Source organism: Loxodonta africana, chromosome 6 (assembly GCF_030014295.1).
Source record: "Loxodonta africana isolate mLoxAfr1 chromosome 6, mLoxAfr1.hap2, whole genome shotgun sequence".
In the NCBI taxonomy this organism is placed as follows: Eukaryota; Metazoa; Chordata; class Mammalia; order Proboscidea; family Elephantidae; genus Loxodonta; species Loxodonta africana.
This window is the reverse complement of record NC_087347.1, coordinates 129602381-129674469: the sequence shown is the minus strand read 5'-3', so window position 1 is coordinate 129674469 and position 72089 is coordinate 129602381. Positions and strand designations below refer to the sequence as shown.

Below are 72089 nucleotides of genomic sequence, written 5' to 3'. Positions count from 1 at the left end.
TCAATGGTACTGAAGGAAGAAGTCCAAGCTGCATTGAAGGCATCGGCAAAAAACAAGGCTCCAGGAATTGACAGAATATCAATTGAGATGTTTCAACAAATAGATGCAGCAAAGATGTCACCTTGAAGACAAAGGTGCACCTTACCCAAGCCACAGTATTTTCAATTGCATCATATGCATGCAAAAGCTGGACAATAAATAAGGAAGAGTGAAGAAGAATTGACACCTTTGAATTGTGGTGCTGGCGAAGAATACTGAATATACCATGGACTGCTAAAAGAACAAACAAATGTCTTGGAAGAAGTACAACCATAATGCTCCTTAGAAGCAAGGGTGGTGAGTCTGCATCTTACATATTTTGGACATGTTATCAGGAGGGATCAGTCTCTGGAGAAGGACATCATGCTTGGTAAAGTACAGGGTCAGTGGAAAAGCAGAAGACCCTCAACAAGATGGACTGACATAGTGGTTGCAACAATGGGCTCAAGCATAATGATTGTAAGCGTAGCACAGGCCTGGGCAATGTTTTGTTCTGTGGTACATATAGTTGCTATGAGTCAGAACTCACTCGACTGAACTTAAACAGAAACAAGAAAATATTTAATATAAAAGAGGCAATAATGGAGGAACAGGGGCACCAATGAGACATAAGACATAAAACACAGAAAACAAATAGCAAAATGGCAGATGTAAATTCTACCTTATCAGTAATCACACTAAATGTAAACGGACTATTCTTAAAAGCGAACAATAGCTTAGCTTAACTAGTAAAAAAGGTCAACGTTGAGTATTACGCTCTTTTAAGAACTATCTAAGAGGCAGAGCCAACATGGCACTATAGACAGATACACCATGCTGTCCCTCTGCAGCAAAGATCTGAAAAACTAAGTAAAACACCTATCCTGGAACCCTAAGTACCAAATGAAAGAATAAAGAACTCATCAAGCACTGAATGGAATAAGAAACTGCCAGAGAACAGAGAATGAGGATAGCTATGGAGTGGAGGTCCCATATCAGAATATGTGGCTAGATTCACCATCTTGGGCTTCAGCCACCAAAGAACTCAGACAGGGAGTATAGGAAGGCAACTTCATGGAGCTCCCAGCAGGAGACAAAGCACCTGGTGACCAGGGATATATGTTTTGCCACGCTACACCCTTCTTCCCTGTACAAGGCCTCTGCTGCTTGCCAACAGGCCACGGTCACTTGGTTGGACAGATACTAGCTCACTGCTGCCTGGATTTGTCGTATTGGGTTATAGCCACCAAAGAACTCAGGGCAGGGAGTACAGGAAGGCAACTTCACGGAGCTCCCAGCAGGGGACAGAGCACCAGGTAACCAGGGATACATGGTTCCCCCACCCCCCACTATTCTTATTACCTATACAAGGCCTCCGTTGCTTGCCAACAGGCCACAGTTGCTTGGCTAGAGAGACACTAGCTCACTGCTGCTGGAGTCTGTCCTGCCCCCACGACCTGGCTCCTTTAGCCCCATGTTTTGTTTTGTTTTTGTTTGTATTTTTATTTTATTTTATTGGCTTTTTGTTGTTGCTTCTCCAGCCCCATGTGCCATCCCCTCCCCTTCTTGACAGGCTGTGATTTTTTTGGTTTGTTTGCTTTGTTCTTTTTTTGTTGATTTTTTTTTTTTTTTTTGGTCTTTTGTGTTGTTTTCCTCTCTCTCCCTTCCTCCCTTTCCTTTCTCACACCCAACGAGACCCATTTGCCATCCCCTCCCCTTCTTCATGGGCTGTGATTTTTTGGTTTGCTTTGTTCTTTTTTTTTTTTCTTTTCTGTTTTTTCTCTCTCCTTTCCTTTCTCCCAGCCACCCTGCCTTCTGCACCACCCTTAGCCCTTCCTGAGGGGCTGTGTTGCACAGCTTCGTCAGTCAGTGCTTGTGGCCTCCCCAAGTCTGTGCCACTGTCACTGACTGGCTTTCTGAGTGCCATTTATTTATTGTTTTTTGGTTTTTTTTCCTGTTTGTTATTTTTATCCTCTCTCCCTTCCTTCCTTTCCTCTCTCCCATCCACCCAGCCCCATGGGGCATCCCCAATATCTTGGTGGGGTGTGCTGTACTGCTTGGCCGGAGAGCCTCTGGCACATGACCTCTCTGGGTCTGTGCCACCCCCATGGTCCAGCTCACTCAGTGCCATATTTTATATTTTTTATCTTTCCCCCTCTTATTTTCCTTCTCCCTCCCACCTAGGCCCTTCACTACCTCTGCCTCTTCCTGAAGGGCTGTGCCATGCAACCTGGTGAGAGAGATATCAGCTTGCTGCCACACTAATTCCACCCCACCCACAATGGCTGGTGCACTCAGCACCACATTTCTTCTTATTTGTTTGGTTGATTGTTGGTTTCTTCTATTCCCCACCCCTTTTGTTTCTCCTGCCCATGTATCCCAGTGCACCACTCATGCTACTTCTTGACAAGCTGAGCCACACCACTCAGCTAGAGAGCCATGAGCACATGGCCTTTCAGGTCTGCTCTATCCCACCTGCTAAATCCTACTGCACCATTTTGTTTGCTTTTTTCTTTTTATTATTTTTTTACTTCATTTTTGCCTGCTTTCTTCTTTTTTCCCTTTGTTTCTCTCTCTCTCCTTTCCCTTTCACCCTCTGCACATCACATCCTCTCCTTTCCCTCCTGCTTATCTGCACCGTGTGCCAAGTGCCATGCCCCCAAGCAGTACTGACATGGTCCCCCGGATGCTGCCCTGCACGGCCACCCAGCCCCACCTTGTCACCCCCAGTTCATACCACAATCTACACATCCCCACACCTCCACCCCCGCTGGACCTGCCCTGCTGCACCATAAATGAGTGACTAGCCCTACCTCACTTGGACAAGGTGGTGAGAAGAATTGTGCCCACAGGGGAGCAAGCAACAAAACACATGAAGCCTGCCTGCCCAGACATAACCAAATAAAACAAAAAAAGCAGGACAAAACAATCAATAAATGAAGAAAATAATTCCTGAATGTCCCAGAGACAGCAGACAATATCAAAACATATTAAAAACAGGACAGGATGGTTCCAGAAAATTACCAAAATAAAACACCAGATGACTTTCTGCTAGAAGAAAAGGCACTGGAACTGCCTGATAGGGAATTCAGAACTCTAGTATTCAGGGTTCTCCAACAGATGAAGGAGAATGCAGTCAAAGATAAGGAAAAAATAGGCAAAATCATGAAAAATACAGATCAAATCATGGAAAAGACCAAACAATGGAAGAAATCAGAAAAATAATACAGGAATAAAATGTCAAAATAAATAAACAGCTAGAAATCATACAGAAACAGTAAGTAGAAAGCCAAAAGCTAAACAACTAGATTTCAGAAATGGACTGTGCAATAGAAGGTTTTCAGAGCAAATGTGAAACAATAAAAGACAGGATCAGCAAAATTGAAGACAAATCCTTGGATACCACTTTGCTTGAGGAATAATCAGAAAAAAGAACGAAGAAAAATGAAGAAACCCTGAGAACGATGTGGGATACAATCAAAAGCGAAAATATGTGTGTGATCGGAGTTCCAGAACAGAGGAAGAAAACAAAAAACACAGAATCACTGAGGATTTGGGGGCAGAAAATTCCGCAATAACGTGAAAGATGAAAAGCCGACTATCCAAGAAGCTCAATGAATCCCATATAGGATAGACCCCAAAAGAAAAACACCAAGACATATGATCACACTCGCTAAAACCAAAGGCAAAGAAAAATCCCAAGAGCAGTACAAGAAAATCAAAAAGTTACATATAAAGGGGAAACAATAAGACTAAGCTCTGGTTACTCAGCAGAAACCATGCAGGCAGGAAGACAATGCAGTGATATATATAAAGTCTTGAAAGAAAGAAAGAAAGAAAAACAACTGCAAACCAAGAATAATATATTCTGCAAAACTCTCACTCAAATACGGTGAAATTAGCACATTTCCAGATAAACAGAAATTAAGGGAATATGTAAAATCCAACCAAACTTACAGGAATCATTAAAGGGAGCCCTTTGGTTAGAAAACAAATGACATCAAACAACAATGTGAGTGTAGCACATAACACAGCATCAGCCAGATACCAATCTAGATAATGAACGCTCAAGAATAAAACAAAACTAAAAAAATTTACAGCAGGGAACCAGTGACATCAATCTGTAAATGACAACAATGTCAGAACAATGAAAGTGGGAGTGAGTGGTGTAGGTGTAGAACTTTCAAATGGAGAGGAAGTCAAGGTGTTATCAAGTAATAAAAGACTGGTTTAAAGTTAGAAAGATAGGCGTAAATTTCAAGGTAACCACAAAGAAAGTTAACATACCTACTTATCAAAATAAAGAAGAAAAACATAAAGTCTCAGTAAAGACAAAATCTATAAAAATGAAACAAATACACAAACAAAAGGAATCCAGCACAGAAGAGTACGAGGAACAAAGAAAATGTCAGCACCACAAAAAAGCACTACAAAGTGACAGCAATAAACTAACACCTATCAATAATCGCACTGAATGTAAATAGCTTAAACACACTCAGAAAGTAACAGAATGGATTAAAAAACAGGACCCATCAATATGCTGTCTACAAGAGACACACCTTAGAAACAAAGAATAAATTTATTAAAAATCAAAGGATGGAAAAAAAATCAAGCAAACGGCTACCAAAAAAGCAGCAGTGCAATACTCATCTCAGGTAAAATAGACTTGAAAAAAAATCCACCATAAAAGACAAAGAAGGGCACTAATATAATGATTAAAGGGACAATCCACCATGAAGACATAATCATAATAAATATCTATGCACCCAATGACAGGGCTCCAAAATACATACAACAAACTAACAGCATTGAAAAGAGAAATTGATAGTTCCACAATAATAGTAGGAGATTTCAACGCTACTCACAGTAAAGGACAGAACATCCAGAAAGAAACTCAACAAAGATACAGAACACGTAAAGGCCACAATCAACCAACTTGACCTCATAGCCATAGATAAAACACTCTACCCAAAGGCAGCAAAGTATACATTCTTTTCCATCAAAGTAGAAATTAAAACAGGAAGAGCAAGGAAAAAAAAAAGAAAAGAAATCAAATACATGAAAATTGAATAACACTGTGCTTAAAAACCACTGGGTAATAAAAGAAATCAAAGATGGAATAAAAACAATAATCAAAAAAAAGCATGAGTGGCAATACTAATTTCTAACAAAATAGACTTCAAAGTTAAATCCACCACAAAGGATAAAGGACACTACATAATGATTAAAGGGACAATTTACCAGGAAGATATGACCATATTAAACATTTATGTACCCAATGACAGGGTCGCAAGATACATAAAACAAACTTTAACAGAAATGAAAAGTGAGATAGACACCTCCACAATTATAGTAGGAGACTTCAACACACCACCTTCGGAGAAGGATAGGGCTTCCAGTAAGAAGCTCAATAGAGACAAGGAAGATCTAATTGCTACAATCAACCAACTTGACCTCATAGACTTATACAGAACACTCCACCCAACAGCTGCAAAGTACACATTTTTTTCGAGTGCACATGGAACATTCTCTAGAATAGATCACATATTAGGTCATAAAACAAACCTTTGCAAAATCCAAAACATCAAAATATTACAAAACATCTTCTCAGACCATAAGGCCATAAAAGTAGAAATCAATAAGAGAAAAATCAGGGAAAAGAAATCAAATAGTTGGAAACCAAACAATACCCTGTTCAGAAAAGACTGGATTATAGAAGACATTAAGGAGGGAAAAAAGAAATTCATAGAATGCAACGAGAATGAAAACACTTCCTATCAAAACCTCTGGGACACAGCAAAAGCAGTGCTCAGAGGTCAATTTATATCGATAAATGCACACATACAAAAAGAAGAAAGAGCCAAAATCAGAGAACTGTCCCTACAACTTGAACAAATAGAAAATGAGCAACAAAAGAATCCATCAGGCACCAGAAGAAAACAAATAATAAAAATTAGAGCAGAATTAAATGAATTAGAGAACAGAAAAACAATTGAAGGAATTAACAAAGCCAAAAGCTGGTTCTTCGAAAAAATTAACAAAATTGATAAACCAGACTGACCAAAGAAATACAGGAAACAAATAACCCAAATAAGAAATGAGATGGGCCATGTCACAACAGACCCAACTGAAATTAAAAGAATCATATCAGACTACTATGAAAAATTGTACTCAAAAAAATTTGAAAACTTAGAAGAAATGGATGAATTCCTAGAAACACACTACCTACCTAAACTAACACGATCAGATGTAGAACAACTAAATAGACTCACAGCAAAAAAAGAGATTGAAACAGTAATCAAAAAACTCCCAACAAAAAAAAGCCCTGGTCTGGACAGCTTCACTGCAGAGTTCTACCAAACTTTCAGAGAAGAGTTACCACCACTACTACTAAAGGTACTTCAAAGCATAGAAAATGATGGAATACTACCTAACTCATTCTATGAAGCTAGCATATCCCTGATACCAAAACCAGGTAAAGACACCACAAAAAAGGAAAATTACAGACCTGTATCCCTCATGAACATAGATGCAAAAATCCTCAACAAAATTCTAGCCAATAGAATTCAACAACATATCCAAAAAATAATCCACCACGACCAAGTGGGATTTATACCAGGTATGCAAGGTTGGTTCAATATTAGAAAAACAATGTAATCCACCATATAAATAAAACAAAAGACAAAACCCACATGATCTTATCAATTGATGCAGAAAAGGCATTTGACAAAGTCCAACACCCATTCATGATAAAAACTCTCAGCAAAATAGCAATAGAAGGGAAACCCTGGTGGCGTAGTGGTTAAGTGCTACAGCTGCTAACCTGGCAGTTCAAATCCACTAGGTGCTCCTTGGAAACTCTGTAGGGCAGAATAGAAGGAAAATTCCTCAACATAATAAAGGGCATTTATACAAAGACATCAGCCAACATCACCCTAAATGGAGAGAGCCTGAAAGTGTTTCCCTTGAGAACGGGAACCAGACAAGGATGCCCTTTATTACCGCTCTTATTCAACATTGTGCTGGAGGTCCTAGCCAGAGCAATTAGGTTAGACAAAGAAATAAAGGGCATCCAGATTGGCAAGGAAGAAGTAAAATTATCTCTATTTGCAGATGACATGATCTTATACACACAAAACCCTAAGGAATCCTCCAGAAAACTACTGAAGCTAATAGAAGAGTTTGGCAGAGCTTCAGGTTACAAGATAAACATACAAAAATCACTTGGATTCCTCTACATCAACAAAAAGAACATGGAAGATGAAATCACCAAATCAATACCATTCACAGCAGCCCCCAAGAAGATAAAACACTTGGGAATATATCTTACCAAAGATGCAAAAGACCTTTACAAAGAAAACTACAAAGTACTACTGCAAGAAACTAAAAGGGACCTACATAAGTGGAAAAACATACCTTGCTCACGGATAGGAAGACCTGACATAGTAAAAATATCTATTCTACCAAAAGTCATCTATATATACAATGCACTTCCAATCCAAATTCCAATGACATTTTTTAATGTGATAGAGAAACAAATCACCAACTTCATATAGAAGGGAAAGAAGCCCCGGATAAGTAAAGCATTACTGAAAAAGAAGAAAGTGGGAGGCCTCACTCTACCTGATTTTAGAACATATTATACAGCCACAGTAGTCAAAACAGCCTGGTACTGGTACAACAACAGGCACATAGACCAATGGAACAGAATTGAGAACCCAGATATAAACCCATCCAGATATGAGCAGCTGATATTTGACAAAGGCCCAGTGTCAGTTAACTGGGGAAAAGACAGTCTTTTTAACAAATGTTGCTGGCATAACTGGATATCCATCTGCAAAAAGAAGAAACGGGACCCATGCCTCACACCATGCACAAAAACTAACCCCAGATGGATCAAAGACCTAAACATACAGACTAAAATGATAAAGATCATGGAAGAAAAAATAGGGACAATGTTAGGAGCCCTAATAGAAGGGATAAACAGAATACAAAACATTACTAAAAATAATGAAGAGAAACCAGATAACTGGGAGCTCCTAAAAATCAAACACCAGGTTGGCAGTTTGAATCCACCAGGCACTCCTTGGAAACTCAATGGGGCAGTTCTACTCCGTCCTATAGGGTCGCTACGAGTCGGAATCGACTCAAGGGCACTGGGTTTGGTGGTTTTATGCTCATCTAAAGACTTCACCAAAAGAGTAAAAAGACCACCTACAGACTGGGAAAAAATTTCCAACTATGACATCTCTGACCAGCGCCTGATCTCTAAAATGTATATGATTCTGTTAAAACTCAACCACAAAAAGACAAACAAACCAATTAAAAATTGGGCAAAGGATATGAACACGCACTTCACTAAAGAAGATATTCAGGGGCTAACAGATACATGAGGAAATGCTCTTGATCATTAGCCATTAGAGAAATGCAAATTAAAACTACGATGAGATTCCATCTCACTCCACCAAGGCTGGCATTAATCCAAAAAACATAAAACAATAAATGTTGGAGAGGGTGTGGAGAGATTGGAACACTTATACACTCCTGGTGGGAATGTAAAATGGTACAACCACTTTGGTTATCAATTTGGCGTTTCCTTAAAAAGCTAGAAATAGAACTACCATACGATCGAGCAATCCCACTCCTCGGAATATATCCTAGAGAAATAAGAGCCTTTACACAAACAGATGTATGCACACTCATGTTTATTGCAGCACTGTTTACAATATCAAAAAGCTGGAAGCAACCAAGGTGTCCATCAATGGACCAATGGATAAATAAATTATGGTATATTCACACAATGGAATACTATGCATTGATAAAGAACAATGACGAATCTGTGAAACATTTCATAACATGGAGGAACCTAGAAGGCATTATGCTGAGTGAAATTAGACACAAAAGGACAAACAAGACCACTATTATAAGATCTTGAGAAATAGTTTAAACTGAGAAGAACACATTCTTTTGTGGTTACAAGAAGGGGTAGGGAGGGAGAGACGGAGGGAGGGTGGGAGAGGGTCACTTACTGATTAGATAGTAGATAAGAACTACTTTAGGTGATGAGAAGGACAACACTCAATATAGGGGAGGTCAGCACAACTGGACTGGACCAAAAGCAGTTTCCTGAATAAATTGAATTATTTCGAAGGTCAGTGGAGCAAGGCTGGGGGTTTGGGGACTATGGCTTCAGGAGACATCTAAGTCAATTGGCAAAATAAATTCGATCAAGAAAACATTCTGGATCCCACTTTGAAGTGTGGCATCTGGGGTCTTAAATGCTAACAAGTGGCCACCTAAGATGCATCAATTTGTCTCAAGCCATCTGCATCAAAGGAGAATGAAGAACACCAATGTCACAAGGTAATTATGAGCCCAAGAGACAGAAAGAGCCACATGAACTAGAGACTTACATCATCCTGAGACCAGAAGAACTAGATGGTGCCCGGCCACAACTGATGACTGCCCTGACAGGGAGCACAGCAGAGAACCCCTGAGGGAGCAGGAGAACAGTGGGATGCACACCCCAAATTCTCATAAAAAGACCAGACTGAATGGTCTGACTAAGACTAGAAGAATCCCGGCAGTTATGGTCCCCAAACCTTCTGTTGGCCCAGGACAGGAACCATTTCCGAAGCCAACTCAGCAGACATGGATTGGACTGGACAATGGGTTGGAAAGAAATGCTGATGAGGAGTGAGCTACTTGCATTAGGCGGACACTTGAGACTATGTTGGCATCTCCTGTCTGGAGGGGAGATGGGAGGGGTAGAGGGGGTTAGAAACTGGCAAAATCGTCACAAAAGGAGAGACTAGATGGAGGGAGTGGGCTGACTCATTGGGGGAGAGTAAGTGGGAGTATGTAGTAAGGTGTATATAAGTTTATATGCGAGAGACTGACTTGATTTGTAAACTTTCACTTAAAGCACAATAAAAATTATTTTAAAAAAAGATGGAATAAAAAAATTCCTAGAATCAAATGACAATGAAAACACATCATACCAAAACCTTTGGGAAAGAGCAAAGGCAGTGCTCAGAGGACAATTTATAGCAATAGATGCACACATCTAAAAAGAAGGGACAAAATCAAAACATTAGCTGCACAACTCAAACAAATAGAAAGGGAAAATCAAAAGATGCCTATAGCCACCAGAAGAAGGGAAATAATAAAGATCAGAGCAGAAATAAACAGAGAATAGAAAAACAATAGAAAGAATCAACAAGACCAAAAATTGGTTCTTTGAAAGGATCAACAAAATCGACAAACCACTGGCCAAACTGACAAAAGAAAAACCAGAGAGGGCCCAAATAATCCAAATAAAAAATGAAATGAGGGACATTACAACAGACCCAACTGAAATAAAAAGTATCATAACAGAGCACTATGAAAAACTGTACTCCAACAAATTTGAAAACCTAGAGGAAATTCACAAATTTCTAAAAACACACTACTACCCAAACTAAAGCAAACTGAAGTTGAAAATCTGAACAGACCCATAACAAGAGATGAGATTGAAAAGGTACTAAAAAAAACTCCCAAGAAAAATAAAGCCTCGGTCCAGGTGGCTTCATTGGAGAATTCTACCAAACATTCAGACAAGAGCTTACACCAGTACTACTCAAACTATTTCAGAACAGTGAAAAGGGAAGGATACTGCCAAATTCATTCTCTAAAGCCAGGATAATCCAGATACGAAAACCAGGCAAAGACACACACACAAAAAAGAAAAAGACCAATACTTCCCAAGAATATAGATACAAAAATTCTTGACAAAATTCTAGCAAATAGAATTCAGCATCATACCAAAAAAAAAAAATAGAACACCACAACCAAGTGGGATTCATACCAGGTATGCAAGTGTGGTTCAACATTAGAAAACCAATCAATGCAATGCACTACATGAATAAAAGGAAAGAATTACATGATCATCTCAATTGACACAGAAAAGGCATTCAGTAAAGTCCAACACCCATTCCTGACAAAAAGTGTCAATAAAATAGGCATAGAAGCGAAATTCCTCAATATAATAAAGGGCATCTATACAAAACCGATAGCCAACATTGTTCTTAGTAGAGAAAGGCTGAAACCATTCCCTTTGAGAACAGGAACAAGAAAAGGACGCCCTTTATCACCACTCCTGTTTAACATTGTGCTGGAAGTCCTGGCTAGAGCAATAAGGCAAGAAAAAGAAATAAAGGGCATGCAAATTGGCAAGGAGGAAGTAAAACTCTCCCTAATGCGGATGAAATGATACTATATGTAGAAAACTCAGACGACTCCACAAGAAAACTCTGGAACTAATGGAAAGATTCAGCAGAGTAGAAGGATACAAGATAAATATACAAAAATCAGTTGGATTCCTATACACCAATAAAAAGAATGACAAAAAGAAATCAGGAAAATAATACCATTGATAATAGCCCCTAAAAAAAAAAAAACAAAAACCTTAGGAATAAATCTAACCAGGGATGTAAAAGACCTATGCAAAGAAAACAACAAAACACTACTGGAAGAAACCAAAAGAGATCTACATAAATGGAAAAACATACCATGCTCATGGATTGGTAGACTCAACATTGTGAAAATGTCAATTCTACCCAAAGCAATCTATAAATACAATGCAATCCTGATTCAAATACCAATGGTATTCTTTAAAGAAATGAAAAACTAATCATTAACTTTATGTGGAGGGGAAAGAGGCCCGGATAAGTAAAGAACTACTGAAGAAGGATAAAGTAGCAGGACTTGCACTACCTGACCTTAGAGCCACTATACAGCTTTGGTAGTCAAAACAACCTGGTAATGGTACAATGACACACACCTTGACCAGTGGAACAGAACTGAGAACCCAGATGTAAATCCATACACCTACGGTCCCCTGATCTTCAACAAAAGCACAAAGTCCATTAAATGGGGAAAAGACAGGCTTTTTAACAAATGGTGCTGGCAAAATTGGATGTCCATCTGCAAAGAAATGAAACAGGACCCATACCTCACACCAAATACAAAATCTAAGTCAAAATGGATCAAAGACCTAAATATACAACAAAAAAACTATAAAGGTCATAGAAGAAAAAACAGGGTCGATGCTACAGGCCCTAAAATACAGCATTAACAGGATGTAAACCATAGCTAATGATATACAAATATCAGAAGATAAGCTAGATAAGTGGGATCTTCTAAAAATTAAACACTTAAATGCTCATCAAAAGACTTCACAAAAGAGTAAAAAGATAACTTTCAGACTGGGAAAAAATTTTGCGTTATGACAAATTTGACAAAGGCCTAATCTCTAAAATCTACTGAAAGTCCAACACCTCTACAACAAGAAGACAAATAACCCAATTAAAAAATGGGCAAAGGAAATGAACAGGCTCTTCACCAAAGAAGATAAGACAGTACACGATACTGGGGAAGCCAGCACAACTTGTCCAAGGCAAGGTCATGGAAGCTCCACAGACACACCCAAACTCCTGAGGTACCAAATTATTGTACTGAGGGCTGTGGGGACTGTGGTCTCAGGGAACATCTACCTCAACTGCCATAACATAACCTATAAAGAAAATGTTCTACATTCTACTTTGGTGAGTAGCGTCTGGGTTCTTAAACGCTTTTGAGTGGCCATATAAGATACTCCACTGTTGTCACCTTGTCTGGAGGTAGGGAGAAAAAAGAAAACCAAATACACAAGCAAAAGATTAGTCCAAAGGACTGATGGACCACAACTACCACAGCCTCCACCAGACTAAGTCCAGTACAACTAGATAACCACTGACTAGAGGGTCCTGGACTGAGCTGGAGAAAAATGTAGAACAAAATTCTAACTCACAAAACAAAAAAAAGACCAGGATTACTGGCCCAACAGAGATGGGAGAAACCTGTAGAGTATGGCCCTGGACACCCTTTTGACTCAGTACTGAAGTCACTCCTGAGGTTCACCCTTACAAAACGAGACTAAATGGGCACACCAGCCAGGAGCAAGGACAAGAAGGCAGGAGGAGGCAAGAAAGCTGGTAATGGGGAACCCAAGGTTGAGAAGGGGAGAGTGTTAACATGTCGTGGGGTTGGCAACCAGTGTCACAAAACAATATGTGCATTGTTTAATGAGAAGCTTGTTTGCTCTGTAAACCTTCAACTAAAGTAAAAAAAAAAAAAAAAAAAAGAGCTATCTATATGGGATGAAATTGACATCAGCAACTTGAAAGATTGGATGGGAACCTTAGGGGGCACTGAGTTTATGTTAATGAGGGAGGAACAACTCAAAAAAGGAGGGTAAGAATTGTTGTACAACTTGAAGAATGTAATCAATGTCACTGAATGGTACATGCAGAAAATGTTGAATTGGTGTATGTTTTACTGGGTATATTCTCAATAACAACAACAGAACATATAAAATTTAAAGAGAAAAATATAAATAAGCTAAATGCTCCAGTCAAAAGGCAGAGATTGGGCAGAATGAATTTAACAAAACCAAACAAACAAAAGCAACACCACAATCCCACTATATACTATCTACAAGAGATACACTTTAAAAATAAAAAATAGGTTGAATGTAAAAAGACCTATTATACAAACAGTACCTAGAGTGAGCTGAAGTGGCTATACTAGTATCAGACTAAGTAGAGTCAGATAAAAATTATTAAGACTTTAAGACAAAGAAGGGCATTTTATAATGACAAAAGGGTCATACATCAGGAACACACACTCTTGAAAGCACCAAACAACACAGTTCCAAAATATATGAAGCAGAAATGGAAGATTTGAAAGGAGACTCAAGAATAATAGTTGGAGATTCCACTACCCTACTTTCAATAATGGATAGAACAACTAGGCAGAAGACCAATAAGGAAACAAGGACTTGAGCAAAAATATAAACCAACTAAACCCAAAACATGTACATAGAACATTCCACCCAACAGCAGGATACACATTCCTTCTCAAGAGCCTGTTTTTCTCTATCCTGAAACATTTGCCAGGATAGACTATGTGTTAAGCCATAAAGCAAACCTAAATAACAGGAAGATTTTTGGAAAATTAAAAAATATACGGTGATTAATACATTTTTAAACAACCAGTGTGTCAAAGAAGAATTCACAGGAAAATGTAAAAATACTTTGAAATAAATGAAAACAAAAACACAACATACCAAAATATTAGAAATGCAATGAAAGCAGTGCTTACAGGGAAACTTACAGCCATAAACACCGATATGAAAAAGAAAGATCTCAAATTAATAATATAAACTTCTACTCTGAGAAACTAAAAAGAGTAAACAAATAAACTGAATGTCATCAAAATTAGTATGTTTGTACTTCAAAGGACACTATCAAGAAAATAAAAAGAAGCCACCGAATGAGACAACATTTTTGCAAATCATATATCTGAAAAGAGACTTGTATTGGTCAGTGTTCAGCCATTTCAGAAGGTAGCGTATGATCAAGAAACACGGGTACTTGAAGGAAGAAGTTCAACCTGCATTGAAGGCATTGGTGAAAAACAAGGCTGCAGGAACTGATGGGATACCAACTGAGATGCTTCAACAAATGGATGCAACACTGGAAGCACTTATTTGTCTATGTCAAAAAATCTGGAAGACAATTACCTGGCTAAAAGACTGGAAGAGATCCATACTCACGTCCATTTCAAAGGAAGTTTATCAGACACTGCAGAAATTATCAAAGAATATCATTAATATCAGATGCTAGCAAAATTTTGCTGACGACAATTTAAAAAATGACTGGAGCCATACATTGACAGAGAACTGCCAGAAGTTCAAGCCAGATTCAGAAGAGGATATAGTATGAGAGATACCATTGTTGTTGTCAAGTGGATTGTGGTTGAAAACAGAGAATACTAGAAAGATGTTTGTGTTTTATTGACTACACAAAGGTATTCAACTCTGTGGATCATAACAAATTATGAATAACATTATGAAGAGTAGGAACTTCAGAACACTTAATTGTCCTCATGCAGAACATATACATGGGTCAAGAGGCAGTCATTTGGACAGAACAAGGGGATATTGCATGATTCAAAATTGAAAAGGTGAGCAGCAGGGTTGTATCTTTCACCTTACTTATTCAATTTGTATGTTGAACAAATAATCTGAGAATCTGGACTATATGAAGAATGTAGCATCAGGATTGGAGACTCATTAACAACCTGCAATATGCAGATGATACAACCTTGCTTGCTGTAAGACTTCCTTCACAAGGGGAGACAGAATCAAGATCAATGGCAAAGGCTGATTCCTATGAGGCAGAGGTCAGACATGCAATTATGGGGTTTATTAGGGAAGTAACAGTTTACAGTTCAGGCACAGGAACACTCAGGATACAGTTCTTCCATTAGGACAGCCTCTTTTTAGCTGTGCTCACAGGCACACCTCTCTCTGGCCCTAGGCCTCTGCCCTGCTCAGCAAATGTTACAAAGCTCTTTTAGCCTCTGCCAGTAAGTCCCCAGAGGCACCCCAGGCACTCAACTTTCTCACTTCGAGGGCCAGGAGGCTCACTGTGTGGTCTCCTGCCTGTCTCTCCTGCCACCACTTCTTACCGTCTTCAGGGTTACAGCTGGTTCTCTCTCAGTCTCCTGGTTCCAGGAGCTTCTCAGCACAGGGATCCAGGCTCCAAAGGAAGTGCTCTTGGCTGTTCTTGGTGTTGGTAGGATCCTCTCTCTCCTGCCTGTGGGATGGTTCACCTCAAGCCCAGCGGGATGGCAAAACTGACCATTCCCTTTGGTGGGCCACAATTACGGTATCTGCACAGTCCCACCCAATCACGTGGGTAGGAGTTAGAAGACCATGGCAAGAAAGGCCACACAAAAGCAATCCATCGCACTGCACTTGCCTAAAATGACGGTGACTTGAAGCACCTATTGGTAAAGGTCAAAGACTACAGCCTTCAGTACAGATTATGCTTGAACATGAAGAAAACTAAAATCCTCACAACTGGACAGATAAGCAAGATAATGATAAATGAAGAAGAAATTGAAGCTGTCAGTGATTTCATTCTACTTGGATTAACAATCAGTGTTCATGGAAGCAGCAGTCAAGAAATCAAATGAGGTACTGCATTGGGCAAATCTGCTGCAAAAGACCTCTGAAAAGTTTTAAAAAGCAAATATATTATTTTGATGACTAAGATGCACGTGACCCAAACCATTGTCTTTTCAGGCATCTTATATGTATGTGAAAGTTGGGCAATAAAAAAGGAAGACAGAATAATTGACACATTCAAACTGTGGTGCTGTTAAAGAATAACTAGACCATGGACTTCCAGAAGAACAAACAAATCAGTCTTCGAAGAAATAAGAATGCTTTTTAGAAGCAAGGATGGAGAGACTTTGGCTCACTTACTTTGGACATGTCATCAGGAAAAATGACATCTAGAAAAGGAAATCATGGTTGGTAGAGGGTCAGCGAAAATGAGGGGAACCCTCAATGAGATGGATCAACACAAGAGCCACAGTAATGTGCTGAAACATATCAAAGATCATGGAGATTGTACAGGACTGGGCAACATTTCACTCTATTGTACATAAGGTTGCCATGAGTCAGCAACTAACAACAATCCAGAATATTTAAAGACATCCTACACTCAACAAGAAAAAGACAAATAACCCAATTAAAAAATAAAGGATTTGAATAGACATTCTGCATGGCCATAGCACATGAAAACATGCTCAAACATTATTAGTCATTGGGAACTTACCAGTTCTTTTAATATTCTTTCAAATTTGATGGGCAGCTGCTCATTTGAAACTGGAGAGTTCTCAAGTGCTCAGATTCTAAGTGGTATGAATGTTGTGTATGGTCAGTTATTGCCATGCCCCACTCTAGTATCCCCAGCTTTCTGGGCAGAGAGCTCTGTAAGCACTAGGACAAAGCTGTCTCCTTTGGCATCCTAGTGCCTAGCACAAAGTTTGAGAAAAATGGGTATCCAACAAACACTGAATGTATTTTCTTTATATATATATATGTTTTCATTGAACTTTAGTTGAAAGTTTACAGAACAAACTAGCTTCTCATTGAACAGTTAGTACACACATTGTTGTATGACATTGATTAACAAACCCACAACATGTCAACACTGTCCCTTCTCAACCCTGGGTTCCCTATTAATAGCTTTCCTGTTCCCTCCTGCCTTCCAGCCCTTGCCCCTGGGCTGGTGTGCCCCTTTAGTCTTGTTTTGTTCCATGGGCCTGTTCAATCTTTGGCTGAAGGGTGAACCTCAGGAGTGGCCTCGATACCGAGCTGAAAGGGTGTCTGGGGGCCAAGCTCTCAGGGTTTCTCCAGTCTCTTTCAGGACAGCAAATCTGGTCCTTTTTCAGTTACAATTTTGTTCTACATTTTTCTCCAGCTCTGTCTTGTACCCTTTGTTGTGATCCCTGTCAGAGCAGTTAGTGGTGGTAGCCGGGTACCATCTTGTGGTACTGGACTCAGTCTGGTAAAGGCTGTGATAGATATGGTCCATTAGTCCTTTGGACTAATCTTTCCCTTGTGTCTATAGTTTTCTTCATTCTTCCTTGCTCCCGAAGGGGTGAGACCAGTGGAGTATCCTAGATGGCTGCTCACAGGCTTTTAAGACCCCAGATGCTACTCACCAAAGTAGAATGTAGAACATTTTCTTTATAAACTCTGTTATGCCAAGTGAGCTAGATGTTCCCGGAGACCTTGGTCCCCACAGCCCCTGGCCCAGCAATTCAGTCCCTCAGGGAGTTTGGATGAGTCTATGGAGCTACTGTGGCCTTGCCTTGTACAGGTTGTGCTCGCTTCCCCAGTATTGTGTACTGTCTTACCCTTCACCAAAATTATTGCTCATCTTTTGTCTATTAAGTGATTTTCCATCCCCGCCCCTCCCCTCCCTCGTAACCATCAAATATTGTTTCTTTTTGTATGTAAACTTTTTCATGAGTTTTTACAGTAGTGGTCTCATGCAATATTTGTCCTTTTGCGATTGACTTATTTTACTCAGCGTAACGTCCTCCAGATGCATCCATGTTATGAGATGCTTCACAGATCCATTGTTATTCTTTATCATTGAGTTTATTGCTGTCATTTTGTGGTGCTAACATTTTCTTTTTTCCTCTTACTCTCCTGTGCTGAGTTCCTTTTGTTTGTGGATTTCTTTTGCTTTTGTAGATTTTGTTTTTATTGAGACTATATGTTTTTATTTATTTTGGTGAGTAGGTTTGTTAACTTTCTTTGTGGTTACCTTGAAATTTACGTTCCTATTGCTACTTGGTATTTCCTTGCCTTCCTCTCCATTAGAAAGTTCTATACCTATACTGTTTATTCCCTCTTTTATTGTTCTGACACTGTTGTCATTTACAGATTAACCTCTCTGGTTCCCTGTTGCAATTGTTTTGGTTTTGGATAGTCCTTGAGAGTTCATTTCCTAGGTTGGTATCTGGCTGGTATAATCTTTCGCCCTAGATTCAGGCTGTGGTCTAATGTTGTTTGTTCTTAGACTGAAGGACTCCCTTTAATAATTCTTGTAAGTTTGGTTTGGTTTTTACATATTCCCTTAATTTCTGCTTATGTGGAAATATCCTGATTTCACCATCATATTTAACGAAAGTTGGTTGGCGGTTTTTTTCTTTCAAGGTTTTATGTATGTCATCCCATTGCCTTCTTGCCTCCTGCGTGGTTTCTGCAGGATAATCAGAACTTAGTCTTCTTGTTTGTCCTCTGTATAAGACTTTTTGTTTTTCTCAAGCTGCTTGCAGGACTTTGGTTTTAGCAAGTGTGATTATGATATACCTTGGTGTTTTTCTTTTGGGGTCTATCCTGTATGGGGTTTGTTGAGCTTCCTGGATGGTCAGCTTTTCATCATTCATGATATTAGGGAAGTTTTTTGCCAGCAATTCTTCAATGATCCTCTGCATTTTCTATTTTCTCTCCCTGTTCCAGAACTTTGATCACCTGCAAATGTTTGCTTTTGATTGTATCCCACACAATTCTCAGGGTTTCATTTTTCTTCATTCTTTTTTCTGATTTTTCCTCAAACAATATCCAAGCATTTGTCTTCAATTTTGCTGATTCTGTCTTCCATCGTTTCAAACCTGCTCCTTGGCCCTTCTATGACACTGCCCATTTCTGAAATGTTATCTTTTGGATTTCTAATTGTTTTTGTATGGTTTCTAGTTGTGAATTTATTTTGGCATTTTGTTCCTGTATTACTTTCCTGAATTGTTCCATTTTTTTTTTTTTTTGGTCTGTATTTTCCATTAATTTGTCTATTTTTTCCTCATTTTTGTCTGCTTTTTGCTTCACCTCTTGGATTGCTCTGAATATTAGAGATTTGGATTCCCTGTCAGGTAGTTCTGGTGCCTCTTCTTCTACCAGAAAGTCATCTGGTGTTTTATTTTGGATGCCTACTGGACCCATCCTGTCCTGTTTTTTTTAATATGTTTTGATATTGTCTGCTGTCTTCAGGACATTCAATAGTTATTTTCTTCATTTCTTGATTGTAGATTTGTTTCATCCTGCTTTTTTATTTTATTTGGTTATGTCTGAGGAGGCGGGCTGTGGATTCTTTGTTTGCTGGTCTATAGTCACGATACTTTTTACCTCCTTGTCCAATGGGCAGGGCCAGTCATTCAGCTAGGTGCAGCAGGGCAGGTCCAGCTGAGGAGGGGCTGGGATGGGTTGTTTATGGCATGTACTAGATCTGACAGGGTGGGCCAGGCATTGGTGCTGGGCAGGTTCCAGTAGATGGTGCCCGTGCTGCTTGGAGGTGGGATGCTCAGTGCATGGTACAGGTAGGCAGGAAAGAGGGGGGAGGTTTGATGTGTGGAGCTAATAGGGGTATGGGAAAGAGGGGAGAGAGGAGAGAAAAATAGGAGTCAAATACAAACAAGCAAAGAGAAAAAAAAGAACTAAGGGAGCTTGCCATTGGAGTGGAGATGAGAGACGGAGAAATGGAGAAAAGCAAAAAGGAAAAAAGAGGGAAAAAGAAAGAAAAAAAATAACTAGACAAAAATTTAGAAAAGAAAGGAAAGCCCCCAGGAGCCCCAGAGTCCCACCAGTGGGGGTGCTAAGACTGGGGAAGTGGCTCCCAGGCTTCGTAGTATAGCCTGGCTAAGTGGGTATTGATGTCACACAGAACCAGGTATTCAGGAGACAGGAAAAGAAGGTAACTGTAGAGAGACAAGAACTGAGAAATGAAGACAGACAGAAAGGGAAAAAGAGAGAAAAGAAAAAGAAAGAAGAAAAAAAGAAATGGCCCCAGGGATCCCACCTACACGGCTATGCAGATTGGGGGAGTAGCTCCTAAGCTGTGCAGTGCAGCCTGGCTAGAAGGGGCTCCCAAGATTAAAAAAAAAGCAAACAGAACAAAGCAAAACAGGTTTAAAAAAAAAAAAAGGCCCCAGGGATCCCACCTGCATGGTGTCGCAGGCTGGGGGAGTGGTTCCCCAGGCTGAGCATGGCTTCACAGTCTTTCAAGAAGAAGCAAAGATGGCACATGGAGCCCAGTGTTCCAGAGACAGGAGGGGGAGGTGGTAGGAGGCACAGAAGAGAACAAAAGAGAGAAAGATGCAACACCAACTGAGGGGCCCAGCCTGTGTGGGCAGGGTGAATCCAAGCATCCTGATGCCAAAGCAGTTGCCTCCCAGCCAAGAGACTGGCTAGCCGGAAGCAGAGGAGGCCAAAGGCGGGCGTGGGGGGGGGGGAGTTGGGGAGAGGGAGAAGGGGGAGCGGCTAGGAAAGCGTATAACACTTGTTACCCGGTACTCTGTCTTTTGCTGGGTACTTCGTAAAGCTGCCTTCCCATACTCCCTGTCTGCTGATCTCTGATGTGGGTGGGGTGAACCCAAGCAGCACCAATGCTGCGCTTCCCAGCAGGCCTAGCGACCATAGCCAGCCAGGAAGCTCCGAGGTAGGGCAGCAGGGAGAGGATGGGGGGGTGGGGGGGGGGAAGCGTGTATCGGTGGTTACTGGGTGCTCTGTCTCCTGCTGACAGTTCCGCGAAGCCGCTTTTGCGTGCTCCCTGTCTTCCGATCCCCAACAGGAGTCCAAGATGGCAGATCGGTGCTGCATTAGCTGATGGGGCCCTCTGCAGGTATCTCTCCTCGCTCCCCGTCCCCTGTCAGTTTCTTATTCCATTCGGTGCTTGGCTGAGTTCTCTATCTCTTCACTTGGCACTTCAAGTTCCAGGAATGACGTTTGTCTGTGTCTTACTTAGTTTTCCAGGTCTTTGCTGTGGAGGGACAGTGTGGTGCTTCTGTCTGTGGCGCCATGTTGGCTGAAAGTCCTGGATGTATTTTCTGAAGCCAGTATCAGGGCAACTGTAAGGGCAACAAGAAAGTTCTTGTGCTCCTCCTTGCTGTGATAGCTATAGGTTTAGATGCCGAAACCCTGTAAATGCCGTAATATTTGTGGTTTTAGGGGAAATGAGGCAGAATATTTAAAATGGTGCATATTACTTGATGTTGGGATATAGGAGCAGACCTGATACTTGCATTCCAGGATCTCATGAGCAATAGGCCTTACAGTTTACAAAAACCAAAGAGCTGTGCTTTAAAGGAATAAGGTCAACATTTGAAATACTCCAGGATTTAATCCAGCAGATCCCTTGGCCTTCTCAGGTTCAACATTTTTGTTTGTGCTGTGTGTCCAGATTTGAGTGGCCTGAGCTTTGAGGCTGAGGCCAGTGCATTAGTAGTGCTAGAGCTACCGAGGAAGCCCAGCTGAACACTGGCATCCAAGCCATCTCAGCTTGGCTTTGTTGTGCTCTATCATTTTTGCAGTCACTCTTGCAAAGTAAAAGTTTCCTTCACCCATCCTTCCTTTTGTCATTCCTCCTTTCCTTCTTGTCTCCCTCCTTCTCCCTCCCTCTCTCTTTTTTCCTTTTCCCATCCCTTCTTTCCTCTCTTCCTTTTCTTCCTTCCATGAAAAATGGCCTCCAAAAGAAGCTCAACTATTAGAGCTGGTGGTAGAAGTGAGCAGAAAGTGGTTTAAAAGTGAGAGCCAGAAAACAGAATTTTAGAGTAAGGGGCAAAGCGCATTGCAGGCTATGGAGATGTTGAAGAATCTGGGGAGTCCCAAAGTCCTTCCTTGGCGATGTCTTGGGTATCCTGTGCCTCTCTGTGGAGGCTAGCCCTTCAGAGTTGTTCCCGCAAGGAATCGTTATTACAAGTGCAGTGAGTACATAGCAGTGTGCACACTATGCCCCCACCTGCTGTTTAAAAAGGGACTTAATGTATCTACATACATAGGCTTATACAAGAAAGCGGAAACAGCGATTACCTATGGGTGGTAGGGAGACTTTTCACTCCTACTCTTTTGAGGGGTTTATTTTTTAAAACATGACCAGGTTTTACTTTCCAATTAAAATGTAATATTAACATAAAAGTCACACGAGAGTGAATGAATGGGTATGGAAACCAAGTAGCATCTTCAGAGGCGGCAAAGTGCTCACTCCCGCAATGGAGCTTCTGCCCACGCTCTGCTGGCACCGCTTTTTTGGATGTATCTTCATGGGTTATAAGAAACACGTTTTTTACCCCACCTCAATCAGTGGATTTGGATCTCAATAATTTACAACTGTTTCCCAAATCCTCCTTCTGGAAAGAACAATAATTTGCACCAATACATTCAAATAACTGTGCCTCAGACTCTGAAAACAGTGCCAGGAATTGTTAAATATTTTGTGCAGTGGCATATGCTCAGTTTTGTGATGTGGCAGTATTCATCTAGAGGGATACCAGATTGTGATGGTTAACGTTATGTGTCAACTTGGCTAGGCTATGGTTCCCAGTCATTTGGCCAAGCAACTGGTTGGTCTAGTTGCTGTCATGGAGTAATTACATGTGATTAAATAAATTGGCCTTGAGTAAAGCAGATCACCTTCCATAATGTAATCTAACGTAATGTAATCACTTCTATAATGCAATCTAATGTAATCAATCAGTTGAGATCATACCAGTGTAGTGTGGATCCTAAACCTAATCGCTTCTAGTTATAAAAAGACCAGAATAGACAGAGATATGCACACGTTGGATGTAGACAGTCAACATGCCAGGATTATCTACAAGCCAAGGAACCAAGGAACACCTAGGACCATGTACAAAGAAGGCATCAACATGGCCGAGACCCCAATCTGGACTTTTAGCCTCCAGAACTGTGAGAAAATAAATTTATGTTATTTAAAGTTGCCACTCATGGCATTGTTGTTATGGCAGCTCTAGGAAACTAAGACAATATTTGAATACTTATGTACCAAGCACTTCCCATGCATGGTATCTTAGTTTCTTCTAACAATACCTTATAAGGTGGATGCCACCATTATCCTCACATGAACCACTTAGGAAAGTTACTTATGGAAAGCCAAAAAGCTAGTAAATGATGGAGCTAGAATTTGAGGCTAGGTCTGGTTGAATTCCAGAGTCCAAGCTCACAAGCCTATACTGCTGATAACTGTGGTAAAGGAAATACAAACTCACCAAATCTCACGCTATATGGTTAAATTGAAAATACAGTAGGCATTTGGAGACTAACCACAATGAAGTAACTCCATCTGTTAAGCACTTCCTGTGTACTGGCATCACACCAGACACCTTCATCCTCATGGCCTCTTGTGAAGTGGGCACTGAAACCCTTCTCGTCAGGGAAAAGGAAATCAAGGCCAGAGAAGTGAGGCAATTTTGGCCACATAGCTCACAGATGGCAGAAAGGAGCACAGAACTCAGGGTTACATGACCCCAAAACACCCTCTTTTGCCACTTCCATTCTTGTTTCCATTACTCAACTGTAGGTGGGCAAAGTCTGAGAAAAAGACCTCCAGGAAGACTGTTCATTCGCATCCTCATTACAATAATGGTGTGGCCCTGCCCTTCCTGAGCCAGGAGATGGTCTGGGCAAATGCATTCTTCCTCTCTGCCTTCCCAAACAAAACCAGGGATCCTGCTGACCAAGAAGGGGAGACAGGGATGGTGAGCGGCTGTGGCTCTCTGTTTTGCCTTGGGCTGTTTCCTGGTTTCTCCTGCATGTAGAGTTGCACTTTGTGAATATGGACACTTGTCAAAGATCAACAACCAAGATCCTCACTGATACACACTTTGGGCTGGCTACCATTCTGAAGGACACCGGCAAGGAGCAACAGTGGGAGGCCCAGGCTGGGTTTTACCTGGGCACTTGATACCTGTTGGGTACTGTGAAATTGGGAGAAGGCTGTGCTAAAATGGGTCTGAACTTAAGCTTCCATGAAACCATGGTAGCTGTAACTCCAGACAAGGCTGTGGAACCCACTAGGAAATGGAAGAAAATAACTGGGTCAAAGGTTACAGTCTTGAGACGCCCCCTGCTTGACTGAAGGGGCTTCTAATCCTGCCAGTCTGCTCAGACATCTATAGAAGAAAATGCTGCAAGGAAATCTTATGTCCTGGATAATTTGTTTAAACCAAGAAAATTTCAAAAAAAACTCCCTGAATGGTTTAGATAATACATTTGTCTGAAAATTATTCCACATAAAATTATCTGAAAATAATCTTATCTATCCAAAGATGTCAGTGCTAATGAAATCTATAGGAGGAAGGTTTCCAGCATTCACAGCTGGTGTTCCCAAAGGGTTTCACTCCCAGTCTGTCTTTCTTTGGATCCTTTCTGGACAGAATACCCAGAAGATGGTGTTCATCCACTCTGTGACTCCAGCCCAGAGCTCCAGCCTTATACATCCCAGTCAGTATTGGGCATCTTGCTCCCCGATGAGCCACAGTTACTTCAAATTCACCTTGCTCTTAATCTTCTGCACTCCCATCCAGCTTCCTCCTCTATGCTCTGTCCCAGTTAAGGCACCACTGTCCTCCTACTTACCAGATTCAGCCTTTTGCCTCTCCAACAGCCAAATGATAACCACATTCTAGCAATTCTATCTTTTAAATCTGCCCTCTCTCCTTCATTCTCAGTTACTACCCTTCTCAAGGACTTTATCTCCTATCTGTGCTACTACAACTACTTGATCAATCCCCTGACTCAATCGTTGAATTCTTTTTTCAGGTCAAAGCATATTCAGAGGCCCAAAGCATATTCAAAAGCAAGGAAGGAGGAAGGAGAGAGGAGTCAGGAGGCACAGAGAAGTATGGAGACCTGTGGCCTATGGGGTCACCTTCTTAGTGGTGTATACTCCTACCTCAGCTCATTCCATGTCTCACCCCGTATTTGAGCCATACTGAGCTTGTGGTTCCCTGAATACACACAATTCTTGGGATATGTTATTTCTTCTGCTCACAATGTCTTCCCTCCTTGTCTCCTTAGCACAATGATTAAAGCATGAGATTTGGAACAGAAAGAACTGAGTTTGAATCTCAGTGCCACCAAGTACTAGCTCTGTAACTGTAGCCCTCTCTGAGCCTGTTTCCCCATCCCTAAAATAAAGGTAATATTAGTACTTATGTCATAAAACTGTCAACCCGATTAAATGAGACACTACATTCCAGTTGCTTAGGAGATGGCACACGGTGAGCATTGGATAAATGTGAACACATGTTGTAATGATCCTTACCCTTCATGAGCCAACACCATCTCCTTTCCCTGATCTTCTCCAGTGAAGCCAACTACGCTGAATTTAGAGTTAGGTTTGCTTACCTGTTTTCCTCCTCACATCATGACCTTATTAAGGGCAGAGGCTGTCTTCTTCATCGTTGGTTCCCTGCTATTCAGCAGTATCTGGCACCTAGCTGCGCTCAGTGTTTGTTGAATGAATTAATTATCAAATGAAAATTAAAAAAAGTAGGGCCATTCATTCACCAAATTTATTAAGTGTATACTATGTAACTAACACTGTTCTGGGTGCTGGGGGTACATCAGTGAATGAAACAGATGGCGTTCCTGCTCTCATGGAGCTCACATTCTAATGAGAATACACTCAATAAACAAACAAGTAAACATGAAGTATGTCAGCTGGTGCAAAGTACCTTGGAGAAAAATAAAGCCAGGTAAGGGGTATAAAGCAAGGGAACAGGCATTGCGCTGCTGTGTAAGAAGAGCAGGGAATGCTTCAGGGCTAGGGTGGCGTTTGAGCAGAGGCCTGAAGGAAGCAAGGGAGCAAGGTGCATGTGTATCTGGGGCAGGAGGTAGTGGCACATGATCCAGATCAAGGGGACTGGCAAGCACAAAGGCTCTGAGGTGAGGATGAAGTGTTGGGTACATATAAAGAAGTGGAAGCCAGCCAGTGGGTGCTGGAGTGGGTGAGCAAGGGGAAGACTGGTAGGAGAGGAGATCAGAGGCAATGGCGGCAGGGAGATGTAGGGTGGGGGGAGAGGAAGTGGCTGTGGGATACAGATCGTGGGGCCATGAAGGGCTCAACCATTGTTTAATGAAGATACAAACTAGTACTAATTGGTAACGCTCTTGGGCTTCTTGAAAATCGTATCCGTTTACCTATTTTAAAATGCACCAGGAAGGAAAATTTTCCTATCCTTAATCAACCATGAGTACAAAAGAACTTGATTCCTATTAATACCTAAATCTCAATGGTTCTGAGTTTTCGCTTATGCAAACGTAGGGAGTCCCACCTCAAAAAAAAAAAAAAATCCTACCTCACCAATTACTTCTAGGAATCCTAAGGGTGTGCACCCGATCCTCTATCAGGTCAAGCTGCTGCACAGGATTCGGTACTGTAGACATTTTTGCCACGAAGATACATAAGTGGCTTCAGGCCCTGATGGTTCTACTGGTGTGCCTCCAGGGGGCGCTCCACTCCTATCACCATCTGAGGAGCCAGGAAGCCACCACTATGCCTCAATGCTGGAGATACCCTCCTGAGAGTTTCTTGCATTCCTCCTGGGTTCTGATGAGGGGGCTGTTCCACAGCAAAACTTTCTGGCTGCAGTGTTACAGCATCCAATGACACAGCTTCTAGTTCACATCCAGTTCTTTCCTCCCCAGGCAGCAAAATTGGCTGGGTCAGGATATACCTGGAAGGGCCTTACTTTACCAGACTAGTCCTTCTTTTAGGGTAAATATGCTCTTGGGGCTCCCAGTGTCTGCAAATGGGCCTGTGCCAGGGCCACCCCGCCAGTCAGACCAAAAACAAAAACAAAAACAAAAAAAACCCGTTGCCATCCAGTTGATTCTGACTCATAGCAACCCTATAGGTCAGAGAACTGCCCCATAAGGTTTCCAAGGAGCAACTGGTGGATTTGAACTGCTGACCTTTTTGGTCAGCAGCTGAGCTCTTAACCACTGCACCATATCAGACAAATCATGAGCAAGGTTCAAGACTGTCGCCCCGAATCCTGGGCCCCAACAAGAAACAGTGGCTGTGATGTCTGAAGACGATATCAGGTAACTAACTACTCACCTGTGCAGCTGAGTCCCAGCACCTCCCCAGCACTGACACACTGAGACTCTTCCTCAGGGTATCAGCTGTATCAGCATCCTAGGGGGTTCCATTTATAACGCAAGGTATGATACATGCAGCTGCAACAGCAAAGCCTGGAAAAGAATGGACACAGGTGCTCATTTCAGATGACAGTGTTACAAGTTTAACAAGATCCAAGGGCAACCTGAGGCTCAACATGAAAACACTAAGCATACATACTTCAAGTCCCAGCAAACAGTGTAAATGAAAGCTTTGAAGGCAGAAAGAATTTTAGATACGTGGGTTGCTTTCTATTTACTGTGTGACTTAGGGCAGCCATTTCACTTTGAACCAATTTTTGTAAAAATTGAGTAGGGTAATGTGAGTAAAGGCCATAGTAAGACCTAACACCTGGTAGGCACAATGTCAGTAATGTACAGAATATTCCTTGTAATGCCATCTATGCCATGAGGTTGCCTTACAAGGTTTTTGTTTTGTTTTGTTTTTGCTTTACAAGGTTTTATTTGGTTGATACAAGATCAATTTCAATCTGAATTCTACTCTAAGGTTAACATTATGCTGAAATTGTTGTATTTGTTTCCTCTTCTTTATTTCCTATTGAGCATCTTTATATTCTCAAGAAACCCTTACATGGTTTTATCTAATTTATAGTTTTTTCTCTGACTTCCTCAAAAACAAAATAGCAGTAACTAGGGAACAGTCAGGGAAATAAAAGCCAAAGAACAAGTCTGAACAATAAAAGCTACCACAAAGTCCACACAGAAAAGATCCACCTGACAAGGGTACTTGAAAAGCATACAGGGTCTGGAGTCAGGAGACTCAGCTTGAACCCTGGCTCTGCTGCTATTCACTAGGTGGGGGTACCCTGGACTCCTTAAGCCACTTTCCTCATCTTTAAATAGGGACAGTACAGTGTTGTAGAACTACATATGACTGATGTAAAAACGCAAAGTGCTATAGAAATAATTAGTTCAACAAATGGAATCATGGATAACCAGATGGACCTGGCCCCTGCCCTCCAGGAGCTTACAGTCTATTTTACATGGCCACCGCTTCCTTCTGACGTGGATCTGAGTAGGCCAGCTCAGTGATACAGATGACTACACGTAGCCCTTCTCAAAAGGCCAGTGTTTACACTGACCTTCTAGCCTCTTCTGTGGGCCTCCTCAGATCTGGTCTGGGGAATTCATTCCATTCCCGCCATCTCTAGTGGAAGGACTTAACTACTTGCCAAAAGCACACAACAGAAAAAGAATTACAAAGGCATCACCCCTCTCTCAGAAGAGCAGGGAAGCATCCCTCTCCTTTCAGGACTCTCCAACGATGGATTTCCCTCACAACAACCAAAACTTTAGGTTTCCTAATTCCCGATCCAATGCCTTTTTAACATGTTATAACGAAACATTTTACAAAGTTATTTTACTTAAAGCCTTTCCCATTGCTCTCTAGTCAAAAAACTCATGGGGTATCTAGCTGCCCTGCAGCCTAATACCCCGGAGTCTCACTGCATTCGTAACTGCAGTTGTACCGGGTAAAGACCATTTCAGGCTCAGCATACCATGCTGTGTAAGAACTCAACTAGTTCTTGGAAGCACAGACCCAAACACTTTTGTTCTGAAGTGAGTGACATTTTTGCTAGTTCTCCTTCAAACTTGGCAATTCCATTTCTACTTTAAAGCAGTAAGATTGTTTTAAAAGAATCTTATGGTAAACCCTTCTGTAAACAATTACTTCCAAGCCTTGGTAAAATCTTTACTGAGTTTGCTTAAAACTGGCATCCTGGTGTAATCCTGTGACATGCACTGCTTTCTTCAAAAGCTGATATAAAGTGCATGTCTCTAGCCTAATAGCACCAAAGTCAGCCAACTTATACTACCTTGCCTCTACAAAAACCCATGTCTTTGTAACATCTATAGTGCATGACTACACTAGGCAACCCTACCTCTGAGGACTTACCTAACATCTCCACAATCCTTTTATACACCCGTAGGTAACATAAAAATTAAAAAAAAAAAATTTTTTTTTATTGACCCAATTCCACACTCAACTCTACCTGTCCCAGTGTCTGATGTTGGAGGACTTCTGTTACTGCACTAGGTCAGGAACACAGGCAGGTAGGTGGGCAGTCAGCTTGGAAACAAGGGCTAATCCAATGCTCTCCAAGTTGTTCAGTACTTCTGAAGTATTGAGCTCTCCCTTTGCCTGCTAGGTCACAATCTCAACAGAAGGTAGTAAATTGCCCCCAGACACCCATCCAGACTTGTTTCCAATCAAGTTGATTATCAGAAGGACTGAAATTACAGGGCTCTCACTATCTTATCTCTGGGATAAAGCCTGAAAGTCTTCAAGTGATTTTGTACCATAACCAAGTGGTCACGTTAGCTGCGTAATATTGGATACATTCTTCTTGGGAGAAATGTGTATCTGGAGATCACAGGGCAAAATATCAGCAAGTTACTCTCAAATGAGTTTCAAAAAATATATATACCTACATGATCAGGAAAGACCAATTGCTAGAAAAGGACATCATGTTTGGTAGAGGGTCAGTGAAAACAAGGGCAACCCTCAATGAGATGGATTGACACAATGGTTCCAAAAATGGACTCAAACACGCCAACGATCACGAAGACGGGGCAAGACCAGGCAACATTTTATTGTTATAGGTTGCAATGAGTATGAGCTGACTCGATGGCAACACACACACACACACACACACACACACACTCTCTTACCATACAAGGTGACAGTAAATGTGGCAAAATGAAAAAATGCCAACACTTGGTAAACATAGGTAAAGGGTATAATAGTGTGTATTTGGGTATTAAAATTTTATCGTAAATTTGAAATATTTTCAAAATTTAAGTTATTTTGGTCAGCCAGGGTTTAGACGCCTTAAAAACATGCACCAAGTATTTTTAAAGATGTAGCACAAGAGACTATCCTTAGCATTTTGACTCCCCAGGTAATACTGCCGTATTACCAGGCACCATCAGTTATACCCTACATAAGTAAGATTTCCAGATAATTGGTGCTTACCCCATTAAACGGCAAAGTGCTATAATAAACCAGCTCTTTGTTAAAAACTGCTACTCATGCCTTTGTTTAGAACATGTGTAAGGCCTTCCACTAGATGGCTGTGCTTTGAGTCATTTCAAGTGTTTTGAGGGTATTTATATAACCAGTGCTCTGGTGGCACAGTCCTTAAAGCACTCAGTTGACAACCATAAGGTTGGCACTTCAAACCCACCAAGAAAGGAACCCATCTGCTTCCTTAAAAGATTTACTGCTTTGGCAATCCTACGGGGCAGTTCTACTATGTCCTATAGGGTCACTACGAGCAGGAATCTACTCAAAGGCAGTGGATTTTCATATAAAGTAAAACCATACCCCTGACAATAATTTAAACTTTTGTTTCCAACTAGGTGGTCAGCTACTACCTTTTAATGCCTTTAGTGCACCTGCCTCTTGCAACTTCACTATCCCATTTGTGTTTCTAAATTTGTTGAAAGTAAGTGTAACGAGGCCCTGAGAGGTTCTCTGATGAGTGACGTGCTTAGTGCGTGAGCATCATGCTGTCTTGGATGTTCAGATGCCTTACGGCCAACAAGATTCTCGTGTTTTTGAAAACTGAGCATGCCAGATACTCTGCCCCCAGTCATGTCCGAGCACACTTTCTATAATTACAGCGATTTAAGGATAAGTTTTCCTGGATTTAGTCATCTTGACCCAGCAGGGATTTATCAAAACCAAATCTTTAAGTCTTCAGAGACTATAAAAAAAAAAAAAGCTCACAAAAGCAGAGCAATGGGAAATAGAGCTATAATTCTTATTTCTACACAGTTGCCCAACTGCTATAAGCAATTCATAAAGTGATTTTCAAATGCATGTGTATTTCCTCGAAGGCAGGATTTCCCAGGCTTTTCTTCATTACTGTCCCCTAAGGAGAAAGCTTAAAAATTTAAATTCATTAATTACAATCAATTAATTAAATTTTTCCCTAAAAAGAAAAATAGTAAGGAATAAAATTTTGTTGGGTTAGATTTTGGAGGGCCACAAACCACTGTAGCATGTATGATTTTTTCAACTCCCAAGAACCAATTTTCACCCCATTGAAAATCTATCTTCGAAGACAATGAAGAGACAGCCCCCCAAAACCAGAGTGGAATTTTATTGTGTAAAGTTTATAGAGCAGTATGACTAGTATTCCTCTGTACAAAGTACACAACAAACAGTTTTAAATACAATTGACAGAAATGCTAGTCCTATGACAACATTTGATACAAGCGGAACCAACCATTTATAGATACACTAAAAAAATTTTAAAATGTCATCTTCTTCCTCCAAAGAGTCTCTCACAGATTTCTTAGAGATGTGGGTCCGTGCCAGGCAAGGTCACAATGGCATTTTATTGCCCTCGATGCTGATTTTCACTGCATGTGCAGACCTGCTTTTTTTCCTGATATCTGTGAACTTTCTCATCTGTTTATCCAGCCGGCTGATACCTTTCTTGGAGGTGCCCTGAAACTAAGAGTGGGGAGAAAAATTAAGGAGCAGTAACTGAAACACACAAATCTAGTTCTGTCCTTCCTCTCCTTCTATCTGAAAGTTAGCTGTCAGAAGAGCTCCTCATGCTGGAATCACCAGAACGTGCTTTGGAGCCCTCAGAACAGCAGTGCTACAGACACTACAAAGCTCCCTCAGTCAAGGGTCATGTTTTTGTTGTCTGTGCCCTATTATTAACCGTGGCTTAGTCCATGGAAACTTCTTGACGAGAGAAAGGGTGAAAAATTAAGATGATGATCCCCCAATCCCATCAGATGGTATTTTTGATGATTTGCTTTTCTTTTCAAAAGACCGTAGCTGGGGTTGACCACCTGACATACGCTTTCAAACAGTGCTGCCAGAAAAGGTCAGGATATTCTAAGGCAAAGGAAAGTCATCTGAGAAAAACCCTTAAGTGTAAGGAGAGAGGTTAGAGAGTTAGTAAAGCAAACCCATATGCGCTGGAGCTCTAAAGCTGCAGACCTTGGCTGAATCCCTACTTTGACTCAGAAGGTTCTATAGCCCTGGGCAAGTCACTGCCCTGGTCTGTACTCCTCACGTAACTCCTAGGAGAAGTAAATGAGGTAATGACGTCAAACTCAAGTACTTCAGCAGGTACAGTGTCAGTGCTCAAAGTTCATACTATTACCATTACTATCACTGTGCAAACAACCAGATTTAAGTTAACTAAGGCTCAACACAAAAACCAATGTGCAAAGAAAATAAAATTAAATTTCTTGATCCAAGGGGCTGATGACTACTTAAAAAGAGAATGTAGAATTTCTGGAAAGGCAGATTTAACCTAATTTAAGATTCAGCATCTCTTCCTACTTGGTCTTTATGTTTAAAGGTTTGATTGTTCAGCTATTTCTTTTATATTTTGAAAAGATCAGATGTCTTGCAAAGATACGGTCTCCAAGAAACCAGCACCTTCTAGAAATGTTGAAAGGTCTGCCATTTATGTCAAAGGCCAGGGTAACTCTTACTTGCCGACTGTGTTAATTTTAAGAATGGTGAGTGGTTAAAGAGAGATGAGTATTTCCAATTCTTCCACCCCAGTGTTTATTACTCAATCACTCTGAAGTTCAATTCACAAGTTCTTTTGAGTCTGGGAGCTTCCAAAGTCTTCTCTCCCACATCTGGACTCAGCCTCCACCCCAGATGGGAGGTCAACCAAGTATTAGGCAGGAAACTATAAGTCATTCTTGAAGAAGATGAATGTTAACCATTCATCCCAGATTTTATTTTCTAGGAACATCCCAACTTCAAACAGTTTTATGTATCAATATAAACTTTTGTCACTAGTACTGAGAATTAGCATAAAAACTTGTCAGATGAGAAAGAACTATGCCACTGACAAACTAACTCCTGGATTCCCCAGATATTCCCAAATATGTGACTTCCTTTCTGACAATGTGCCCTGATTTTCAGTACGTGTGCTCAGTCCACATCTGACACTGTATATGCTTGGATTTCTGCCAACTGCCCAACTCCCAGCAGCTCCCTACACCAGTCTGACTGTTCTGTTTACCCTCAGAAACTGGGACATACCCCGGCCAGCACCAATCTACTCAGTTATGACACTAGTCACTCAGAGCTGGCAGATGCCTAGTTACCCCAAGCCTGAAAACATACAATCATAGTGTGTCAAGCCTAACAAGTCAAATTCCATGATCTCCCCTTCTGATGCATTAACTGTAAGTCATTACTGAACAACAGCCACAAAAGCTGGCTGATTTTAGGAGCAAAAAAGCAGAAACCACCGTGGAATCACTAAACAAATTATTATACGGTCACATGATAGACTATTATGTAGTCATTAAAAATGATGACTTTATAAGGAGGTTTAAAGAGGGAAAATGATCAAAATTATATACAGTATAATTTCAATTATATTTAAGATATAAACAGAAGAAAAGGCAAAACATGTATCAAAACCTACTTTTACATGGTGGGACCATGGGTGAGTTTTTCTCTTTATAACCTCAAATTTTTCTACAATTAAAACCAGAAAAAACTAAATTTGAAGCACTACTGGAAATACATATAAAACATAAAATTGTGAACAGTGGCTACTTAGGAAAGAGTAGCTGCTTTGGGAATGGGGGTTACTATACAGTATTTTATATTTACTTTTGTAATTCCAAAAATAAAGATATTTACAACAAAAAGTTTCCCTTGAAAGCTGTTAATTCCCGATTTTCTTCTTGGACATTATAATTTTTAATAATACTCATTAGTGCCTGTATAATGTGGAAGCCCTGAGTGAACATGCAAAAAGTCTTCCTTTCTACGGAAACAGTGTCAGGTGGTTGAAGTTAGATAAGCAGGCATGTGGCATGGTGGGATCACCTGCCCCAAAACACACCTTCCTTTTTGACAGAGCACTACAGGCCAGACTCAGGCCTAGATCGACAGCAGCACGTTATGATTCTGGGTTGTGCTGGGAGGGAAGGAAAGGCATTCTCCATGAACTCTCCTCTCCTCATGCTGGCCACCTCTTCCCTCCTCCCCACCACCTACCCAGAGGGCTGGACTGGAACCAGCAACACCAGCGGACAGGCACAGTGCTCTTAAGGACACGAGGCGTGTTTCCAAAGTAGAATGGCCACTAAGATTTTGTATTACATTTTCTATGTCACACTGTAGCTCTTAATTCTCAAAAGCAAATGTCGGGAAAGAAAAGTATTCTGAAAGAGAGAGGTAAAAGGAGGGAAGAGACTGAAAAAAGCAGAAGATAAAAAAGAAATGGTAGAGAGATGGATACCAAGATGTGGCCAAGGGCCATGGATATGGGTGAAAAAAGTAAGGGAAAAAACGGAAGGAATTAAAAAAGAGGATATTCTTGACAATGGACTGGTACTCCTCTACCCTTTAATTTCTTCTCAGTAAGTAAGTAAGTGGCTTTGCCCTGACTGTCATTTAACAGTAAACTGGTGGGAAGGTGAGAATGGAGTTGATGGAAATAGCTGCCAAAGCAGGGGTCATGGAGATGCTACTAAAGGAAGGAGCATTCAGGCTCTCTGGGTACGTTACAAAAAAAGCACCATTTTTAATTTCAAAGCTTCGTGGATCAGTAAGTCTGACTTCACGAATGTCCCAAAGTCTTTCTCATTTCTGAGTGGTACTGGATATTTATTAAAACAGATCCATTACACTTGGTAAAGGCTTTACGCAGTGATTCTCAAATGTATGTTTCTGAGCGCTGACAAGAGGAAACGAAGCCACCCCCCTCTTACCATGAAGTCACTAACAGTTTAGTTTATGTGCCTGTAATGGAGATCACCTATGATTCTGGGCCCTAATAAAAGCCTTTTTCATAAAAATATGTACCAGCCAAGAAGACCAGAATGCTTAAGAGAGAAGTAATACTCTTCTAGTCACTAGAGTAAAGATAAATGAAGCAACTTCTGTGTCAATTTCTAAATATTCAAGAGGGCTTGAATGCTACAAAGTGCCTGTTAGAGTCATGGTTTCAGAAACTAGAAGCGGGCCTGGCCCTTTCTGGTTAAGGAAGCGCACACACCACACGTTTCGCTCTGTGACTGTTGACAAAGCACATGCACAGCACATGCTTCCTTGGGGGTACCTCTCTGACACCCCCTGGTAGGGCTAGGCCTATAGGGGCATCCTGTTGCCTTCAATGCTGAACTTGACAGCACGGTGCACTTTGCTGAGTCGTTTCTGCTCTGCAAATCGCCTCTTATGCTTTTCCAATCGGCTTAGGCCCTTTTTAAGGATACCAGACTAGAAAGAGTAGATTGACAGGAGAATAAAAAAAGATTACTGAGAAACACTGAGTAATACTTACAATGATGACACAGGAAATGTCCACCCTAAATATTTCACAACACAATTACTTAACCAGTTGAAGAGAAAAGGAAGGATAGATGTGAGGAAGCAGGTATGTTCTGTGTGTCATGGTTCTAAAAACATGACTGTATCCAAACACTCCAGGCTTCAGGATTCACTTGAAATAGAGGTATTAGTAAGAAGAAACTTCTTGACTTGGTAATTTGCTCTAAGTCTAAAGTAAAGCTCAACAGCAGTGAACTTTAATCTTTCCTTCCTCCTGATTCTGATTTGGCTAGATAAGAGACCCAAAAACAGATCTCTTTAAATCGCATACACCTCAAGCACTGGAAGGGTTATTAAGCATGAAGTACAAAATGAAATAGCAATTTGCATCTAAGATCAACCTTGCTGTTCCCTTTGCTCACTTACCCTGGATGACTCCATTTCCACGTTCCACTTGGGCCTGACAACATAGTCCTTGTTTGAGGGCATCGGGACCCTCGCTCGAGCACAGAATCCAGGATCTCCAGGTCTAAGAGCCCTGAGAAAGGAAAAGGAAAACCATGCTTGTTCCGTAGCCAGCTACAGCTGGGACCGCACCATGCTATTGAGCATTCTTTTGCTCATGCCCATCAGTTCCGCGGCCTACCTGTTTAAACCTCCTCTGCTCTCCCTGGGCCACCCAACCCTCCTTCATGCTGTCTCAGCTGACCTCACCACACTCAGATTACCATACAGATTTCTTAACTTCCTTCCCGAAGAGAACTTCCTCTGCATTTTCACAGACCTTTACACCTCTCCTCGGCTTCAGAGACAGTCAAGCCTTCCTCCCTTTCGAGCATGGCTTGTTCCATCCGGGCTCTGAACACCAATTTCTCCAACCTAGTGGAGTTACTCAGAGGCTCATTTGTGAGGAGAAAAATCAGATAGAGTCACATGAGCCCCCCAAACCCTGTGTATGTTCTGAAGTAGTTTATGTGATTTTGCACGTGCAACTCATGCAGTAACTTTTTGTGTTTTATCTTTAAAACCCTTTTTATTTTGAGCTAATTGTAAATTCGCATGTGGCTGTAAGAAATAATCAGAGATCCTGTGTACCTTTTAACCAGATTCTCCCAATAGCAACAACTTGCAAAACCACAGTACATGACAACCAGGATACTGATGTTCATACAAACCGTCAATAATAGTATTATTTAAATTTCTCCACTTTTACTGGTATTCATTTGTGTGTATTTAGATCTATGCAATTTTATCACGTGTAGGTTATCAACCACCACAATCAAGACACAGAGCAATTCCACGCCACTAGGATTTCTCCTGTTGCCTTTTTATAACCATGTCCACTGCCCTCCCTCGTCCCTAACCCCTGGCAACCGCTAATCCATTCTCCATTTCTGTAATTTTGTCACTTCAATAATGTTATATAAATGAAATCATACAGTATAGAACCTTTTGAGGTTAGCTTTTTTCACTCAGCACCTCAAATCCATCCAAGTTGTTGCATACGTTATTTATTTTATTGCAGCATAGTATTTCATTACTTCTGAAAATCAGCCAACGGAAAACTCTGTGGATGACAACAGTCAGACCCCGTTGAGCATGACGTTGCCATGAGTCGGGGGCGACTCGATGGCAGCTAACAACAATATCCCATAGTACCTACACCACAGTTTGCTTAACCATCCACCTGTTGAAGGACATCTGGGTTGTTCTCAGTGTTTGGCTTTTATGAATAAAGCTGCTATGAGTATCCATGTATAGGTTTTTGCATGAATGTAAGTTTTCATTTCTCTGGGATAAATGGCCAAGTTGCAACTTCTGAGTCATATGGTAGTTACGCATTTAATTTGTAAGAAACTGCCAAACTACTTTCCATATATGCACAAAACTGAGAACTACCATGCCAGGCTAAAGAAGAACAAAAATTAAGTCTCTACGTAACGCCTATGGTTTCAAGGCACTCAACCTTGAACTATCTTCCCTGGTGGTAAACGGAGGGCAGATGTATGTGTGTCCAGGGAGAACTGTTTCTATGGCCTTGCTGGATTTACTCCATTAACATTAAGCATCTCTAACATTCATATACACGCACATATCTTAAGAGATTAACTGGCTAGTTCAAGGAACACTTCTCATAACCCCTGCCTTCCCTGGAAGCTGTCTGTCTCATCATCAAACTTACACATACAGACAACACCCGCTCCCTTCAGCTCATCTCCCATTCTCGTTCTGCAATCTGGGTGCTGTCCTGACTGCCCTCTGCAGCTCTGCCACTGCCCACATCCCCGGCCACTGTCCTCCCCCAGTGTGGCCTCATTTCCTCCTAGGTTATTCTCTAATGCACAGGCCAAACTGGCACACTCGCCTTCACTGGCTCCTCTGCTCGGCCCGTCCCTTTTCAAAGCCCAGTTGTTCACTTAGATTCTTATTATCTTACTTCAACAATCTTTTCTATGGAGAAAGCTATCAAATCTACATTTCTTTGAATTTCAAGTTCTAGATCCATTATAGGACTATCTGGTTAGGCATCTCACATTTAATATGCTCAAAACAGAACTCATTTGTGCCCTCAAATCAACTCCTCCCTGATTTCAGTGACTATGGTTACTAGATTAATATTCTGGTTGGCTTCTTCAACTCTAGCCACTCCCCCTCCTCTAAGTCACCAACTCCCGGCAATTCTGCCTCTGCAATGACATCTCAACTTCTCTCTCCTCCCCACTCCTATTACTGTCTCAATCTAGCTGTTCTCATGCTTCATTGCCTCTGCCCTGCAACCCATCTTAATGATGTCACCAGCACAAGCCTTCCAAATAAAATCTGATGACTTCATGTCCACGCGCTTACGACTTTCTATGGAGCCACAAAGAAAGGTGAAAATTATTCATATTGATTTAAAGCCTTTCCACATCTCCATTTCTTACCTTATCGTCTCATCTCAGGGCTACTAACCCCAACCACTTAGGTCCATCTGCCATTCCTAAAATTGGCCTTGTATGTCTACCCCAGATCTTTGCTTAAGTTCTCTCCTTTACCTATAATTCCTGTACGGATTTAAGCTTTTTGACAGAATGGACTATGTTTAATTTGATTTTGTATTCCCAGAGCCTAGCACAATGCAAGCAGCAACAAAATCTTTATCGAATGAACTATTCCTCAATTTTCCTTATATCCCCCAGAGCAACCAATACAAAGCTTTGTTCATTGCAGACATTCAGTAAATGTTCAATGGAAAAGCACCTCCCGATGTGAATGTAACATTGAACATAACATCATTTCATTTGCTGCTTTCCTTAAAACAAAGCAGTCTAAGAAAAAAAAATTAAAAGGAAAACTTACTTTTCTTCTCCTGTCAACACCTTTTCAAGGTCTCTTCGGGGTGTCTGACCACCAGTGCTGGGATAAAAAGGTAATAAATGAAATATCAGAAATTATAGAACCCTGTAACTAAGAAAGACAAACAAAGAAAACAACCTACCAAATTTAAATATCGAACATACAATGCAATAGCTTCTTTACATTGGATCAGGGAAAATAACTCCTACTCTTTAAAAAGTACCAGTTAGGTTAGTATTTAGTTAGGTTAGTATTTATTTGTCTAACAGGTTTTATGATGATGAACCCTGAACAGTCATATTAGTTAACAAATTAGTGTATTCAATATATTGATACAAGTTGGGTCAGTAATATTTTTTTCCTCCTAGGAATTTGGAAATGGAACTGAAAAATAGAAAGTTGTTTTTTTAAGTGGGTGGAATATAAGGAGCAACCTCTGGAACCGGGAGAGGCCATGTTCATCAATTTGACCAAGTAGGTGAGGGCGGGGGGGGGGGTGAGGGGGTGGAGGTTCTTTACCATATGCTAGCACATTTAAACTAAGAGAATATTACAAACTGGACAGGCATATCGGAGCCCTGGTGGCACACTGGCTTAAAAGCTTGGCTGCTAACCAAAAACTTGGTAGTTTGAGTCCACCAGCTGCTCCTCAGAAACCCCATGGGGCAGTTCTACCCTATCCTATAAGGTTGCTATGAGTCAGAATCGACTCGATGGCAACAGGCTTGGTTTTTTCAGTTAGACAGGTGTGTATCATGCTGAGAGGACAGACAAAATCCTGTCACCCTGCAGATTTCCTAATGTTCATATTTACAAAAAAAGCTGAGCTGTTAGTGCACCAATAACATTTATCCCACTTACTCATACCTGTTCTCTCATACCTGTTCATTCGTCGTCGTTGAGGCATTTGCTCTAGATCTCTCTGCTCTCGTTCTTCTCTTGTCATCCCTTTGTAGTTTGAGGTGAGGCCAAATATAGGCCGAGACCACTCATCTGTGACAATTACAGTTTATAAAGCCACATTCCTCCTGCCTGTCTTTCAAATAACCACACCCTCCAGGCATTTAAAATACGCTTTCTTTAAAGACCCCATGATTTCAGAACCATTTATAGGATAAACAGCATAACATCAATATCGTAACTATGGCTAATTCAGAAAACAGGTGTTAAAAAACCAGTCGAATCACTCACGTAGATTTAAAGAAAGTGACATTTGAGTCACTTTGATATTCAACTAGATGAATTGATATTTCGTAAATACGCCTACATTTCTAATTTACGCTACTGAAAACAGAAAATCTTGCAATTCTTCTACTTTCTTATCCTAACCCAAAACAAGTCGCCTAATTACTTAATTGTCAAAAAGGTATGAATCATTGAAAACCACATTTTGATGGAGGAGGTCTGGAGTCTACTTCACAAAGTCTAAGAAAGCTGCTAAGGTGACCTTGAAAACAAGCACCACATGCACACTGTTTAGTCAGTAAAAGCCCAGAGGTACCAACTGGTATTTTTGTTCTGAAACACAGCTTACTGCTGTACTTGATACATTACAAAAACAATAGAGGATCTTTACAGAGAGAAGACAGGCGTTGCCTATGTTGAATGAAGCAGGAATTCTCAGGGGTCCATGCATCGGTTGAAAGCTACCCCCCCGCCCCGTCACTGGCCCCATCCCTGTTGTAGTAGCCATAGAAATTAGTGCAAATATTCTGGCTAAGTCCAGGGCAAAAACAAAGGTCAAGAACCACTACATTAAAAACATCAAAAGTTTTTTTTTTTTTTACCATTTAATAGGCAGTAAAATGCAGTTACTGATAAGTTCAAAGATGTAATACTTCTCTGGGTCTATAAATCTACATTTCTCTAAAAGTTTCTGACAATCTAAAAAATTCAACAGAAAAGTAATTCTTGTATTCAAATGTAAAAGTTACTTTTCCTACCTAGCCGTGAAGTTTTAAAAATTCCTTTCCAACAGGGAGAGTTGAGGATAATGAAACATACATGGTTTCGTTCTTAAAAGCGAGGTATTTCATAAACAATTTAGCACTTTATTAGATGAATTTCAGTTAGACTCTTCTGGATTTCTTTAGCATCACTAAGAACATACAAAAGGTTACTCGATGAAAGTAACAACAGCAGCGGCAGTGGCAAGTATTTCTTGAATACTATGTGCTAAGCACTGTGATTTAATCTTCACAATAACCCAAACTAAGCACATAGTTATCTCAGTTTTACAAAGGAGGCAGTCAAGGTTTAGTGCTCATATCACTAGCCTAAGGATACACAGTCAGGTAGGCAGGTAGTGGATCAAGATTTGAACTGAGTATAACTGACTCCAGGGCCTGCATTCTAACCCCTCTTCATGCCCTTGATCTATGATTACTTGTTATATTTAATAATTATTGTATTTAATAATTTTACTTGTTATACTTAATAATGCAATAACAACACTGAGGAGCATTTTAGGTCCAAGAGGGAAAAGCTGGTGCCTATAAGAAGTTATTAAAATTTTTTCTATCCCGCTTTACTGATTCATTTTAAATGAACACAGGCAATTAGTTTTTTTATATACACGACTCTATATCGACCTATCATCCATCTACCTACATACACACATAAACACAACAAACAAAAAGCAAGATTTACATACTGATCAATTTCCCTGCCATGTCCTTGTTGGACCTTGACTCCTTGGGGTGTTTATAGAGATACATCACTGCTCGTCCAATTCCGCTATGTTTCAGAGTCTCCTGGCTCACACTAGGTAGCTGGGGAACATAAACACACATATATATATTATTCATTCAGAAGCTAGGAGTCCTGCTTATCTATTCTGGAGGATCTCCGAGACCTCTTTCATGCACGAGAGACCAACAAACAAAAAAATTCCATTTCAGGATCTGTACACATTGAACACAAAGATATGTTGTGTTCACATCAGGAGTTGAGAGTTCAGTATTACCTCTGAGCTGAAGTATAAATGTAAAACCAAACAACATGAAAAAGCGTGAACTAAGCATACTTAGTGGTTGGCAATTTAACACAAGAGTCAGCACAGGCCTTAGAATCAAACAGACCTAAGTCTAAATTCAAGCACAGCCACTTCCTACCTATGTGCCCTTGGACAAGTCACTTAACTTCTCTGAGCCTCAATTTTCCCATCTGTAAAATGGAGACATCTACTTTGCAGGTCTGTTGTGAGTAAATGAACCAACGTGTATATAAATCAATTAGCACAGTGCCTGGCATAAGGAGGTTCCTCAGAAATTCTGACAGAAGTGAAGTACCTGCCCAAGGTGTCCCAGCCACAGAGGCAGTCCAGCTCAAGATTTAAATCCAAGTTTATCTAACTCAGAAGTGGGTATCTTTTCTACTTCAAAAGTTAAGTACTTGCCCAAGGTGTCACAGCCACATTGAGGTGGTCCAGCTCAAGATTCAAAATCAAGTTTATCTAACTTAGAAGTTGGTAACTTTTCTACTTCAAGTGTCTCCCTACGACATGTCTATTACTGTATTATTCTTCTCAGCCAGATACATGATAGCTACTCCAAGATCTTTTATCTTCAGTACTATAGTTACATGAAGTTTTATAAGGCTTTTCCTTTATGCTCATTTTACTAGGTATTTCCCTTCTTTCCAACTGCTCTTCTAGCAGGCTGTAGCAGAGAAAATGTACAAATGCATGGTAAAATACAGAGGCTATGATAGTTAATACAAACCACATTAGATAATTAATGAAGGGCAAACAGTCAGATCAGCGGCTTCTAACCTCTTGCAAAATCTTCAACAGCTCCTCCCGAATCTTCAGAGCTGGCAAACTTCTATCTGGTAGAGGTGAGAGCCATTCTTTGATGGCAGACATCACACCACTATCAATAAACGTTTCTTTCAAGTCCTGCCTGCAATAACAATATTTTTTATTTTTAAAGTGAGGTCTATAAGCTCTGGCTTTTCTTTCATATTTAGTGTCATTTCCAAAAACTGCTTTTAAAGAGTTACTCACGTATATTCAATATTTACTGAGTATCTATTCTGGCATCAAAAGCAGTATGAAATTCAATTCCTATCTTTAAGAAACATACAGACTTGATGGGCGAAGATGACTGATTAAATAACCGTTGGCCAAAATGCAAATTATACAGGACAGGTTAGTGCTGGTATGAACGGTGCAGACAATAACAACAATCAGCTCCATTTATTACAACTCAAAAAAATAATGTTCAGTCTATCAGCACAGTGATTCTCTAATTTTTTCAGGTAATACAGAACTTGGAATTACGCTATTCTTTTCAGGACACTAAGGAGGATACCATTCTCCCGGCAAGAAAAAAAGACAATCACCATGAAACAGTGATATTTTAAATTCCATTTATGGAATTGAATTTATGTCAATTTCATTATGTTAATAGAAAGCATGAAAATATTATATATATGTCATCTGCCACAGTTTTGTCTACTGGGATATAAAAAACTGAATGCCACCTAGTCAATTCTGACTCACGGCGACCCCACAGGACAGAGCAGAACTGCCCCATAGGGTTTCCAAGGAGCAGGTGTTGGATCTGAACTGCCAACCCTTGAGTTAGCAGCCTGAGCGCTTAACCACTGTGCCACCAGGGCCCCCCAAAAATACGGAATGCTTCATGGATTTGCATGTCATCCTTGCGCACGGGCCATGCTATAGGTGGCAATATTCTAGGGGCAGACTTCCCAGACCACTGTGGCTGGCTCACTGATGTCCTAACACATTTCTTCAGCTATCAAAATTAGGTTGTGGTTTGGTTCAAGAGAGCAAAGTTGACAACACTTCAAAGCTCAGGAATATGAGAAAATCAATGAAAGAGCCTGGTAACAAGGAACTATTAAGAAAAGGCATCATTATTCCAGAAGGACCAATGACATAATTTGTGATATTAAAAAAAAAAAAGAGGATCCAAATATGTTAGTTGGTGGCCATATAAACCTTGTACAACACTTGCTTCAAGTTGTGTCTCCCTGGATTTGCTCTGTTCTCTGTCACATTGGGAAAACACATGCAACTTACTAGATTCTAAACAGTTTTACAAAACACAAAATTAGTGATTAAGATTTTTTTTTTCCCATTAATAATTAGTTTGCTATTTGTTCTGATTGCATCAGGCATCAAAGGTTTAAGAAAAATTCGTGAGACAGAAACCTAATTTAGGAAATTCAATCCACTATTATTTTTCTGTGAATTGATAGAAGGCTGTCACTATTTAATATCTCCAGAACACCAGCACATGCTCTGAATACCATTCCATTAAAAGGAAAAAAAAAAAAAATTAACAAAACAAAATACTTACTTCTTAAGGTGCATAACAACAGTAGGTAACAAAGTTAATTTTTTTAGTGCTGGCTTTTTTTGATTGTTCAACTGCCTGTCTTCCTATCAAGAAAGAAAAAGAGAAAAAGTTTTTTTTTTTTTTTTTTTTAAACAGCAGTACTATTTGTTAATAGTGAATTATAATCACTATAATTCTAAACCCTTAAAATGAAATCAGCAGTTTCTCAGAGAAACTACAATTTTTCCTACAAGAAATAATAATTAAAGGATGGATTTTTCACAAAGCTCCAAATTCTGAATCTGTGTTGCTCAAGCCCCAAAAAACTATTAGAATTACTACCTTTAACAATTACCAGTTGAGAGGAACGCTTTTCATTTAAAGTATTGGTATAACTACCAAGCTTTCAAAGAATCTATTCAAGGTACAAATTACAGCCAGGGAAATTTGGTTTGTATCAGGAATACTTTTTCAACTGGGAGGCTTATACGATAGTGGGATATATTATCAATGAAGGGTTACAGTATCTAGCTGAGTATTTTTTCCCTAATTTTTTAGTTATGGAAAATTTCAAGTACACACAGAATTAGAACACAGAATAATGTACCCCTGTTACATACCCACCACCCAGTTTCACCAATTAGCCACCCGCGGCCGGTCTTATTTTAGCTATCTAACTACTCTTCCTTCTACTCTTGAATTATTTTGAAACAAATTCTAGACACATATCATGGAATCCTTAAATACTTCAGTAAGTACTTCTAAAAGATCAGGACATATTTTTAAAACATAGAACTTGGCCAATTTTTACAATTTCGGGAGACTTAAAAAGTTCAGAGTTAAATTAGTCCCTTGACAGAAGGCAAGAGAATAACCTATGAGTTTATAGCACCTTTTATAAATGAAGAAACATAAAATTTTATGCTAAACTGTCCAGAACCAAGAGAGCAAAACCAGTCCCCTGTGAAACTGTCAAAGCCAGTGAACTAAATTTATTATACTTAATACATACTCTTCTCACATTTTTCTAAACCTGCAACTACAAATTAAAATTACTTCCATGTTTAAAATTTAGAAAAGTAAATGCTTTTTCACAAAAAGCAAAGTATCTTAAACATAGCTTAAGCAGGAGTTAAGCTAAAAGAAGAAGAAAAAAAAAAGCCATCCAACCAACTATGTGAGGGAAAGAAAAGCTGGACCCAGAAGTGGACCCATCTAACCTCAGCAGCTTCGTTCATCTTGACGATCATGGCACTCACAACGTCGTCTGCATCACTAATAAAGGTGCCACCGTCACGGTTGCGTCTGCGCTTGCCACTCAAGCTCTTCTTCCGCTGCAGCATCATCTCGAAATCTGACAGAAAGTCCATACTAAGCAGCAACACAAAAACAAGTTGAAAAGACCTAAATACAAGTTCCCCTTTATATAAACATTTACCTTTATCGCAGTTAAGAATCACCGACTTTTTAAATTCTAACTAATGAAAGTGCGAGTACCTGTGTTGTTGTTACTGTCAAGTCAGCTCTGACTCACGGTGATCTTATATACAACAGAACAAAATGTTGTCTGGTCATGCACCATCTTTGTCCGTTGCTGTGGGTACTGTCAATCCATCTCATTGAGGGTCTCCTTTGTTTTCGCTGAACCTCTACTCTACTTGACCAAACGTGAGGTCTTTTTCTAGCGATTGGTCTTTTCTGATGTGTTCAAAGTAAGCAAGATGAATTCTTGCCATCCTTGCTTCCAGGGAGCACTCTGGCTGTATTTCTTCTAAGGCCGGCTTGTTCGTTCTTCTGGTAGTCCGTGGCATGTTAAATATTCTTCACTGACAAGACAATTCAAACGCATCCGTTCTTCTTCTGTTCTTTTTTCACTGTCCAGGCTTCACGTGCACATGAGGTGTTTAAATAGACCATGGCTTGGGTCGGGCACACTATAGTCCTAAGAGTGACATCTTTGCTTTTTAAAACTTTAAAGCTCTTTAGCAGCAGATTTGCCCAATGCAATAACACATCATTTAATTTCTTAACCGCTGCTTCCATGGATGCTGAATGTTGATCTCAGTAGAATGAAATCACTTACAACTTCAATTTTTTCTACATTAATCATGTTGTTTATCGGTCTGAAGGTGTGAATTTTCATTTTCTTCACATTCAGGTATAATCCATACTGAAGACTGGAGTCTCTGACCTTCATCAGTAAGTGCTTCAAGTCGTCTTCATGTTCAGCAAAGAAGGCTGTGTCACCTAGGTATCACAGGTTGTTAATGAGTCTTGCTCCAATCCTGATGCTGCATTTTTTCTTCATATAGTCCAGCTTCTTGGATTATGTCTTCAGCATACAGACTGAATAATTACGGTGAAAGGATACAACCCTGCCACACACCTTTTCCAATTTTAAACCATGCAGTATCCCCTTGTACTATGTGAATGACTGCTTCTTGATCCATGTAGATTCCACATGAGCACAATTAGTGTTCTGGAATTCCCATTCTTCATAAAGTTATCCATAAATTTGTTATGATTCACACAACTGAATGACTTCACACAGTTCATAAAACACAGGTCATCATCTTTCTCTATTCTGCTTTTGGCCAAGGTACACCTGAAATCAACCAACGACAACCCTCCTTCCACGTCCTCTTCTGAAGCCGTCTTCAACTTCTGGAGGTTCTGTTCTGATGTGCGACGGGAGTCGTTTTTTAAATTACATTCAGCTATATTTTGCTAGCACATGTTTTTAATGCTATTGTTCAGTAATTTCCTCAGTCTGTTCGATCACCTTTTTTGGAACTGGCTTGAATATGGATCTCTTTCAGTTAGCTGGCCAGGTAGTTGCCTTCCAAATTTCTTAATATAAGTGCTTCTAGTGCTGCATCCATTTGTTAAAGCATCTCAATTGGTATTCTTGCAATTCCTGGAGCCCTGTTTTTCGCCAATGCCTTCAACGTAGCTTGAACTTCTTCCTTCAGTAACAGTCATCCTTGATCATATGCTACCTCCTAAAATGGTTGAACATCAATCAGTTCTTTTTGGTAAAGTGACTCTGTGTATTCCTCCCATCTTCATCATTCGATTTTTTGCCCACAGAAACCTTCAGTAATGCAACTTGAGGCCTGAGTTTTATCAAGCCTCAAGTACTTCCCTTTTGGTTTTCTAACTCTAGGTCTTTGTATGTTTCATCATAATACTTTACTTTGTCTTCTTGAACCACACTTTGAAATCTTCTGTTCAGCTCTTTTACTTGATTTCTTCTAATCCCTTTAACTATTCTGTGCTTAAAAGCAAGTTTCAGAGTCACTTCTGCAACCATTTGGTCTTTTCCTTCTTCCTATCTTTTTAACGATCCTTAGTTTCTTCATGTATGATGCCCTCTATGTATGATGCCCTGTGTCTTCCTACAACTCTTCTGGTCTCGGGTCATTAGTGTTCAGTACATCAAATCTATTCTTGAGATGGTCTCATCGTCTAAAGACAATGGAGAAACCCAATATCATCATACCACCAGTCAAGACAAAGCTGAAGAAAAGTCCACGAGAGCCAAAGTACAACCTTGAACACATTCTGCCTGAATTTAGAGGCCATCTCATGTACTTATAATTTGCTTTTAAAAGAACAGATGATGAATGGACATGGGAAATCTGGGGTGGAAAGGAGTAACGTGTGGTCACATTATGGGGATACCAACTAGGGTCACATAACAATGTGTGTACAAATTTTTCTATGAGAAACTAACTTGAGGTGTAAACTTTCACCTAAAGCACGATGAGAAAAAAACAAGGGGAAAAAAAACAGATGAACCTAGACTTTATGTTCAACTTCTGTACCACTCCATATAGTAAACATTACTAGTTTTTAGGCTCTCCATATACCATATTCACATTTGCATAAACCAGCTTAAGAAGGAACATTTCAAACTCTCATTCAGGGGACACTGCTGCATATATTAATTCAGTTTTAGCAGCACTGCTTTTTTGGAACAGGAAGGTGTTCAATTATTTGAGTGTTTTTATTTCAAACAGCATGAGTACAAGAATAGACTGGTATTTTTAGTGATAAAAATCATAGGTGTCAAACATAATGCAGCTAAGATAAAGATGGGAATCTACAGGCTTGCTAAGGGCCTCAAATCAGAGTCGTAAGACTTAAGAGGGAGTTAGCTCACTGTCATCATATAAATTCAATTTCCAAAGGCACTGCCAAACTCGTTCAGCTTAATTTTGCATGCCACTAGGGTTTAAAGAGTGCACCGTTTTTTAAAGCATCACCTCTACAACTGTCAACAGTCATTTGGTTTGTGTGGCACCTATAAGATTTTCCCAAAGACAGACTCCAGTTATCTCAACAGTAGTAAGTGAAATACAATCAAGTAACATTTTGTAGTTAAGACTTTAGACCTGGTCCCCTCTTCCTAATCAGCCTTTTTTGCCCTCAATATATACATATTTTTTACCAGTTTTCAGAAGAACTTACTTGATTATCCATAAATTTAGAGTCTGGTGCTATATAAATATAATTCCAAAAATTATGATATCTGGGCACAGGGCAAATGAAAGAATACCAACAATATCAAATAATTCTTTGACAGCACTGTACAAAGAGAAGCAAAAAGGACAAAAGCGGAATGGATTCCTCCTGATCAGGGACATTAAGAAAATAAAGTTTAATCGTCTCTATTTTTTTTTTTCAGAATTGTCTTTAACAAATTCCTTTTTTAAAAAACAGAAACTCACTGTTTTCCTCTCTTTATGTTATCATCAGAATCTGAATCTTCTGCTTCTTTTACATGTGTTTCACCTTTTTCTTCTTCCAAATCTTCTTGGTTAAAACCCTGAAAGTCAGGGCAAGTTAGGCAAACTTACAACAAGTACTGCACACATTTTCTTCTGTACACTGCTTAATTTTTTGCATGTTTTTAAAAGTCATACCAAACCAAAAACCTAACCTGCTACTGTCCAGTCGATTCTGATTCATAGCAACCCTACAGGACAGGGCAGAACTGACCCACAGGGTTTCCAAGGAGCGCCTGGTAGATTCAAACAGCTGACCTTTTTGGTTAGCAGCCAAGCTCTTCACCACCAAGGCTCCAAATGTAAAATGTTTACATAGAAAAAAGATTAAAGAGGTACTGAAAAGTATATAGCAAAAAACTCCCTCCCACCCTTGTCACAAGTGTTACTAGTTATCTTCCAGAGATAGTATACATTTATACAAGCAATTCCAGACATATGTATTTAGTATCTCCTTTTATTACATGAAGGAGTCCTGGTGGCGTGGCAGTTAAATCACTCATCTGCCAACCAAAAGGTCAGTAGTTTGAACTTACCAGCGACACTGTGGGAGAAAGATGTAGCAGTTTGCTTCCGGAAAGATTTAGTGCCTTAGAAACCCTAAGGGGCAGTTCTCCTCTGTCCAATAGGGTCACGAGGAGTCAGAACTGACTTGACGGCAATGGGTTTGGTTTTCTTGGGGGTTTATTATACAAATGGTAGGATGGCATACTGTACTGCACTTTCTCCACTTAACAGTAAAATATGGAAACAAATCCATACCTGCATAAAGTATTCTCTTTTTTAAATCTTTACATGATTTCATCATATGGCTATAGCCATCGTTTGTCTATAATACTTTCCTACTGACATTTTGTTGTTGTAGTTTGCCATCATCGAGTTGCCCGACTCATGGTGCCCACGCACAATGTGATCAGGCCATTGTGATTCATAGGGTTTTCGATGGCAGGTTTTTTGAAGGTAGATTGCCAGGCCTTTCTTCCTAGTCTGCCTTGGTCCGGATGCTCTGTGAAGCCTCAATAAACATCTTAGCAATACACAAGCATTCAGTGACAGACAGCTGGTGGCTGTGCATGAGGGTGCGCTGGCTGGGAACTGAACATGGGTCTCCCGCACGGAAGGCAAGAAATATTCTACCACTAAACCACCCTGCTCCAATGCTGACATTTAGATATGTGCAATCTAAAGTTTTCAGAAATATCTGCCAAACTGCCCTCCACAGAGGTTATACCAATTAACTCTTCTCCCAGCAAAGAATGAGCACATCTGTTTCCCCACCTTCTCGTTACTACACACAGTTATCCAACTTTGATCTCTGCCAATCTCCAGACGAAAAATAAGAATCATCTCAATACAGCTTTACTTGCATTCTCTTGAATAAAGCTGGGCATTTTTTTCATGTTTCAAAGCAATTTGGTTGAATTAGTGTATGTTCTGCTGTGTCTATTCTCAACAACAAAAATAAAATTCTAAAAAAATTTACAAAGCGTGTACTGCTATTTATCAAGTATATGGAAATGCTATTGCAATAATTAAAGTCAATTCATTTATATTAGACAAAGCAAAAAACCATTTGGAATTCTTTCTCTGTGAACTCTCAATACCCTCTGTCCATCTTCTGTTGGGCTACTCATCATTTTCTTATTGGTGTGCAAAAACTTCAAAAATTGGGAAAGTTAGTCCTCTGTAAGTGACAGGAACTGCTCAATCCCCCGAAATTTATTTGTACAGTTTGACTTTGCTTTTGGTAATGTTTTCCAGGCATTTATTTTTTCTTCAGTTTTATGTAACTGAAACAGCTGATCTGTTCTTTACAGCTTCTAACTTTTGTGTCACACTTAAAACAGCCTTCCCAATGGTTCACCTATTATGTTGTTTTTCTCACTGAACTGAACCTATTAAGTGAACTCTCCAACCAAATTAGAAAAGTACATCTTAGTCTTGTAATGTGTTGCTTAAATGAGTATGAACTCCATGAGGACAGCACCCACAACGGTCTAGCATACAGGCTCCAAAATATTTATTAACTGATTTCTTCCATTCAATGTTCCTTAGCTTTACTTTGTTAGTTTTCTACCGTCTTGCATTAGATTCTAAATTCAACTACTCTCACACTGTCTTGCCTTAGTAATAACAGAACTGATTTCTTTTTTGACCCAAGAATTGTTTAACGAGGAGGTTTTAAACGTCTGGGTGGCAGAGACGTGCTGTTTGATAATTCTGTTATAAATTTTCAATTTTATGTTTTGTATTTATAAAATGTCTATGCTTTGCATTTTTGTTGAAAACTTATATAGTCCGAGAACAGCCAAGGCAATCTTGAAGAATAACAAGACAAAAGAAATAAACTAGTGTGGAGAATTACGTACTGCTGGTGCAAAGACAGACACAGAGACCAGCGAACTGAACGGACAGCCCAGACATACTTGATTTACAGTGAAGACGGCACTGCAAACTAATGGAAAGGATGATCTTTTCAATAAAACGGGTGCTGGGTCAACTAGGTATTCCAAAGGGGGAAAAACCCTCACCTCCACCTTCTATCACACAAAAAAACCGAACTCCAGGTGGACTGTACACTTAAATGAGGAAGAAAAAATAATCAAGCTTCTAGAAGAAAATTTAGTAGAATATTTTCATAATCTTGGGGGTAAGCAAAAATTTCTTAAGCAGAATTCAAAAAGCTTTCACCATAAAGGAAAACTTTGCTAAATTTGGTCTACATTAAAATTAAGAAACTTTTATCCATCAAAAGACTTCACCAAGGCAGTGAAAAGGCAAGCCACAGAAGAGAAAAAGATACTTTTTACCTTTTATAACCACTAATGGGCTTGTATCCAGATTATACAAAAAGAGACTCACTTCTAGTTATTCTGACCTGCTTGTTCTGTCAGTCACCATTCCAGCTTGATTACAGATTTGTCCATCTCTCTTTGTAGTTCTGTCAGTTTTTGTTTTGTATATACGTATTTTAAGTCATCTTATTAGGTGCGTATAATTTAAAAATCTTTCCTCAATATAAAGTGATCCTCTTTGTCCTAAGTAATGTTTTTTCCCCGTAAGGCCTACCTCTCTGATATTAACATAGCCACACCAGTTTTCTTTTGGTTAACCCACTGGACACATGGAGTAGCTTTTCTATCCTTTTACCTTCAACTTTTCTCTGTCTGTCTCAGACAAATCTCTTGGAATCAGTGTATAGTTGGTTTTTAAAATCTAGTCTCACAATCTTTGTTCTTTAATTGGAGGATGTGGTACATTTAAAGTAATTTCTGACACTAACAGGGCATAAATCTGCTAGGAATCTCTAAGTGGTACAAACTGTTCAAGTGCTCAACTGCTAACCAAAAGGTTGGAGGTTCCAGTCCACCCAGAAGCACCTCGGAAGAAAGTCCTGCCAATCTACTTCCAAAAAATCAGTCACTGAAAACCCTATGGAGTGCACTTCTACTCTGACATGGACAGGGTTGCCATGGGTTGGAATCAACTCAATGGCAACTGGTTTTTTAAATCTGCTCTCTTACTATGCACTACTTTCTAACTGTCCTCCTGTTCTGTATTTCCTTTTCCAGCCTTTCTTCTGGATCAATCGATTTTTATTATCCCATTTTTTTCCCCACTTTTAGTTTGAAATTTACATATTCCACTTTCTGAATCCATTTTTTCTAGATTTTTTCCGAATACATCATAGTTCTTTATTCCAACTTACCACACTCACCTACAAGAGAACCACTGCCATGAAAACAAAAAGCATTAAAGTGGAAAAACTTCCATCTTATACTTACTGTAAACTCTTCTTCCTCTTCATCACCAGATTCTCCAAATATGTCTGCAATAAGGTTTCTAGAGGAGAAACAAATACAGAAAAACGTTAATTTGTTTCCATCTGCATAAGAGCCATAAAACCTTTTTAAAATCAAATATAATTCACGTATAGTAAAACGTGCAGCTCTCAAGCATACAGTTCAATGGGTTTTGACAAATGCACACACTCACGTAACGAGCATCCTCAAGATGTAGAGCAATTTCATCTTCCCAGAACATTCCCCCGCGCCGCTTCAGTCAGTCCACCACACCAACGCCTTCAAGGCAACCACTACACTCATTTCCATCACCACAGATAGTCCTGCCTGTTCCTGAACTTCAGGTGAATGGGATCATACAACATGTCCTCTTTGCTTCTTTCACTTAACATGGGATTTGTGAGATACAGCAGTTCAGACACTAAAACTAAAACCCTGAGTCCCCAGGTTATGCGTTCAAGGCAGTATGTATTACATTATACCTTAAGAAGAAATTTTAATACAAGTTCATAAAAACCTAAAAGACAAAACCCCTCTCCACCACCCTCTAAGAACCCTTGAAAACTCACATCACACTGTCACTTACTCTTCTTCATTCCCCGACTCACTGTCACTCCCAAAAAGATCCTTCTCTTCGTTTTTCTTATCAGACAATTCGCCTTTCCCTACTCCTTCTTCACTGTCTGACGCTACAGTCCTTTCTCTTCTGCCTGCTTTTTCTGAGGTAACATCACTGTCAGAATCATCTGCATCAGAGACAACACGGCTCTTCTTTGCTGTTGTTAAAAAAAAAAAAAAAATCAAACTTATATTTCGTCATGGTCATGGATTACTAAGCCTAACAGGTCCTTTAAAATGGCAGTACAGGCAGTCCCCAGATTATGAACAAGTTACGTTCCTAAGTCCAATCTGTACATTAGTCGGAACAGTTAGGTACCAAACCCACTGCCGTCGTGTCGATTCCGACTCAGAACTATCTAATGTCAGTTAGTCAAACGTCTTAGTATACAGCATATAGTGTACCTTTCTACTCATAAAAAACTTGCAGATATACTAAAACATCTTTAACATAATTCAGTAATACTGATGTTCTGATGCACATCACAAAGTAGTGCCTATTTCTTATTACAAACCATCATATGTACCTCGAATTTTCAATATAATAGGCTTTACGGGAGTTGGCTCATAACTACATAAGCTGGACATTCACAACCCAGGGACTGCTTATATGTGGCAAAAATCAAAGGGCCCACTGACACGTGGTTTTGAATAAGATAACTACAAGGTTCAGAGTCATCTTACAATTATCTGTTACTCTGCTTAGGAAAAAGTGCCCAAAAGATGGGAAAAAAAAAAAAAAAACCCAAAAAACATCATATAAAAGTGGGTACCAATGGTTACCTTTCCTTTTGGGGGACAGAGAATGTAAGATGAGACTGATGTGCAGAGCTGGCACTCCTTCTACGCTGCCTAGTATTAGTGGAACTAAAAAGAACTGGGTGTTCTTTGGTAGACTCTCCATGCTTCTGAACTGTTGCCAAACAATTTGAAATTTCCCACCTTTCTTACCAAACTGGCAGCATGTGTGGCCAATTTTCCTTTCTCCTATAAGAACTGTAAGGTTAGAGGGGATACCTCTTTTCCAAAGAAAGATAAGCTTCATAACAAAGTAATCAAGTAAAAATCGAGAGTGAAAAAGAGTTCCTAGATAGCACCCTGGAATACTCTGCAGAGACGTAATCTCTAAATACAGTTCTCTCCAAAGACTCCCTGCCTTTGGGTATTTATCAAGTGAGAGGTATCTGTGACAGCTCAGTTGCCGTTTGTATGGGATCTAATGAAGTAGCTGTCAGAGATACACAGGTAACTCTGGAAACAGTGAGGGGTTTTCATGTGGACATCTTTCTCTGAAACATTACCCATTCTGGTAAAAAATGAAGGCATTTATATTCTCATTGACACTCTGTCTAACACTTTGAGGCAATGAGACCTGAACAAAAGTTGTTACAACAACTCAAAGAAAATTTCGTATTAAGAAGAGCCAATGAAAGCCAGGGCAAACCCGTTCCTAGTGACATTTGAGAACATCAAGCTGAATGGCAGGATACAGATCTAACGTGACAAGCAATGCTTCACAGTTATAGGCTTAGACGTTAAGTGAGGCCATGCCCAAAATAACCCCTTACTTGCTTTCGCTTCATCTTCACTATCAGAAAGCACAGCAGCTTTCCGCTTTGCTGCTTTCTCCTCCTCCCCCTCTTTTTCTTCATCTTCATCACTGTCAATTTTCTGCCTTTTTGGTTCTTCCTCCTCACTGTCAGAACTGTGAACCCTTTTTCTCTCTGTATGGCTATTTGAATTAAAGGAGTCATTTTGCATTTCTGCATCCTCTCCCCTGGTCTCCCCGTCGCTGTCATCCTCCGACTCAGGCTTCTGTTTGTGCCTGGAGGGACGCTCAGCTTCTGAATCGCTGGCCTGTCCCTTCTGTGGCTCCTCACTCTCAGAGTCACTGACGCGGGGTTTGGGGAGCTCCTCGTTTTCAGAGTCACTGGCCCGGTTCCTTGGGGGGTCCTCACTTTCTGAATCACTAACTTGGGGTTTTGGAAGCTCTTCATTTTCTGAGTCACTGACTGGATGCCTTGGGGGGCCCTCGCTTTCTGAGTCACTGATGCGGGGTTTGGGAAGCTCCTCGTTTTCAGAGTCACTGACTGGGTGCCTTGGAGGGTCCTCACTCTCTGAGTCACTGATGCGGGGTTTGGGAAGCTCCTCGGTTTCAGAGTCACTGGCCTGATTCCTCCGAGGCTCCTCGCTTTCCGAGTCACTGACCTGAGGTTTAGGAAGTTCCTCACTTTCCGAATCGCTGACTCGAGGTTTGGGGAGCTCCTCATTTTCTGAGTCACTGCCTTGGTGCCTTGGGGGCTCTTCACTCTCAGAATCACTGACTTGAGGTTTTAGAGCATCCTCTGGCTCAGAGTCACTGGCAGGACTTTTCTGGAGCTCTTCGATTTCTGAATCACTGGCAGGATGCTTCTGAACATCTTCATTCTCTGAGTCACTCGCATGCCCGTTAGGAAGTTCTTCGTTTTCAGAGTCGCTAACTGGTAGCTTCCTGGTCTCCTCGCTCTCAGAGTCGCTCCCGTGGCGATTGATATCCTCATTTTCAGAATCACTTGCAGGAGGCTCTGGGTGCTCTTCAGATTCAGAGTCACTGTCCTTCTGCCCGTGAAGCTCCTCACTTTCAGAGTCGCTACCATTAAGATTTCGGAGGTCATCATTCTCAGAGTCCATCACATGATGCCTTTTGGTGAGGCCATCTTCTCGATCACTAGGTTCATTCTGAAAAATAAAATGGGAAAAAATTAAGTACAAAAAAAAAAAAAGTTTGATAGTGGAATGTTACAAATTTAGACAATTTTTTAAATGTAGGAATATACACTCTTAAATGTAGAATTCTTATCTTATACCTTTATACAAACATCCCACTTTAAAGAAGGTCATCTTCAGACATGGCTAGGCTGCTTCAGATCCCAAAACAAATCTGAAAAGCATAATCCCGAGATTACTACATGGGAGATTAATTTTGAAGAGCTGGATTAAACAAAAAAGCCTAGCATTCTCATCTAATTCTAGGTCCCAAAAATCCAGCTATATTTATCAAAGAAATGCCAGCAAACGTGTACCCAAGTTCTTTTTTACAAAGGAGCATTTCTTGGGTTTTATAAGGTTAAAATTATTTGAGGGAAATAACTATGACACAATTTTCTTTAAAGGGTCAAATAACATACAGGGCATATTCTCCCAAGTGAATCTAAACATGAAGAGGAGTTATTTATCAGGCACCTATTAAGAGCCACATCCTACGCTGGCCTCTTTCCTGACAGCTCATTATTCCTTACAACAGTACTTTTCATGAAAAGAAAACTGAGGCTTACAGTGGTCACGGTCCTACATGTATCTAGTGGTGACCCTGGTATAAAACGTTAGGTTGTATGGAGAACACGACTCATTTAACCATACTAACACGTAACTTTACTTGAAATAATATTAAAATATACGCTTTGGGCACAAAACTGACAACATGTATATTATAGTTTTTTTTTCAAAATGCATTAGAAAATATACAAAATGAAACATATCAAAATACTAGTAGCATGTGTTTTAGGATCTGGGGAATGTTTTCCCCATCTAGTATCTGAACTTGCAATAACATGGTGATAATATTCTGGTTTAAAAAGTGAAAGTATTTCTGTGTTTGCATTTTCCCTCTTAAAAATTTACTGAGCCAGATATTTCTGCTTAGAATATGTGATTGAGCTACCTGAAATGAATTAAAACCCAGTTGCTGATGAGTCAGTTCCAACTCATGGTGACCCCAGGTGTGTGTGAGAGAGTAGAACTTGTGCTCTACAGGGTTTTTAATGGCTGATTTTTTGGAAGGAGATCACCTGGCCTTTCTTCTAAGGTGCTTCAAGGTTGACTGCAACCTTCAATTACCGAGCCCATTAACTGTTTGAACCACTCAGGGACTTCACGTGAACTTACCGTAGATCAATTTTCAAGTAGCAAATAGTATTTACATAATATATATGCCTACTGACAGGCTATGACATAATTCCGTAGCGAAAGTGTATCAGAAGATAAATAGCATGGAAATGTTTTCACACGATCCAGACTTTCAATTTATCCTAGGCTCATTTAGAGAAGACCAAGTATGCTGTGACTGCAACTTCAAAGTACAAAAATACATACTATAAAAGTCTACAAAACGAAAGTTTGAGTGTTTGTTTCCTCCATATTTTAGTACCATCTTGACTGCAGTGTTCAAAAGAAATAATTGCTATATTCATTCAAATATAATGTGTTCAGAAAATTTTCCAAAATCATAAACCTTTCAAAATTTCCCCAACACATTTTTCCTGAGTTATCACTGGGTACTCGCCACAGCGCTAGATCCTTGTCAGTCACACACCCTACCCTCCACCCGCTGAAACCGACGTTTATCTATTAAACCTGACAGTAGTGCTGGAGGATTAACAGAATCCTGCATTACGGTACAGTACTCCGTATTCCTAAACATTTACTTTTAGCCATCTCATAATTTAATAATTGTGTATTTTAAAAGACTGTAGATGAAAAATTAACTACTTAGAAAGTAAGTTCTAAGAAGGCACTTAAAATTTTTTTACAGTGGTAAAATATAAAATTTGCCATTTTAAGTACACAATTCAGTGGCATTAATTACACTCACAGTGTTGTGCAACTATCACCACTATCTACTTCCAAAACCTCTCCACCCTGAACAGAAACTCTGTACCCAGTAAGCAATAACTCCCTACTTCTCCTTTCCCCAGCCTTTGGTAACCACTAACCTACTTTGTCTTTATGTATTTGCCCATTCTAGATAGTTTACGTAACTGGAATCATACAATATTTGCCCTTTTGTGTCTGGCTTATTTTACTTAGCATGTGTATTAAAAACTCATTCCTTTTTATGGCGTATGAAAGAATCTTAGAATTCCTTCAATAAAATAACACAAGGCTATCACTCCAGTGCAGCTCCTGGAGTGCTCCAGCACTTTAAGAAACTACTCTTACGAAAGCGTAATAAAATGAAGCCTATACCAGAGTCGCTATGAGTCGGGATCGACTCGATGGCACTGGGTTTATACCAGAGTGGTCCTTGCCTATCAAAAGCAGGTTAATCTTAGACCCAGTCAAAAACAAAAGTAGTGGATGAGTATTGGAAAAAGAAATTTCTACACCATGGTTAAGACTTTGAGAATGAAGCAGATTCCTGCCTATGCGCTACACCAACAGGGTCCAAACTTTAGTGTGCCTAAGAATCACCTGAAGATTTGTGAAAAACATACAGATTCCTGTGCTTCTAAACTCCTCTAGATAGGTCTGGGCAGGGTGTCAAAGACTGCACTTCTGACAGGTAATCCAAGTGGTTCTGATGCAGGCGGGCCAAGGACCACGCTTTAGAAACCCTGCTCCTGATGTACAGAACTACTGGTTTCATTATATCATCTCCTTAACAAATGCTCTTCCCTTTGCCTAGACTATCATTCCTCTCCGTGTTCTTTTCACACCTCCAAACTTAGCAAAAATACCCACCTCCTGAAGTGTCTCCCATCTTTCTCTCTATGGAGAATGGACTTTCCGCTATGTGCAGCACAAAGTGACGGTTAATAGAGTTAGAAAGACCTGAGGTCCAAACCCCAGCTCTGCCTCTCTCTACTGTGTGATCTACGGAAATTTATTTAACTCTTCAAAGTCTCAATGTCCTCCTGTAATAGTTAGCAACAGTATCTATACCTTGAAGGGCTGTTCTGATTAAATGGGTGTATAGCAGCAGTTAGCACAGTGCCTAATAAGGTTCAGCTCACATACGTCCCCCGTGAAGGCTGAGCCGGTTAGCCATTCTCTCCTTCATATTCCCCACAGTACCTTGTACTTCTACCTCACTGAAAGGTATTTGTTTCCACATCTGTGTTTACAATACCCTGACCTTAAGATCAGGGACCATTAAAAAAATCTTTTACCTTAAGAACAACAACAAAACAAACCCAATGCCATCGAGTCAATTCCAACTCGCAGTGACTCTACAGGACAGAGTGGAACTGCCCCACAGGGTTTCCAAGGAGGGCTGCTGGATATATAATCATCAAAATTTAAAAGAAACCCCACAAAATAAAGTTGAACAGAAAAGAAACAAGGCAAATAATAGTGTTTTTTTCCCCTCAATTTGGCAGAATCAAAGACGAAGGCTGAAATCTACCCTAGATAAAGGAAAGCATAAGTGGAATCAAAAGAACGGATAATAAATAGGGCAAATAAGAACAATGGTGGCCAAGAATAACCTAGATGTTTTGGTGTACTCCCCATAGGAATGCTTTCCTTACCACAGCACAACCTCTCAGGGGTAAGATCCAAACAACAGCGAGCAGGTTACCGCAGGAGACTGCCAGCTTTACTTAGCTCAAAGTGTGGCTGGAGCTAACGTGACTGTCACCGATTTTGAGGGCAGGTGGATGGCTGGGCCCACTATGCTGTCCTAGTCAGAAAACCACGAGAAGCCAGGCTCCATTTCCATGCCACCTCTTCCTCAACAGGCCCCCAGTCTATTTTTCTCCCTAGGAAGGAATACTATTTTTCTATGTGGCAGAAATCTACAAGTGTCTAAATTTTAAAATACCTATTTCCTTCAATACATTTTCCATGAAACAGAACAGCTGACCAAAAAGCACACAGTTAAGTTCATGTGGTCCAAGAGAATATTTTAGGGAAACAAAAAAACAGAACTGGCAACTAGTTATACCTAGGTCATATCTGATAGCCACCTCTCCACTTGGTGCACAAACTGCATTTCCCTTCTTCCCAATCTGCCTACCACAAAAGGGTGTGACAATTCTGAGTTCTCAAAGCGCTCCATACTGAACAAATACGTGAAAATCCTACTGATGTTTACCTCTTTTAACAACCTAGGCAAAAAAATGTTAGTAACCTAAAAACAGGTATTTAATATATGTAATTAACCCATCACTGAGTTTGCTTATAAATTTTTTTTTAAACCTAGCCAATGCTCAAGAACATTACTTTTAAGTTTTATTTCACATGGCATTGTTTCTATCACTAAGGCCATATTTTCCAACTACTGATCCTTCTTCTTTGCTTCCAATGTTCACATTCCAATCACCAGTAATTATCAATGCATCCTGAGTGCATGTTTGATCAATTTCAGACTGCAGAAGTTGGTAAAAATCTTCAATTTATCTTTGGCCTTAGTGGCTGGTGCATAAACTTGAATAATGGTTATATCAACTAGCATTTCTTGTAGGCATATGGATATTATCTTATCACTGACAGCGTTGTACTTCCGGACAGATCTTGAAATGCTCTTTTTGACAATAAATGCAATGCCATTCCTCTTCAAGTTGTTATTCCCGGCACAGCAGACCATGACTGATTCAAAACAGCCAATACCAGGCCTTTTCAGCTCACTAACGCCTAGAATATCGATCTTTAGGCATTCTGTTTAATTTTTGATGATTTCCAATTTTCCTAGATTCATACTTTGTACATTCCATGTTCCGATTATTAATGGATGTTTGCAGCTGTTTCTTCTCATTTCAGTCATGCTACATCAGCAAATGACGGTCCAAAGAGCTTGACTCCATCCAAGTCATTAAGGTCAACTCTACTTTCAGGAGGCTGCTCTTCCCCAGTCGTCTTTTGAGTGCCTTCCAATCTGGGGGGCTCATCTTCCAGCCCTAGATCAGACAGTGTTCCACTGCTATTCACAAGGTTTTTACTGGCTAATTCTTTTCAGAAGTAGACAACCAGGTCCTTCTTCCTATTTTCTCTTAGTCTGGGAAGTTCTGTTGAAACCTGTCTGCCATGGGTGACCCTGCTGGTATCTGAATACTGGTAGCATAGCTTCCAGCACCACGGCAACACACAAGCCCCCCCCAACAATACAACAAACTGACAGATGCGTGGGGGGAATCTCAAACTACTGGTGTTTAGCAAATTAGGATAGCCTCCCTGGAGAATATCTATTAAAGCCTTAAATTTTCTTAGTCCATTTAAAGTGGTTAACTCCTCTGCTCCATTTCTAAGTAAACAATAAAAATTAGGACAAATGTTTATGCACATAAATGTTCAAAACAGCTTCACTTATAATAGCTAAACACTCTAAATGTCAGCAATTAGGGAATAGTTAAATAATAGCACATCCAAACTATAAAATACTACGTAACCATTAGAAATTATGCTTAGGAATAATGTTTAATGACACGGGAAAACACTTGTGAAATACTCTTAAGGGAAATAAGAGATTTAAAATATTATGTAGATACAAAATGTATACTGTAAAATCTCAAGTTTAAAATACATACTACATACATTATACACACGGGAGAGAGTAAAAATGCGTAAGAAAAAAATGTCAAAAGGTAACAATCATTTCTGTGGTGGGAATATGGTCATTTTAATTTTCCTCTTTAAACTTTTATTTTCCAAATTTTCAACAATTCACACATTTATTTCATTACAAAAAAGTAGAAGATACTTAAAGATAAGCCTGCTTATGTTTACAACTGACGTCTGAGGCTGTCAGATGACCACCCTCAAGGGTTCTCAGCTGACACTGGTCAATGGTGCGGCCACACTAAATGTGCTATAGCAATGTTGACATTCCGTTCCTTCCTCTAACACAGCAATCAGAGGTCTTCTCTACAGATGACTGACTTCTCATGCTTGGAGTTTCTCATATTCATTTTGAATATATTCAAACCAAAATCACACACGGCTTAAGTAACTAGTACCTACGGTTAATTAACACATTAAATACAATTTATTCTGAATTTTTAAGAGCGTACAAAAAACTGCATGCCATCAAAATAATGGAAGACAAGCCTTTCCCCCACCTCCAACTGGCCTCTGACCTCACCTTCCCTTACTCACTCTGCTCTAGCCACATTGCCCTCCTTGGTGTTCCTTGAAGCTATCACGCACACTCCTACCTTAGGTCTTTGCCTGGAACTGCTCTTCCCCCACATACTGCGTGGTTATTCCCGTACTTTCCGTCACGCCTCCATTCAAATGTCACTTTCTCAATAAGGCCTACATGGACTTCTTTATTTAACCCTGAAACCTGCCCTTCACCCTGATCTGATTTTCTTCTTACTCCATAGTATTTATTACCTTTAACAAACCATACAATTAAAAAACATTACATTGTTTAATGTCTTTTTCCCACTGCTGGAAAATAAATTCAAGAAGAGAAGGATTTTGGTGATGCTGGGTGAGTGGGTGGGAGAGTCCTTTTTTAGTCACTGATATGTCCAAAATGCCTGAAAAAGAGCCTGACTACAGTGCAGTGGATTTATCATACATATGGCCTTTCCGGCCTTGGGTTTATAATTCTGCCAAAAAATAACAGATTAGGCCAGTCTGCTCTGTGATTGCTCTATTTTACACATCTTGCAGGAACAGGTCAGGCTATTACGCAAACAGGGTATGTAAAACTACCCAATAGGATTAAGTGACCTTGTGAGAATTGGTGGATTACTATGCAAATTAAGTGACTGGCCTACCAAGGGGATTGGTCAGTTAGTGGTCCTGGTGGGAGGGCCATGCCTTGAAACTGACAAGGGTTTTCCTTACATAACAGCCAATCGCATAGAGGTTGAGGGGGACCTCATTATCATCAAGAAGAGACTGGAGTGAAACCCGTTCTTTAGACCTGAGGTCCCTGCAGTGAGAACCTCCTAGACACGGGGGAGAGCTGTTAACACTGAAGAAAGTGAGTGAGAGTGCAGCAGAACAAGTAGTGGGAACCAGGAGCCCAGTGCAAGGCGGATACAGAGAGCTTGTTGACCCACGGAGCAAGAGAGAGCCGAGTGCCTTTGGGCAGGAGGCTTGCTGGTGGAGTAGGGTGCCTCTGGGTACTTGCTGGTAGTAAAAGAGCTGTAACACTTGCCCAAGCAGGGCAGAGACAAACAAAAGTCCAGGGGTGGGCATGGCCAAAAGAGACGCTGCCTGCCTGCAGGCATAGCCCAGAAGCAGAAAGGTGTCTTGGTTGGAAGCTGTCCTGACTGACAAACTGTATCCTGTTATTTCTGTTGATCCTGATCCTGAGTTGTAACCTGTTACTTCCCCAATAAACCACATAATCGTGAATACGGTGCGTGAGTTCTATGTGGCTGCTGCAATGAATTACTGAACCCGGCACAGAAGTAGAGAGTGCTGGGGGGTGATGGCTGATATCAGAAAAGGTGAAAAAGTTGGAAAGAGGATGTAGGTGTGACCTCCACCTCCCAGGAATCAGCTTTGGGATGATCTTGATTCTCATCCCTCCATGTGGATGTAGATGAGGTCAGACGCTACTGTTATATTGATACATAGCAGGTACACAATAGGTATCTGTTGGATGTATACTAATGACATGTTAAAGGACAAAGTCAGTGATACAATCTCTAAGAATTGTATCTACTACTTAAAATTGGACAATTTTCTGTGCATATGTAATCAAGGATAATATATAACAAATAAAGTCCTTAAAAGAAAGTTTGGTTATCTTTACATTCTTATGCGTTTCAGTTTGTCTCTACCAGAGACTTATGGCTGGCTCACTGAAAAGCTCCCCAATTTTATTTTGTTAATATTGTGTAGTAGTGACTTTATCATCTGGGAGGTAAATTAATCAGTTTATAAATCTTTATGTATTATGTGAAACATGCTGAAATGCTGTACAATGATCCAATATGTCTTTGTATTATAAACAAAAATAGTTTTTTAAATTGCATTTGCTGTTGTTAGGTGCCATCAAGCTGGTTCCAACTTACAGCGATCCCATGCGTAACAGAACGAAATGCTGCCCGGTCCTGTGCCAGCCTCACGATACTAAGTATGTCTGAGCCCACTGTCGCACTCACTGTGTCAATCCATCTTGTTGAGGGTTGTCTTCTTTTTCACTGACCATGTATTTGATGATGTCCTTCTCTAGGGACTGGTCCCTCCTGATAACATGTCTAAGTCTCGCCATTCTCACCTGTAAGGAGCATTCTGCATGAACTTCTAAGACGTGTTTCTTTGTTCTTCTGGCAGTCCATCATATATTCAAGTTTCTTCACCAACACCATAATTCGAATGCATCAATTATTTTTCGGTCTTCCTTTTTCATTGTCCACCACTATATAATTTTAACAGCTCAAAGTGAAAAGCCTAAATCCTGATATAAATTTTAATAAGTGATTGTTGTTAGTTGGCCCCCAGTTAGCTCATTTTCAATCGGTATTTCTTCATAATTTCAAATGCTCATTGCCTCAATAAGATATCATTTTGAGAATAGGGAAACCTAGTCACATATCAAAGGCTTGGCCTGTTCTCTGAATTGACATGCATAACGGAAAATGGCTTAATATCTGAAATAAGACCCAATCGGAACTTTCTTTCCCCCAGACTACATCTATTTATTGATTTTTAATGCCGTCCTCTATTCACTTACACTCTTTTGTCCCTAAGGTTTGAAGCCTAAATCTGTGCCAGGGTTTCCACAACTCCTGAATAGAACAGGTCTCATGGAATACAAGGGAAAAGCCTCCCCCAAGATGTTGTTTAAACGATACCTCTGAATGACGCTCTACACTTCCAGTGTCTGATCCAGAGTGCTGCTCATTTACAACATCCTCAATGTCTGACCCTGAATCCCGTTCGTCCTGTACTGGGGTAGCACCACCATCATCTGCTTAAAGATAAAACAAAAACCCACTTAGGTGACATCTACAGCTAAAATAAATACACTGAATCAAGAAAAATATGAGCAAGTATTACCACTGACAAGATGTAACTAACGATGCTAATATTCTGAACAGCAGTACAACACTCACACAAATATCAACAATCATAACATATGTTGTGACATATATGGCAGGTAAGATATCATAAAAGAAATGGAAAACTTAAGAAACATAACTAAAGACCAAGTCAACCACCTCTAAATAATAATGTGCTACTTACCTAACTAAGTCAGGCTATTCCAACTTTGTCAAAACTGAGTATTTCTCTCCACAACACTTACCATCTTCTAGTGCACTTTGTGCTTTATCAAGTTATTTTAATCTGAGTCTTTCCCCACTTAATAAAAGTGCCACAAGAGCAGGTATTTTGGTTCAAAATGCTGAATCTCTGGAGCCCAGAACACTGCCTGATATGTAATGTTCAGTAAGTTATTCACGAATGAAGAGCACAAGGAACTCCAGTCCAAAAATTCCATAAACCCATTAAAGCATATACTATAACATTATAAAATGATTGGTAAGTATGAGCTGCTACCTAACATTAACCAAGACTTTTAAAATACAAAGTCATTCTGTTGAGAAGAATTCATGGCTGAAGGATATGAGAACACTCAGCTAGAGGTTCGATCAAAATATACACATTTAAAAAAATGGAGCAGTCAACTTAAGAAAAACCAAAAAGTTGTACAAGAACTATCAGACTAATGAGCTACTTTGCTAAGAGTAAAAAACATACAACCATAATAAAAACATAATTCCAGAGTTTAAGGAAAAACCACAGTGGGAGGATGGAACAGAAGGCACCTAAGAGGTAAGATACTGTCATACCATAATAGGACATTACAGGACACCTAAAAGTGATGCAGCAAGAGATAACACAAATTAGGAACATGAAGGTAAATACAAAAAAAAAAACAATGGAAAGTTGCTGACGGGGAAGGTTGGGGAACTATCTTTGATATGTCTTTTAGCACTTAATCTATGTACACGTGTTACATGATAACTTTTTTTAAAAAGTAATTTAAAAATAAATCAATTGAAAAATTATTTTGAAAGCATCCGAAAACATCTGAAGCAAACCGGCAGGGCATTCCTGAAAAAGCATTTTTGCTGTCATTACCGTTCACTGTCATGTACAAGGAAACTAAGTGAACTCAACACTAAAGTTTTACTTTTAAACAATTATTTAAAAACCTTTGATATAGGATAAAAAGAAGAAAAAAAAAAAACCCAAACCCTGTGCCATGGAGTCGATTCTGACTCACAGCGACCCTATAACTCAGAGAACTGTCCCACAGGGTTTCCAAGGAGCTGCTGGGGGATTCGAACTGCAGACCTTTTGGTTAGCAGCCATAGCTCTTAACCACTATACCAAGAGTTTCATTTGACATAGAATACTCAGTGGAAGTAAGTGACTCCACTGGAAGTCCCTGTAAGGCTGTAGGACACATACATTAACGTTTCTGTACCCTACAGGCCCTGACTTATTCATCTTATCTCCAGTGCCTAGCACACCGCTAGCACAGAATAGGGCTCAAAAGGATTTACTGAATAAACAGAACAGGAGCGTGTGGGGGGCGGGGGGGGGGGAGGGTGTAACTTTGGTGAGGAGAAAGAGGAAAAAATCGCAAAATAAATAAAGGCAGGCACTAAAATCACCAATTGGTAAGTGCCAGCGGTGCACTCCTTATTCTAAAATGGTTATGCAACTCAAACAAGGGTCCTGCGTTTGTCTGGTTTTTTACTGGTAGCCAGTCTTGCAGGAGATTAAACTAGTACTCGACTCGACCGCACACAAGAGCAACAATTTAGTAAAGTCTATGTGGGATCCCCGCCCCCATCGAAAAGCTTCCTTGGAGTCTCGGAAATGCTCAACTCTGAAAATTCCCCTAACCTGAGAGAGCTCTGCTTTCCTAGGACTTTGCACACAGAAACTTCGTAAATGGAAGTGGCTTCCTAATTTGAGCAAAAATCTTAGTTGATCCTAGAAGACGACTTCCCTCTAAAATCCCCTCTCCAAGGTTCTAACTTCGGGGCCCGCATCCAGCAGGCGGACTCTTCCCGCTCCGCCTCACAGTCTACTTCGGGCCGGAACAGGGCAGGGGACGTCTCCACGGCTTTTCCCCTTTTCCCCCGCGGCGGGGCCCGCCAAGTACCCGCTCGGCCCCCTAGCTGGGCCCCCAGGCCCCCGCCCCACCTGACTGGTCGCCGCAGTAATATTCTGAATCCATCGCGGGCAGGCTCTCAGCGGGGAGTGTCCGCGCCCCGCGCCGCCCCGGTCCCCTCCTTCCCGCGGTATTCCTAGATGGCGCGGTCCGATGCCCTGAGCCTTCTGCCCGACCAGAGAGTCTGGGGGACCTGAGAGCAAGACGGCAGCAGTAGCAAGACGCGAACGCTCTGACCGGGAAGCCGGCAAGCGTGCGGGTCACTGCTCTACTTCCCAGAACACCTCTGGGACCAAAATGGCGTCCACCCACGACCCTCAAAGGAATGCAGCGCGCAGGCGCCGCCACAAGCCAACTGGCCAATGAGAAGACACAACGGCAATGACACAAGGCCTGGCCGGAAAGGAGAATGCTGGGAAAATTGAACGGGCGCTCAGGCTTCAACTGAGTACCTTCTCTAGGGGGTAGCTAGTTCTGTCCTCCATGGAAATGATAACATCATTTTCTTTGTTCTGTCTCCGCCCTTTCTTTGAGGCACATCTGAGTCACTCTCTTGAACAATGACCCATAAAAAAAAAAAAAAAAAACCCGTTGCCATCGAGTCCACTCTGATTCGAAGCTACCCTATATACAGGATGGAGTAGAGCTGCCCCATAGGGTTCCCAAGGAGCCGCTGGTGGATTCGAACTGCCCACCTTCTGGTTAGCAGCCAGCGCCGCTATGAGTCGAGTCGACTCCACGGCACTGGGTTTGGTTTGGTTTATAGGGTTGGTCTTTACTAAGCGCTTAACTGCTGCGCCACAATGAACCCATTGCCCCTGAGTAAATTGGACTCATAAAAAAAAACCCAGTGCCGTCGAGTCGACTGGACTCATAGCAAGCCTATAAACCAAACCAAATCCAGTGCCGTGGAGTCGATTCCGACTCACTGCAACCTTATAGGACAGAGTAGAACTGCCCCACAGGGTTTCCAAGGAGCGCCTGGTGGATTCGAACTGCTGACCTTTTGGTTAGCAGCCGAACTCTTAACCACCAGGGTTTCCTTGCCACAGTGAAAACCCCCTACTTGCATTTTCAGTCATACTGCCACTTAACTACCGGTCTTGTCAGGCAGCAAGGCCCTTAGTTGTCGCGAGCCCTTAGTACGCGGAGGAAGTGGCGCATTGCTCTCTGGGACTTGTAGTTCAGAGCCTGAAAGGAGATGATGCGGTATTAACTGGCGCGGTCAGGAGTGCCGCGTTTGTAGGCGATATTTCGTCCTTTCTTTTTTAAAACGTCTTCAATTCTTTTTTTACGAAGCCACTTGGTCAAAAATAGAAAGTACATGCTTCTAGAAAGATCATCTGATGAAACTCTAAGGAGGGTGAACTTTTCTTGAGCCTGGGGCGCCGGTAGAACAGTGACGGTTAAGAAATCCCTCATACCCTTTTGTATTCCCCGAAGGTGCTTACTGTAAAGAACCACCCTTACACATATGACTTTGATAAAACTCGCTGTCTCTCTTTCTTATGACTCCCGTAAGACTCCCAGATGACCCGCTTATTTACCTGTGATGAAGTCAAACACAAACATTTCCCTTTTTGCCTGAATCAGCTAATAAGGCTAGACACAGACCCTCAGACACCCCCATTTTTGTCTCATGAATAATTAACTGAGATTAAAACTGTTTGTGTCCTTGAAACTAGCTGGACATAGAGATAAACAATTTTTGTTCAGCTGACCCGTTGAAACCTACCATGATTGCAAAATAATCCCAACTGTGTATCATTCTGCCTTTATCCCTATAAAAGTCTAAGACAAAACTACCCCGCCAAGATAGTTAAGTCTGGAGTGCTCTCTCTACCGCAATAGCCTGAATAATGTCCTTTTTTTTGTTCATTTTTTGTCTTTGACAAGGAGAACTTCTTGCCTTTTTGATTAGAGAAGGACCGGTCCAGGTTTGAGCAAGGGTCCCTGCCCCCGCAGGTATTGTTGTCAGTTGCCATTGAGTAGGCCCGCTGGCTTGTGGTTCTATGCCATTCCCATGCTAGGTTCTGCACCATCCCCGTGATGGATTGCGTATCAGACCATTGCGACTCATAGTGTACACTTGTAGAAATAGGGCCTTTGTTGGTTGGCAAAGCACACATTTTGGACTGGATTTCTAGGCATGCCTAGCCTGCCGTAAGGTCTCATGTGGTGTACTAGAGGCTTGGAGTTGAGAGATGTGGGTTTCCTGATGCCGGCTCTGCCATAAATTCTCAGCAGGCCCTTCATTAAGTCATAATATCTAAAATATGTAGATTATCCAGCTTTGATAATCTACAGGTATATGAACTTTTGTTAGCCAGCCAGAATACGCTGGCAGAACCTGGTTCTAGGCTCCTGAAAAGGACATGGGAAAGCATGGAAGAGAGAGGGTTGGCTTTCCTCTCGAAATTTATATTTTCTTTTAAGAGAAATCAAGAGTATTCCTTCTGTTACACGATTGGGGTCTGTGCCCTGGAGCAGTCAAACCAATGAAACATACTCCAAGCCAGAAAGAGAGAGAAAACTTTCCTAGATTCATATTTGTTACATTCTACATTCCAATTATTAATGGATGTTTGCAGCTGTTTCTTCTCATTTTGAGTTGTGCCACATCAGCAAATGAAGGTCCCGAAAGCTTGACTCCATCCATGTCATTAAGGTCAACTTGACTTTGAGGAGGCAGCTCTTCCTCAGTCATATTTTGAGTGTCTTCCAACCTGAGGGGCTCATCTTCCAGCACTATATCAGACAATGTTCCACTGCTATCTGTAAGGTTTTCACTGAACAATTTTTTCAGAAGTAGATTGCCAGGTCCTTTTTCCCAGTCTGTCTTAGTCTATAAGATTCACTGAAACCTGTTCACCGTGGATGACACTGCTGGTATTTGAAATACTGGTGGCATAGCTTCCAGCATCACAGCAACACACAAGCCATCATAGTACAACAAACTGACAGACAAGTGGTGGCAGAAAGTGTATAATAGTGATACACTTGTTCAAGTGCAAATGAGGTATCTACAGCATTATTCATGACAACATTTTATTTGTGATAGCAAAAGACTGGAAATAATCTAAATGTCTAAACAGAACTGATCACGAAAGTATGATAAATCCATACAATGGAATGACATGTAGCTATAAATAAAAAAAAATTGAGGAAGCTTTTTAGGTACTGCCATGCAAGGATTTCTAAGCTGTAATAAATGAAAAAAAAGTAAAATGCAGGACAAGGGCATTAATATATATTTGCTGTTGCTTATAACTGCATTAAGAAAATCTGAAAATAGTATCAGAAAAAAGCATTTGTTGTCTTTTGGGGGAAGGGGCAGAGAAAACTGGGAAGAAAAGTGGGAAAGAGTCTTTATTTTTTTTTTAATGTGCCTGATATGACATTTTCTATTCCATTTACTTTTACTAGGTTGTGTCATAGCAAACTAACTTTACACCTGATAGTTTGGAAAACCTTGGGTGTGCCAATCTTCAGTAGCACCTGGAGTGGAAGCTGCCTGGGTCACCTGCTTGTGATCAGATCACATTCTGAGCCCCTGACAACCTGAGCACTGATGTCATCTTTGGCTCGGCCATCTCTCCTATGTAGCAACTGTGACCGCATGCCCTCCTGAGAAAACCTCAGCTTCACTGCACACTTATGTGTGTATGGGGGATCATTATTAAAATTACAAAAAGATTATTTGTTTCTTAATACATTTTTATTTTGTAATAGTTTTACATTTATTTAAAGATTTATTTAAGATTTAGTTCTTATTCCTGCAAAGTCCAACTGGCAATGGGGTCAGTGGTGGGGGTGGAGGTGGCACTGTTCTCCCTGAAGTTATTCAAGACTCAGGCTCTTTCCATTTGTGGCTCCACCACCCTTTAAGAATGAAAAATGAAAGAGTTGATTCCGACTCATAACGACCCTGTAGGACAGAGTACAACTGCCACATAGGGCTTCCGAGGCTGTAAATCTTTATAGAAGCAGACTGCCACATCTTTCTCCTGCAGAATGGCTGGTGGGTTCAAACCGCTGACCTTTTGGTTAGCAGTAGGGCGCTTAACCACTGTGCCACCAGGGCTCCTCACCATCCCCTAAAAACAAAAAATCAAACCTGTTACTGTCAAGTCGATTCCAACTCAAGGTGACCTATAGGACAGAATAGAACTGCCCCATAGAGTTTCCAAGGAGAGGCTGGTGCATTTGAACCGCTGACCTTTTGGTTCGCAGCTGAGTTCTTAACCACCAGAATCCCCTGCTGGACCCTCTGTGTGCCACCAGAAGATGGGGAAAGAAAGTCCTGCAGGAGGGTTTAGAGAGCCTGGCCTGAAAGTGTGGCCATGACTCACCCTCCTTCCATGGCCTCTCCTAACCATGGGAAGAGGATTCCAGTTGTGGGGCAGGAGGAAAAGGAACCTGATCTTGGTGAGCACAGAACAGTCTCTACCAAAGGCTGGATTCCAGACAGGGGTAACAAATCCATCCTGATGCCTCTTTTCCCAGAAATGAAGCTCTTAGCAATGAACCTGGGCCTCTTACCCTCAACTTCTTTCAGGAGCTAGGCAAAGTATCATTATCACCATTATTTAGTATTGTGTTGACAACTGACCAAGTTTCACTTTCTCCTCCCACTACTTCAGTCTTCCTAGGGCAATCAGATTAGTCACCAGGATGCCACTGACCTTGGTCATGGGGCAGAG

The 72089-nt window shown here is 40.6% G+C and overlaps 1 protein-coding gene across 7 annotated transcripts; it reads right to left on the bottom strand.

Moving 5' to 3' along the window:
• Positions 1–26554: 26554 nt before the first annotated feature.
• IWS1 (interacts with SUPT6H, CTD assembly factor 1) lies at positions 26555–67729 on the bottom strand. 7 transcript variants are annotated; one of them, XM_064287340.1, is made up of 14 exons: positions 67419–67721; positions 65051–65169; positions 55103–56252; positions 53503–53692; positions 52899–52956; positions 49057–49154; positions 45544–45694; positions 44345–44427; positions 42790–42919; positions 41671–41788; positions 39899–40010; positions 39021–39077; positions 36108–36219; positions 26686–31865 (listed from the first exon to the last, which is right to left on the bottom strand). In XM_064287340.1, exons 1-14 carry the CDS (start codon positions 67450–67452, stop codon positions 31734–31736), a joined length of 2544 nt encoding a protein of 847 aa, XP_064143410.1. In that variant the 5' UTR covers positions 67453–67721; the 3' UTR covers positions 26686–31733. The 7 variants fall into 7 exon arrangements, 6 of the variants coding, with proteins under 6 accessions (XP_064143413.1, XP_064143412.1, XP_023411856.1 ...); XM_064287341.1 differs by having other exon boundaries at positions 26689–31865; positions 65051–65166; positions 67419–67720; XM_064287344.1 differs by lacking the exon at positions 26686–31865 and adding an exon at positions 31876–35630 and having other exon boundaries at positions 65051–65166; positions 67419–67728.
• Between the last annotated feature and the right edge of the window lie 4360 nt (positions 67730–72089).

Excerpts from the sequence above, each read along its gene's own strand:
- IWS1 (XM_064287340.1), bottom strand. The coding sequence starts at position 67,452 with ATGGATTCAGAATATTACTGCGGCGACCAGTCAG. Across the intron at positions 52,957-53,502 it reads GAGTCGGGGAATGAAGAAGA|AAACCTTATTGCAGACATAT; the intron begins GTAAGTGACAGT and ends TTTCTCCTCTAG. Across the intron at positions 44,428-45,543 it reads AGATGAACGAAGCTGCTGAG|GAAGACAGGCAGTTGAACAA; the intron begins GTTAGATGGGTC and ends CTTTCTTGATAG.